Raw genomic sequence first — 67,275 nt, 5'->3', positions numbered from 1 at the left:
AGATAGATGACGGGGGAATGGGATCCCTGTTATTACAGACTGCATGAGACAAGTGTGGATCTCACTCAGGAGGCCAACAGATGCTTCGTGGTCACCCCAGTGCCATTCACAGCTGCCTAAAGCAGGATTTACTCACACTAACACCAGCTTTGGGGCTCACTAATTAGTAGGACAGACAGTGTGGCCTGAGCTCACTGATCCCCCTGCCCACTCACCATGTTTATCTCCTTGTTGCTGGCTCACCATGGCACTTGGCTGTCTGCAAAACTGTGGAAAAAGGGTTTTGTGTGGGTTCCCCAGTATCGATGTGACCCCAGAGAGAGGCCTGCTGAGGACCTATCATTCCCACACCCCCTTCAAGCACAGGCACATCCAGCTTTCCTCTAGCTCACCGCTTTTGGTATGAGAACCGTATCAATGCAGTTACTGTTTCTTATCTTAAGGAAGGGTCCCCATTTCCTGGGGGGGAGGGAGAAGCTCAGGGTGGCAGAGAGATTGCATCTTGCAGCTCAAAGCATCTTTTTCCTCCCCGCTCTGAGCCAGCTTTGTGGGGTGCTATGATACAGAAATGCCTTCCAGGGGCTCACTGTCCTGTAGTCTGAACCACGTCAAGGTACAAATCCTCGCTGTGCCCAGTAGCTCCACGTCAGACCTTGGAACTTGGCAGAGCTGGGTGTGTTCCCTTCTAGCGTCCACCAGACCCTGAGTCATCATCCTCTGCACAGAGAACTACATAGAGGATCAGTCCCAGCTTACAATCCGAGGTGGGAACTCTCAGAAATGTCATTTTGAAGTTCTAGTAAATTTTGCCTCAACATCGTAATAAAGAGTTATATTTTAGAAGGAATAATAACAGAGTGGAAAGGTGTGCCATTTATTTGCTTTCTTGACTGATATCAGTGTACAGGGAGAATGGTGGGGTCTGAGGCTCTCACACAGCCCACCTATCCCCCAGGTGTGGGCAGTAACCACAGGTGAAATAGTTGTGGGGACACGGCAGCTTAAGGTTTGCCAGGTGAAATCTAGAAAAAGGGCAGAAGCCTTGAAATCAAGTGTAGAGAAAAGGATCCTTATCAAGGGGGATCTGTCAGATAACCTGCCACAGAAACACTCAGGTCAGAGTTTGACCTGTGAATGGGCTCGTAACTGAGTGGGGGTAACTCTGAGTCCTCAGAGAAGACTCCAGCCTGTGACGGTGGGGTCAAGTGGGCTTAGAGCAGGAACTGTCAGGTTCTCTTCTCTGAGCTGGGAGCATAAGGAGGTGAGCCCAGGGTCTCATCCAGCCCCATGCCACTAACATGGAGACTAACATGTCTCCCAGGATTCGAGACCCAGATTTTCTCCAGGTGTGAAGGAAGGCTCCTGGTTTAGAGAGAACAGCTCCATTTTTCCCCTGAGCCAAAGTCCCAGGTCTAGAGACTCTGTTGTTGATCAAAAGTAGCTCTGAGATACATCAAAGTAGAGGTCATGGCTACAGCCTGCACACAGGGAAGGTCTCCCTGCCCCTGAACAGCCTCTGAGGCCCAGGGCAGTTCCAGCCCTCCTGTGTCCCTCTGCTGGCCTTGGTGCCTGGAGACCATCCCCCTCCTCGGAGCCACAACTCTCTAGCTGCTGGGACTCTGCCAGTCTTTCTCAACCTGTGCTGAAGAATCATCAAAACTGCTAACATTGTTTTGATCCAAAACCCATTCTGGAGTTTTAATGTTCCCAGTTTGTTTTGTAAAATAAAAATCCATGCTCCTAGGGTTGGAGGAGTACTAACTAGATAAAAAAATGCTTCTGGGTCCTCTGGATGTACAAGGCACACTTGGGGAACAGAAAAGAGGCACACTCAGAACAGAAAGTCACCAGGATGATAAAGGTACGAGAAGTCATGTCCAGGAGAAGACACCAGTGTGGCTGAGCAATGGGAAGACCAAGGGACATGCGGCAGGCAGACTCGGGGTTTGTTGGGTGGGAGGGGAAGGACACCAGCTCTTGTAGCTCCAAGGGCAGAAGCAGGGCCAACAAGTGGCCATTTGGAGGTTGGGGGACAGATTCAATGTCCCTAAGTGGGCCTTGAGCCCCTGTTGCTGGCTTCCGATGGGGCTGTCTGCATGGGAAGCCTCATGCACAGGATGTGAGAAAGGAAGGACACACTCCTCAGTCCAGCAGGCTAGCGCCAGCCACTCTGCAGGTGGGCAAAGCCCGCAGGCTGCACCCCACGTCACCTCTCCAGCATGAAAGACAGCAGTGAACCCACATACCCCTGAGAGCCCATTACTCCTTGAGTTTGGTGGGGCTGGATGTTCAGGCCCTTTGTTGGGGGTTCTGGGGAATGAATTCCTGCTCTGGGAGGGAGGTCGAGCTAAATAAACCCCCAAGCTCCCTGACAGCTCTGAAAGGCTGCATTAAACCATGATTCATCTCCTTGTTCTTCAGGTAGATTCAAGAGATGCACTTGGAGTCCAGATCTGTACAAGAGCAAGCCCTCCAAATTTGGGCACCCCACTGTTCTGGGCATCAAACATCCATGGCACTCCTTTTCTGTGCCATAGGCCTCTGGATTCTTTGTCCCATCTTTCACTCTTCCAGCATCTCCACTGAATACTAGCTTTCCTCTGGTTTTCCTAGGGTCTTCCTGCTCCCTGCAATGCAGTCCCCTTGATCCAGTGTCTCCACCAGCTGCTGCCCGGGCTCTGGGAGCCCTGGGCCTCACAGGGGTCACACTTTCCTTTTGTTCAGGCTGGCACAGGTGACCCACTGACCTACTTTTCTGTAATGCTTGGCGTAACTTAGCATCCTTGCAGTCAAGGTGCCCCTCCTCCAAGGAGTTGTGATGTTTAGATTCTGTGACAGGAAACAGGAGGGTAACGGCCCTGCAGATAAAAATGCGATGCCGCGAGGTGTTCACAGCCTCCAGGCGGGCTCTGTTTAATTGCACAAACATCATTTATCATGAGGCATGTGACAAATTCATCTGCATTTTCTTTCCAGCTTACAGCTCTGCATTCTCTCATGCATGTCCATTAGGCTTGCCTCTCCTACTTACATATTTAAATGAAAACAAATTGGCTCATTTACTCTGAGATACTCAGCTTGACAGAGATTGAAAGTGTGTGTAAGTATGTGTGTGTGTGTGTGTGTGTGTGTGAGAGAGAGAGAGAGAGAGAGAGAGAGTGTTGTATTTGTTTTGCCTCAAAGGGTTGGGATGTCTGGGTGGAATGGATCATTCAAAAAGAAAGAAATTTCCAGAATGTCTTCAATCATCTGCACAAAACAGAGTCTGAAATTGTTCAGGAAAAAGCTCATTGATAAAACCACCGCCACAGACAAAACCAAATCAATGTGGCAGTCTGTTGCAAATGTCACAGCGTCACGTTTTATTTATAAATTCACAAAGAGCTGCAACCAATTGAGGAATTACTTTTCCCTGCCTGTCTGAACTGGTTTGGAAGAAGATAGCTGCCAGGGGAGTAAGTCCCCATGCAATGCAAAATGGGGACAGGTTGAAAGGGCTGGACAACCAAGTAACCCCACGTTGGGGGGGGCAGGGGAGGGTTTGCTGGCCTGATGATGGAGGGCAAGCCCTCCCACAGCAAGGGCAGAAGGTCAGGCTGGGCACAGTGAGCCCTCCTTACAGAAGGGATGAATAAGGCAGGAAGCCCAAGCAGGGAAAGACCCTCTCCATGGGAGGTATTCTCCCCCTTTTAAACTTACCGTTCTTTTCGAATGATGCAAGTAACCGATAGACACCTGATATAGGAGCATAAAAGTTTCCTTTACTTCCTCCTCCAATCCCAATCCTTAATCCTATAGTATGTATTCTTCTGGAACTCTCCATGAATTTACACGTACATAAGATAATATGGCTATAATCTTACATAAGTGGCATCAGCAGAATTTGTTAGAATTGGTCACTCCCTCTTCTTGAAGCCCTTTCTCCCCTTGGTTTCCAGCACCTGACCACTTTGAGCTCTCCTTCTACCTCACTGCTCACTGTCTGGTCCTTTTCCACCTCACATGCTGGGTTCTCCTTAATGAGTGACCTCGGAATGAGGGAGGGTCCCTGGCTCCATCTGAGACCACTTATCTACCTCTTTGATCTCTCCCGGTCCTACAGCACTGCATAGCACTTAGAAGATGATGGTTCTTAGTATGTTCCTCAAGCCCGAAGCTGGACCGCCGCTGCCCACCTGACATCTCAGCCGGGACCTCTGACAGTCGCTGCAAACTCGTCCAAGGCAGAACCCTTGATTTTGCCCCCCTGAACCTGCTCCCCTCCCAGTCTACCCACCACCACCACTTACTAGTCACAGACTGGGATTCCTCCTTGGTTCCTCTTTTCTTTCCATAATCCGAACTGTCAACAAACCCCAGGGTCACTGCTCTCCAGAACCTGCTCATTTCTCACCCCGTCCCCACCCCCATGGTGAGGCCACAACAATGCCTTGCCTCCACTATTACAGCGGCCTCCTAGCCTGCTCACCCTGCTTCAGCCACCTCCAGAAGCAAGGCTTTTCACACTGGACGGAGCTTTTAAAAAGTAAAAGCCATCATGTCATGTCCCAGCTCAAAATCCTTCCTGCCATCCTCAGAACTGATCCAAATGGCCCTGTGTGGCTCACCTACTGCACCTCTTGGTCTCACTTCCGATCATGGCTCCAGGGGCACAGACTCCCAGGAGGGGGACTTCGGTTTGGTTCCTTACTACAGCCCCAGCATGTAGGAGATTCTCAATATATGTATTTCAATTAAATGAACTTATTTTTTATTTTCCTTTTCAAACTTTACTGTCTGGGAGATTTTTTCCATATTGTTATATATAATAACTATCTCTTACTTCTGAATTATTACATTCCATGGATTTGCCCAGATTTACTTAACTGTTCTCTTACTGATAAAAATTTGAGTTGATCCACTTTCAAAGGTGTGATTAACAAATAAATTAAGTGGAGAAATTTAGGAGAGAACTCCCAGTCCTTACATAGGAAACACCCTGGATGGGTTTCAGCATGTCTGGGAACTTCCAAAAGTGTATGTGGGACTGCCTAGGTGTGTGAACATGGAAGTCCTTGACTCAGCAGGAATACTGGTTTCTTAACCTCTTAAAAGTTACAAATCACTGGATCAGGATGTTTGCTTAAAACTAATCCAGCCCATCTACTCTGCTGGCCCTGCCAGCCCCTAACAGGAAAAACTAATCAATTTAGAAGAACACTGTCATCAATCCAGAGACTTTGAGGTAGTGTGTTCTGGGTGAAGGGGCCAGAATTGGGAAGGGCAAACCCACCGCTCCTCCCAATGATCTATGGCTGACTCTGAACTTCAGCCGGCCTCCTCTCCCCTGCTGACCATGGGCCTAAATGAAATCTGCCTACCTCCAGGGGGCACATAGGAAATGCCTTTATAACTGTAAATTACTATCTTGCTTTTCTGACTTCCCAGTTTCTCCATCTCCTAATCCCATACAAATGGTGGTATACAAAGGTAAAAAAGAGAAACACAAAACAAGACCACGATGAGATGAAGTTGATGAGAGCACTATGAGTTCTTTTTTTTTTTTCAATTTTAAAATTTTTATTTATTTTTTAAAATTAATTATTCTATTTATTTTTTTTTCTTTAATTTTTTTTTCAGCATAACAGTATTCATTATTTTTGCACCACACCCAGTGCTCCATGCAATCCGTGCCCTCTACAATACCCACCACCTGGTGCCCCCAACCTCCCACCCCCCACCCCTTCAAAATTCTCAGATCGTATTTCAGAGTCCATAGTCTCTCATGGTTCACCTCCCCTTCCAATTTCCCTCAACTCCCTTCTCCTCTCCATCTCCCCTTGTCCTCCATGCTATTTCTTATGCTCCACAAATAAGTGAAACCATATGATAATTGACTCTCTCTGCTTGACTTATTTCACTCAGCATAATCTCTTCCAGTCCCGTCCATGTTGCTACAAAACTTGGGTATTCATCCTTTCTTTTTTTTTTTTTTTTTTTTTTTTTACAGCTTTATAAACATATATTTTTATCCCCAGGGGTACAGGTCTGCGAATCGCCAGGTTTACACACTTCACAGCACTCACCATAGCACATACCCTCCCCGATATCCATAACCCCACCCCCCTCTCCCAACCCCCTCCCCCCATCAACCCTCAGTTTGTTTTGTGAGATTAAGAGTCACTTATGGTTTGTCTCCCTCCCAATCCCATCTTGTTTCATTTATTCTTCTCCTACCCCCTCAACCGCCCATGTTGCATCTCCTCTCCCTCATATCAGGGAGATCATATGATAGTTGTCTTTCTCCGATTGACTTATTTCGCTAAGCATGATACCCTCTAGTTCCATCCACGTCGTCGCAAATGGCAAGATTTCATTTCTTTTGATGGCTGCATAGTATTCCATTGTGTATATATACCACATCTTCTTTATCCATTCGTCTGTAGATGGACATCTAGGTTCTTTCCATAGTTTGGCTATTGTAGACATTGCTGCTATAAACATTCGGGTGCACGTGCCCCTTCGGATCACTACGTTTGTATCTTTAGGGTAAATACCCAGCAGTGCAATTGCTGGGTCATAGGGTAGTTCTATTTTCAACATTTTGAGGAACCTCCATGCTGTTTTCCAGAGTGGTTGCACCAGCTTGCATTCCCACCAACAGTGTAGGAGGGTTCCCCTTTCTCCGCATCCTCGCCAGCATCTGTCATTTCCTGACTTGTTAATTTTAGCCATTCTGACTGGTGTGAGGTGATATCTCATGGTGGTTTTGATTTGTATTTCCCTGATGCCGAGTGATATGGAGCACTTTTTCATGTGTCTGTTGGCCATCTGGATGTCTTCTTTGCAGAAATGTCTGTTCATGTCCTCTGCCCATTTCTTGATTGGATTATTTGTTCTTTGGGTGTTGAGTTTGCTAAGTTCTTTATAGATTTTGGACACTAGCCCTTTATCTGATATGTCATTTGCAAATATCTTCTCCCATTCTGTCAGTTGTCTTTTGGTTTTGTTAACTGTTTCCTTTGCTGTGCAAAAGCTTTTGATCTTGATAAAATCCCAAAAGTTCATTTTTGCCCTTGCTTCCCTTGCCTTTGGTGATGTTCCTAGGAAGATGTTGCTGCGGCTGAGGTCGAAGAGGTTGCTGCCTGTGTTCTCCTCAAGGATTTTGATGGATTCCTTTCTCACATTGAGATCCTTCATCCATTTTGAGTCTATTTTCGTGTGTGGTGTAAGGAAATGATCCAGTTTCATTTTTCTGCATGTGGCTGTCCAATTTTCCCAACACCATTTATTGAAGAGGCTGTCTTTTTTCCATTGCACAAAAACAGACACATAGATCAATGGAACAGAATAGAGAGCCCAGAAATGGACCATCAACTCTATGGTCAACTCATCTTCGACAAAGCAGCACTATGAGTTCTTTAAGATGCAAAGAATCTCTGAAAATTCTGCCAAGGAAAGCAGATGCCCCCGAGCAGGGACCTTGCTGAAGGATGTGTTAACCGTGCAACTTCGAGATGCTGTCATTTCTTTCATGACTCTCAGCAGGTCCTGCCGCGGCAATCAAGTCACTTAAAGCATCAGGAAGGAGTGCTGCTGGTTAGAGCTGAGGGAGAAGGAGATGATGTTCTATACCAAGCTTTGAGCAGCAGGTCCCCTCCCAGTCCTTGGGGAGCAAGCCTTGACCACTGGCGAGTCTCTCAGGAGACCCTTGTCTGTCTGCTCCCTAGAATCCCATCAGGGCTCTGAATGTCAAGTCCTGGTTCTTACTCTGGACTGAAGAGTCTGGGTGCTATGTAGTTCTCCAATCCATTGTCAGATATCTTAAGGTACCTTACTGATAAATGAGTGGCTTTGATGCATTGGGGTAGAAGAATATTGAGTGGTCAAATGTGAAGATCTGTATTGTTAAAACTAATATTATAATAGAAGTCTAATACAGTATAATGATTAAAAGCACGGACTAAAGGCCAGACAACCCAAATATGAATCCCAGCTCCACACTGATTATCTGTGCTCTCAGAGGAGTTTCTTCATTGTTCTGTCCCTCAGTTTCCTCTTCTGTAAAAGGTCAAGATAGCGGCTCTCTATGGCGGAAGTCCCTGGCTGCTCCCCCTTTTCTGTAATGGCAGAATTATGGAGTGGCAGGTGCTGGTGGGCTCTACCATGTTTCCCAGCCTCCCTGGCATCATGGTCATGTGATTTCATCTCCCACTGAGTAAGTGGGAATGATTGGTGCTGCTTCTAGATTGGGCCTTGGAAGAGCAGGTGTCTGCCTCGATCCTCTTGTCCTTTGCCTCTGATGGCTCAAGTAGCCAGGATCAGAGCAACTTTTACAAGGCACCTGGAGACAGTGGTAGAGGAGCCATCAGCCTGACCATGTTGCCTTCCAACTTGGAACACAGGCGGTCATAAGAGAGAGAAATAATCTTCCATCTGGCTAGAGCCGCTCTGTTTTTGTTTCTCTTTCTTAAAGCAGCTATCGTTATCCTCACTAAAGCCCTACCTCACAGAGGTGTTAGGAGTATTCAATATGTTAGCAAATACAAAGGAATTAGGACAGGGGCTGGCACAAAGTCAGTGCTGTATATGTGTTGGTTAATATTACTGGTGATGAAACTCCTAATAAAACATCATCAGGTAATTAGGAAGGAGGAGCATATGTAAAAATCACATGGTGTGTTTCGATGCTCTGTATCAATGAGTCATGACTGATGCTGAGTTTTCTACTGTCCAGCCCGTAGCTCAGCACCATTGCCCAGACTACCCACAACTGGCTGGGAATACAAAATAGTAAAGCACATGACATTTTGGACTGTGTCTTTGATTATAAAAGTTCCTTATGATGACTAAAATAGTGTACCCTTCTTAGAAAGTTCCCAAGAAGAGTGATTAGAAACTTGTGCCAGGAAGACAGGAATGGAGTAATAATTATCATGCTGGGTGACTTTCAGTTACTTAGAAACATGAATGTGAAGAAAACTGATATGCCACCCCTTTTCTAAATGGGACTGCAGTAGGTTATTTGTGTCTTCTTTCCTGCTTGTCTACCCTGACATTGACACTTTGGTGGGTAAGTGCACTTCCAGAAAATACAAGGTGCTCTTGACCAGTGCAGAGCTCACAGCCCTTACAGCAATCACCCTGATTGCCTGGTTACTGGGAGGAGAGGAGAGCTGCAAATAAGAGGAGCTGGGAGAAGGCTGTCCAGAGGAATAGCAGGTAGACTACAGAACTGCAGAGTGGCCAGGAGCCTTTTGTAGAGTTGCTGTGGCTTCACTGTGTGATGGCCTAGGCAGAAACAGCTGCCCACACTGTCAGTCCATGATAACATATACCCAGCACTTACGGGGGGCCACCATGTCAACTGTACAGACCCCTGCTTTGGACAAGAATGAGAAACGCCTGAACTATTTCCAGCTCCCCTGGATGACAGTACTGACAAGGACCTCCTACTCCCCAGCCCTGGATCTGAGCCAGAGATGGACAGCTCCCAGACTGAACCCATGGTGGCTAGACAGCTGCCATGCCACAGTCACATCCTGCAGCCCAAGAGCACTGTAATCCTTGAATCACACTGGCATTTGTGGATTAGCTCTGGAGGTCCACGCAGAGCTAGATAAACAAAGGACACTGAGCACTGTCTGACTCCCTGCCTGTCAAGGGATCCAAGAGTTCTCCATTACCTGTGTAGCCTCTATACCTAGTCAAGTGCCTGTATAATGTGGCTACTCCTCACATTTGGTATGCCTGAGTGCAGGTCCGCATGTGGTCACAGACCCAGGCTCTGGGTGCAGACACTCTACCTCTGCCACTCTCAGGTGATCCAGCCTTGGCTGAGGTCCTTTCTTCTCTGAAGCCTCAGTATTCTGATCCATACAATGGGACCAGACAGAATTACCTAACAGAGGGTTGAATGGATTCAACATGAGGAAGGCAAAGTGCTCAGCATAGAGTCTTCCAAATAGTATTTGATCAATCAATAGGGTGGCAGTCTCAGTTGGATGCACCTTTTGTCCTGGAGTCATTACCTACAGCACCTGATTTCACATTTAAAAGTGTCCCAGTTTGAGTGATAAATGATAGATCCTATCAACAGATGATGATGATGACGACAACAACTAATTGGGTCAGGAAGCTAGTCAAGGACTGGGAGGGATCTCTGAATGCGAGCTTGAGCCACATGGCTTTGAGCCAACAACCAAGGCATCCTCCCTCTTGGCACCATTCAGCTCTACCACGAATAAACAAAGTGATGTAGATCATCACACATAGCGCAGATCAAGTCAGAGACTACATATGCGACGTTCTTTTTGAAAGGGATCCTGTCCTCATGGAGCCTCTAGCCCTAGCAGACGAGGACAGTGAGGAATAAATAAGGCAGCCAAGAGCAGATGTGAGCAGGAGAGTGAGCAGAACAGTGCGGCAAGTCCCCAGGGTGGGGAAGCTAGTGTGCTGATGCAGAAAGGCTCCTAAGAGTTCAGGGTGAGGCTGGGTTATGGAAAACGCTCTGAAGATAATCCCATGACTTTCTTTCTGATCTTGGTTTCTCTCAAGGACTTCCCTTTGTTTTCTTCTCAGCAAGGAGCCTTGCAGAGTTATCACAGATGATGACAATGACAAGTATATGTCGGGTAAAGCCACTTAAGAATCTCCAAGCAGCAGCCATCAGTTGTGGAGCTGGAATTAAGCACTGCATGTGCCACCAGTCATTCCTTTGCCTCAGCAATCAATGAGACTAGTCTGTTGTCACCCTGTAAGGAGGGGGATGTGGAACTTGGGAGATGAAGCCATTCCTCTAAGCTCTCCCTACTGGAAGGGGTGGAACTGGGATTTGAACTGGGTCTCTCCAACTCCAGGGACACCAAGAGTTGTGTCCCATGGCACAGTCAGAATGGGAAGTCTCCCTGCAACCCAGGCTGGCTGCTGCCCCAAATAGTCCCCACTGCCAGGGAATAAGCCAGAGAGGCAGGTATGAAAAGACCACAAATGCCACATGGAGGGAAGTCCAGCCTTCAATGCACAGTCCACAGGGAGACATAGAAAACATGGAGTGTCAGTTTTGTGGGAGTGCCAATCTGAGTCTCGCCCACGCCCCCTCTGGGCAGTGGGCATCTGCCTTAAGGATAATAGCAATACTCAACATCACCTGACCACATATTATGCGCCAAGCTCTAGGTTTGACGCCCCGCTTGAATTATTTCTTTTAATGTTCACAGGAACCCCATGAGGTGGGTGAATGTACAAACCCCCACCACTAGTCCTGGCTAGCTCCATCTCACAGGCAGAGATCCAGTGCCCAAAGCTTCTGGAAGTTAGAGCCCAGAAGTTCAAACTTAAGGCAACAATTTTTACTCCCTCTGAGTATGAAGTGGGAGAAATTCCTACCTAAGAGCCAATGGGCCATGGGTGGTGGTAGATGTGAGTCCTGAGCAAGTATGAACCTTTCTGGTTAGTTGGTTTCCTGGCAACATCTCAAATTGTGTGTGTGTGTGTGTGTGTGTGTGTGTGTGTGTGTGTGATGAACACTCAATTCTATCAAAGAAAATCACAAAATGTGAAAATTAATTTTTCTCTCCAGCAGAGAAACATCAGGGATTACAAAGTACATTAATGGTATAATACACAGGAAGGGGGTCAGGTTGCTGGCTTTGGCCTTGGAACATAGGAAGGAGCTATAAGAATAAAGATATGCTCCAATAAAGATATGCATCCAAGGAAAGACTGTGTCTGAGCTTCAGTGTGTTCCCGGGGTGAAAGGCAAGGCCCCAGATGTGGAGGTACAGGAATGGGCCTCCAGTTTCTGGGGCCTGGGGCAGGAGGTATAGACAAAAGCAGGGCCAGGAAAGTCCAGGCGAACAGAGATTGTCTGGGCCGGGATTCAAGCACAAAGACCCAGTTACCTACTTGGCTACAAGTGGAAACTTAGCGGGAGAAAGGCAGGAGCCCAGTTCCTAGGACTGAGCTCCAAGAGAATAGCAAGAGGAATCAGACCCTGAATCCTGTTTCCATATGAGGAGCTCCTCCAGTGGTCCCAGACTCAGGCTGGAAGAGCTAAAGGCTGCACTGTAGGTGCAGGTCATGGAGAGATGAGGGAAAAGGGCTGGGAAAAGAGAGACCTGGCAGGTCCCACAGAAGATCCCCAGTGTTGGTCTGGACATTGTGCAGGTAAAATCCAGCAAACAGTAGGCCTGAACATGACTGCCAATGCACTGATTTTCAGAGAGGCCCCCACAGTGCCCACCTTCTAACATGCTTCTGACAGCACACTGTGTGAAATCTTCGGAAGTAGTTCCCTTGTTTGTACTGCCAACAAGAACTGGTTTCCCCAAAAGTAGGTCAGGAGCTCTTGGGAAACTTATGGATTCTGACTTTGATTTTTCCATCTTGAAGTTCAAAGAGCATGAATAAGTTCACTGGAAGAAAAAAACAAAACAAAACAAAACAAAAACCCGCTGACTTTCTTGCAATCTAAAAGACGCTTGGCATGAAGTAAACTAAAAACTGAAGGAGTTGGGGAAACCCTAGTTGTGGCCTAGCAAATACTCACCCACTGTTTAACTACTCTAAGGCATGGCTGTTTCCCTCCTAGGAAAAGGTGGGACAGGTGCAGCCCTGAATACAGAGACCAGGACACTGGATGACCAAGCATGTTCTTGTGCTGCCGCCCTCTGTCTATTCCCACTTATGGAAACTGCCTTTCTGCATGAGTCACAAGAACAATTTATTATCTCAGTGAACATCTGAAGCCTCCTGTAAAATGGACAGGTTTCTTTATCTCTCTTTGCTAGAAAGAGGAAATGAGGGGATTCCAGCAAGGCGATAGGCATAGTATGACTGTGAGCCACGCAAAGAAACCAGGTCTTTAAGAACTAGGACCTCATGTTGTTTATTTGGCATCCACAGGAGTATTTAGCTCAGGACCTTGTTTTCCAGAGTCAGTTCTTAATGAATAAATGAGCAAGGAACAAAGCTTATGTCCTTAGAGTCTGGCAGAACAGTACCTGCCTATTGGAGGATAGGGTTCAGAGTAAGGCACAGGCAATGAACGCCACTCTGCTTCTTGCCAACTTCAGTGGGCTTCTGTAGTTTTGGCCTGACCTGCATCCCCTTCACCTTCTTCAGGCAACAGCATCCTGGATTTTCCAGTGATCTACCATCTCCTCTCCATTCCAGATTTAATTCATCGGATTTGGGAGTGGACATGACTACTCTGACTTCCGGTGGCAATGTGACCTAACCCAGAAAATCACAGAATCAAGTGAATGACTTATAATTTCAATTTTTGGAGGCAAAGAACTCCTACATTAGAAAATGATTTTTTTCAAGTAAGTCCAGATGGCAATATTCATAATAAACTGCTTTCAATGGCCCTGGCCTCTTGCCTTGAAAATGTTAGCTGATTACAGCAGTAGACACAGGTTACCATGTCCTCAGACATCAGAGAACATTTATACAAATGAATAAGTGGTAACAAATTAGATTCCATCTCATGTTGATAGAACTTCAACAGGAACAAGCACCCCTTGATCTGATTGTTGGAGCCAGCTCAGCTACAAGGAGATGTGTTTCAGAGTTTGTACAGGAATCAGGGTGGAATTTATAATGCATCTTGAAGATCTTATTCTTCAAACATGTATATTAATGCAAAACAAAGAAAAGCAGCCTTATCCACAGCTTGGTCAACTTGCTGACTTTGGAATGAGGTCTCAGAAATCTGTGATTTCGTCACCTGCGATCTTTTCATTTCTGGCCAGGTCCTAAGCTTTTGGTTGGGGTGCTGACAATAGTTCAGTTCAATTCCCTCCCAGCTGGACATGGTCTCTATTGGCTCCATGGTTGGGAAGACCCTGATCACTGACCATGAGGCCATGTCATCATCTGCAATTGTCTATGGGACTTGCCAAGGTTGGCCACTCCTAGGTGGTGAGCCAGACACCAAACCCAGGGCCATCAGATTCTCAGTTAGGTCTGTTAAGAGTCACTTTTGTTCTAGGACAAGTGGCATTTGAGTAGCTCCTCCACTAGGCTGAGTGAGGGGGCAATGGGGTCATCTTCTGAAACAACCCTTGGTTTCAACAATAGCTTATGTGATTCATTAGGCCAACACAAGTATCACATGGGCTTTTTACATAACTACTGGAGAAGGGCGGCCTGACTCTGGGCTGGGACCCAATTTCTTGGCTGTGCAGTGTTGGGCTGTAGGTACCTCCATTGGGAAGAGGTTCCCAAAATGTCTGCCAATGTGGAGCCTCCACAGAGAAGATTCCAACCAAAGGGGCTTCTGATGGCAGAACACATAATAAAAGTCATCCTCATTCCTTGGAAATGTTTCAGAAATGGATATAGAAGCAGAATTAGTTTCCATCCTTCTTATCAGAGAACCAGGCCTTTGGATTGGCAAAACTTAGTTTCCAGGTAAAAGGTTGCCAGCTTGGGACTCATTACTATTTATTGAAACCAAAAGATGACATAATTGGAGATTTGTCCCAGTACATTGTTTTCTTTTTTTATCACTCCAGTATATTTTTTTAATACTAATATTAGTCATCTCTAAATTGAAAACAGCGGATGAGGGTGCCAAAGTCACATTGCTTAATTATCAACAAAGCATTGACTGATTTGCGAATGTTGAACCACCTTTGTATCCCATGGATAAATCTCACCTGGTCATGGTAGATAATCTTTTCAATGTACTGTTGGATCCAATTAGCTAGGATCTTGTTGAGATTCTTGGTGTCCATATTCATCAGGGATATTGTTCTGAAATTCTCCTTTTTGGTGGGGTCTTTGCCTGGTTTGGGGGTCAGGGTAGTGTTGGTTTCATAAAAAGAGTCTGGAAGTTTTCCTTCTGTTTCTATCTTTTGAAACAGCTTTAGGAGAATAGGCATTATTTCTTCTTTTGAATGTTTGGTAGAATTCTCCAGGGAATCCATCAGGTCCTGGGCTCTTGTTTTTTGGGAGGTTTTTGATCACTGCTTCAATCTCGTTACTAGATATTGGTCTATTCAGGTTGTCAATTTCCTCCTGATTCAGTTTTGGAAGTTTATAGGTTTCCAGGAATGCATCCATTTCATCTAGGTTGCTTAAATTATTGGCATATAACTGTTGATAGTAATTTCTGATGATTGTTTCTATTTCCTTGGTGTTAGTTTTGATCTCTCCCTTTTCATTCATAATTTTATTACTTTGGGTCCTCTCTCTTTTCTTTTGGATTAGTTTGGCCAATGGTTTATCAATCTTATTGATTCTTTCAAAAAACCAGCTTCTAGTTTCATTGATGTGTTCTACAGTATCCCTAGTTTCTATCCCATTGATCTCTGCTCTAATCTTGATTATTTCCTTTCTTGTGTGTGGAGTTGGTTTAATTTGTTTTTGATTCTCCAGTTCTTTAAGGTCTAAAGAGAGCTGGCGTATTCTGGGTTTTTTAATTTTTTTGAGGGAGGCTTGGATGGCTAAGTATCTCCCCCTTAAGACCACCTTTGCCATATCCCATAGGTTTTGGACCTAAGTATCTTTATTTTCATTGGTTTCCATGAATTGTTTAAGTTCTTCTTTGATTTCCTGGTTAATCAAAGCAAAGAACCAGAACTCACAGGAATTCTGACTTTTGGACCCTCCGATCCACCAGGGAACAGCCCCACCTCCTGAACACACCACATGTGTTCAGCAGAGATTTGAGTGGCTGGATGATGACAGGACTATCCCCTTCATGGAGAGATGCTGCATGACTATGGCTAGAGCTCTGGAGTTACATCCTCTCTCCACTCATCCAAAACATCCTTTCCAAAAGGAATTCCTCCTATGAGGCCTTTTGAACAAGTCCAAGGCTCAGAGACCCTACCAGAATTTACTGACTTGAAACTCCAATTTTAGTCAAGGGAATCATAAGAACTAACGATTCCAGTGTGTGTGTACCCTTCATTATAATTTCGTTTCTCCATGTTTTATTCTCAGAAGGCATTGATTTTTTTTTAAAGATTTTATTTATTTATTTTAGAGAGAGAGAGCTTGTGCAAGGGATGGCAGGGGCAGAGGGGGAAGGACAGGGAGGGGGAATGAGAATCTCAAGCAAACTCCATGCTAAGCCCAAAGCAGGGCTTGACCTCACAACCCTGAGATTGTGACCCGAGCTGAAACCAAGAGTCAGACAGAGTCACACAGGCACCCCTCGAAAGGTATTAAAGCAGCTTCCACCATTAGTTCCTTTCTATCTCGTGCTCAAATTTACACAGTTTGTGCTCTGCAGTGACTGGCAAAGTGCTTGTGAGAGCAGCAGTAGGAGAGTAGGCACAGTGTTTGTGGTCCAGGTATGGATGACCTGCCTGGGGAACAGCAGAGACAGACCTGGGTGACCAGTCTCCAAGCAGAGGCCAGGAGTATGGACACACGGGGGGCAAGGCACTAGCTGGTCTCATGGCATCTGCCTGCTTCCATGCTTCTGGATTTAGCAGTTAGGTGCACACATCCCACCTTGCTTGCTCTGACTCTGAGAGAGTCAGGACTGTGTGAGGGCTCCTCCCTGTCCTTCCCCTTCCAGGGATCGTGAACCCACTCAGTGAAGAGGCATGTCACTCTGAAGGTACTCAGTCACTACCCCACACCAAGACCAACAGGGCAGTGATACATGCATCAGCACAGGAAGCACGGAGCCTGGGGCCTACAGTCCTGTGAGGAGCTCACAGAACTGTTTTAATTCCAATTTATTTTAAAGTCAGAAGAAAACATGACTATAAAAACAATGATTATAAGATAATGAATTCAGCCTGGATTATATTCACCTTTATACAAAGCAGTCATTAATTATAATTCTTAATATTTCTTTTATAGAGGAAGTAGCCCACAAAGGCAAAGGTGCCCAGGTATGTGAAAGCCCAATATGGCCTAAAGACCTGAAGTCTTCTGACTAGAGGAAATTCTAAGAAACTAGAACACCAGAGCACAGAAATGCCTTTCTTATTCCTTCTTTCATTCAATCCATTCTTTTTCTTTCTTCCTTTTTTCCTCTCTCCTTCCTGCCTTCCATGTGCCGAAGGGGATGGGGGAAATGTGTGCCTGAAATAGGGGCCAGAGAGCCTGCTCTGTCAGGGAAGATACTGAGAGGGAGACAACTTACTCACCTCCAACGACAAAGAAGCCTGTGGGACACAGTGGAAGATGCCTGGCCTTCCTCAGGGTCCTTGCCCTGGCTCCATCACTCCTCTGGTTGATACTGTTGAGCAACAACTCTGTGCCAGGAACAAGGATGAGAAGGACCCGCCTTCTAGGCCCTCCCTGTTGGGAAGGGACAGGGAACAAAGAGGCCATGACAAAGCAGTGTGACACACTGTGAGTGATGCTGTGGTCAGGTGGGCCTGGCTACAGAGCAGGGTTGTTTTCCAGAGAACAGTCCCCGGAGCCCAGTGATGGAAGGTGTGGGAAGGCCAGAGTGTGAAAGCAACATAGTTGGGTTTGTGCGTCAGAATACTCACTGTGTGGCCTGTGGAGAAATCAACTGCAAGGAGACAAACCAGAAGCAGGAAGGCAATTAGGGAAAAGGAGGCACACCAGGAAGGAAGGATGTGGATCTGAATGAATCTGGAGGTGTCAGAACCTCCCAATTTGTAGAGGAACCAAGCAAACCTGAGAGACAATGACATGAGATCTCTGAACTCAGATGTGTGGGGTGGCTCAAACCCGGGGTCATCAGGAGGAGCCAGCATCTCCTGGAAAAGGCACAGAGAGGGGATTGGTGGCTGGGTCTGGAGTGTGTTGATTTTGAGAAGCACCTAGATAGGCTTCAGTGGGTACGTGGGAACATGGCAGACAGTCTAAGTCAGAGAGGAGCAGTTTCCTCAAGTGCAGGAAGGCTCAGGTTTGGATGAGTCTACCTGTTCTGTGGTTGCCTGAGGCAGGAATTGCTGGCTTTTTACCATGTGAAGAGGGAGTTGGTGCAAAATGCCCTCCTGGGTCCCATGACAGTCCCTCTGTGACTCTGAGGACCACTGGGAAATAGCAATGGCCACTGCCCACAGGACGGCAGTCCCTCCATCTCCCTGGATGTGTCTGGCCATAGGACCTCAGGCCTCAGCCCCCACACCCACTGCTGGCTCTCTGCAGCCATCTGTTCCCAGGCTGAGAGGTACTGGGCTCTGAGCTCGGTACCCACAGAGGCAAAGGAGCATGAGAAGGGTGGGTGAGAAAGGAGGCAGGGTGGGGTGAAGTGGGCCGTAGCAAAGGGAGTGGATGGGAGTCAAGGAGACTTGATTCCTGGCTAACATCATGTGAACTTGGGAAAGTCACTGCTTCTTTCTGAATCTCTGTCCTCAAACATTAGAGGTTAGATTGCTCTCCTGATTTCCTCAGTGGCCTGCACTGTTCATATACTATAATTCCAGGAACTCGTGGATCTGCAGAGCCTGGGTGGTGGGTGCTCACTGGCTCTCACACCTGTGTCTGAGTCCTCCCGTATGGGGCTTGGTGTGAGCAGAGCTTCCTGGCTGTGGGGTGAAAGTTCCTTCCCGTGACCCCCCTCACACTTTCCCCAGCCAGCTCCAGAGGGAGCCTTCTCAACTACTCTCAGCTTCAGCTAGACCCTCCCTTTGCCTGGGGGGACTTCCTGGCTCCTCCCCCAGCGCTCCTCCCCTGTAGCTCTCCTGCTGGCCCAGGGAGGCAGTGGGGCCCTATAGCTCAGCGCCCTCTAAATGCCTGGAGAGTGGGCAAAACTCTCCCCTCTGCCACCTTTCCTAGCCCACCACGTGTTTCCATCCTCTGGGAGCCTCTGTGAACTGAAAGGAGCAACCCCAGACCGTTTGTCCAGAACCCGTGAGCCTGTGTTACTGTCCACGCAAGACCGCAAGACTTGGTGCGAGGAGCCCCCAGCCTGAGTCCTCCTCCTTGGGGTGCAGGCGTGCCATACACAGGGGTGGGCCACCCAGCTTGTTCCACATGCAGAAGGAACAAGGCTGAGAGTGCATAATGGCAGTCAAGAGTAACAAGTCCTCCCATGCCAGCGATGGGCACTGAGATGTTGCCATGGTGAAAGGGAATCAGCAGACCAGCTGGTGCTGGAAAGAACTGTCAGCGTTTAGACAGATGTGACACTAAGGCCGGTAGAGCGCACAGGACAGAGCTTTGTTCTGCTCCAACAGCATAGGGGAAGAAAGGCGCTTTGATGCTTGAATAGGTTTTACTGAGGCCTCGGCTCCAAGTTCAGTTCTAAGGACTCTGAGAGTTTGCTGCTTATTTGTGAACTTAGGGGAAAGGATAAGAAACAAACAAAACCTAATGTTTAACAATCATACTCTACTATGGGAAGCCACTTTCCCAAGCTCCAAGGGAGCAGAGGGAAAAGGCAGCGCCCCTCACATTCAGGCATTTATTCCCTGCTAGAGAGACAGTAACTTAGAGATTTCAACACCAAGTGGCAGAGGAAGACCTGAGCAGTAAAGAGAGGGACAAAGAGTCCCTGACCCTCCTGGTGTCTACCCTGTGGTTTAGTTCCCTCCCCCTGCTCTGTGCAGGGACAGGGTTGGGCAGATATTGCCTCCCCAAGCCTCCCAGCAGGTTCTGATGGGAAGGAGCCAGACAGCACACTGGCTGACCAATTTGTCAAGCATAAGCCCCTTCCGGGTTGGCTCACCATTCCCATTCTTCATCAGGGAAGATGGAAACTTGGAGAAATCAGGGAACGCATGCACTTAAGAGGCATAACCCACATTCACAAGCTTGTTCGTCAGATTCTTAAACCCATGAGGGATGAGGGAGAAGAGACCAGCCTAAAACAGTTGGGCTCTGAGCAGGCAGAATTTAGTAGGCAAATGGAAGAGGAATATTCCAAGCAAGAGAACAGAGCAAAGAAAAGATTTAAAGGATTAAATTCAACACGAGAAATTCAAAACGAGAAACGTTTTGCCATTTGTTTGAGTCGAGTAATTTATGCTCTAGACTTGCTTCTGCTTAACTCCATGGAATGCTTAATCTTTCTGGAATTTAATTCCCTCTCTTGCAAAATGGGGTATACTCACAGGGTCACAGGGATGCTGTGTTAAATACAGTGTGAGCCATGAAGGTGCTTTTGGATGGTTAAGGCACTGTGTAAGTGTAGGACCCTGTTGTTAAATAGATTACATTTACAGGTGACTACCAAGTCAAGCACAGTCTGCATGAAAAAAGACACAGCATATGAAGAACTGCCAGGAAAGGATGTGAGAAGAAGCCTCTCGTGATGCCGCTCCCTGCTCCTGCCATATCCCCAGCTTCTCTGAAGCTCTCCACTGCCCCCTTCTTCCACAGGGCGAGTGACTACAAGAGGAAACATTCCACAGAGGGGGCAGGCACAGTTCCCCAGTGGACCGCACCCTCACTGGCCACTTGCCCACGCGACAGCTCCGCCTGGGGTCTTGGCTGTGAGTGCAGAAAACACACTTCAGACCTGGTCCAGGGAAACACGTGGTGGGCAATGCAAAGACCTGGTGCCCTCTGAGCCACTGCCCAGTGTCCCTGCTGCCTGTGGCCATGTCCAAAGGGTGACTACCCTAGAATCCCCTGGCCATGGACTCCTGGCCATGGCCTCTCAAATTTTGCTGCCCCAGCTGCCTGGGCCTCCACAAGGAAAAGGCTTTTTTATTTCTATTTCTCCCTGTGTGTTTACTAAATTTCACCTCTTTCTGGAAACTATTCAAAAAAATAGAAGAAAAAAATAGAAAGTTGCAATTAGCCCACAGCCCACCACTTAAAAATAACTTAAAAATTTTCTGTGTATGTGAATGCCATTCCAGAGGTTCCCCAAACCTATATGCAGAAGAACAAATTCCTGGAAATAATTATGTAAAATTGCATTTTAATAGACAGCTCTTTTAAAAGTAAAAGCATTAAATTCAGTTTTCACTGGATTTATCAAGAAAAAAATGAAAAGGACTAGCAAATTTCAGATGCATTTTTCTTTTGTTTTAGGCAGATAACTTCATATTCTATTATTACGAAATATTGCAAACACATGGAAAAGCAGAGTGAACAATAAAAGGACCTGACTGCCCACTTTTAACAAATCTGGGCATGCACCTGGTTTGAGAAGTTTTTCTTTCTTTCTTTTTTTCCAATGAAAATGTTAATGTAGAAAGGATTTTTTAACAGAACTATACCTGTAGGCCTGAGTTCCTGACTAGTCAAAGTCCGTTCCTGGATGCTGGACACTGGGCTCTCAACACCTACCCTCCCACCCCACACCTCCACAGTCAAATGGTGCTTAAGTCAGACATCAGGCTCCACAAGCATTTTACATTTGCTGTCTTGTATGCTCACCCTTCTCTAGAAAGTCTGCCCTGTCATTGCCTCTGCTCTGGAGAAATGAGGGCTTGGAGAGCAAAGCAACCAGTTCAATGGAAATGGCAGAGCGGGGATTCAAATTCAGGTCTGTCAGACATCAGAGCCTCAGTGCTGGAGTTAATTTCTAAAAGATTTTTGGGCTAAATGCAAGCTGTTCAGGTATTTAAGCTGACAAGGAACAAAAACCCTGTACAAAAGAAGGTCTTAAGAGCAGCTGGTGACATCAGAGCTCCACTACCCCAAGCAAAGTGAGAGGAAATTTCTGTCCAGAACATCATTTCACTGGGTTTCCTGCAAGCAAAGTTTGTTTGGGAATCCTCTCCTCTTCCTATGGCAGGAAGTGAGACTGAGTAGAACGTCGTTCAAAAGATGATGGAACCTGAGCACAGCGGGGCCACCCTCACTGATGCCTCCAGAATTCTGTTGAATTGCAGCTATTTACTACAAATGAAGGTGTTTTTAAGAGTTGGACATTCAAAATGATCCCTCTGGGAGATCATTTTGCAGAAAAGGCTGAGGTTTGAAACCAGCAGTAAGTATGTATTTCTGGAGAGCTTGGAGCTCAAAGCTAGCCTCATGGTGCCAACCACCAGCTCCAAGGGCACAGAGGGAGTGAGATGAGCCAGTCTGACATCATGTGCACTGGGACTACCACACCCGCCACCTCCAGCTACAGTCTCCCTCCCTCAGTCCTTAGGCACCAGAGGACACATGTGCAAATTGCATCAGTCAGGGTACAAACAAGAGACAGAAATCACATCAGTATTTGAACAGAAAAAGTATAACAGAGAAGTATATTAACTAGTAACAAGAGATTCACTACTGAGAAGAGATGAAAGAACTCTAAAGAACACTGTAGGGCTAAGGGGGAGCTCCAAGAAAGGAACAACTTGGCTGGGACTCAGAGCTCAGGAAAAGGGTGTTCATGGGGTCTTCTTAGCCACTTCTGGTGCATAGCCCAGGCCAGGGCTGGTGAGTTGGAAGTCTCCCCAAGGTGTCAGCCAATCTTGGTAGAAGGTAAGAGCCCATGAGTGCCATAGGAACCAAAAAAGGGAAAGTACCCACAACCAAGCAAGAATAGAAGCCTTTGGGGCGCCTGGGTGGCTCAGTGGGTTAAGCCGCTGCCTTCGGCTCAGGTCATGATCTCAGAGTCCTGGGATCGAGCCCCGCATCGGGCTCTCTGCTCAGCAGGGAGCCTGCTTCCTCCTCTCTCTCTGCCTGCCTCTCTGCCTGCTTGTGATCTCTCTGTCAAATAAATAAATAAAATCTTTAAAAAAAAAAAAAAAGAATAGAAGCCTTTTCCTTCTACAGTGTCTTTCCAGAACCTTCTATTGACAAATCTAACAACAACAATAAAATGTTACAGGGTCCAACTCCAGCATCACAAAGCAGGGCAGAGAAGTGTGGATTTGGAGTTGTGAAGCATTAAAATGGGGTACCTAGCAGCAGCACTGTTTGCACCAGCCCCCAAACTGGAAATGACCCACATGCTCATCTACAAAGAAGGATAAGTAAGCAAAATGATTAGAATCATACAAAAGAATAGGACATTGCAGTAAAAATGAGTGAATTCTAGCCACACACAATTACATGGCTGAACCATAGAAACATAAAGTTGAGTGGGAAAAGAGGTTGCAATAGACAACATTCTTATAAACCTTAAAAACCAGTAAAACAATATGATATATTGCTTAGTGATACATATAGACATAAAGAAGCTATTTTTAAAGGAGTAAATAATGAAAAAAAATATCCAGGAGAGTGGTTATCTCTAGGAGTGAGAAGGATATAAGATAGGGGAGAAGCACATGATAGTTTTAAATATATTGGTAGTATTCTAGTTCTTATATTGATGGCAAGTTCACGAGCACTCATTTGATTACTATGCCTCATAATTTACATGAATGTGACTGTTGCTATATATGTACTTCTGTACATGTCAGATATTGCTTCACAAAGTACAAGGAATCAAATTGTATGAGGTGGGTTGGGAGTTACCTGGTCTCACAACAGCTCCTGTTCAAAAGGTCTGGAGATCTTAATTGACATGGCTCCATATGAGCCAGCACTGTGCCAAGCTGTTGGCAAAACAAATGCAAACCTTGCAGAAACATAAGCAAAGTGCCCAGGACGAAGGAAGCTGTGGTCCTCCCTTGCTCTGTGAGGATAGATCACATCGGGCTATCTGGCCCAGTCCTGAGGGTCCTTCCAGGAACACAGACCATCTGGAGCACTCTCCAGCAATACACAAATGGCTTTCTTACAGCATAAAGACCAGATTTAGCCCAGGTAGTTCACAACCTGGAGCAATGGTAGGAGAAGGCAGAAGGTACTAGATCTTGGCTCAGTTAAAAGAACCACATGTACAACTGAAAATAACAAGTGTTGGTGAGGATGTGAAGAAAATGTAATCCTTGTTTCTTGCTGATGGGAATGTAAAATGGTGCAAACATTGTGGAAAACGGTACAGCATTTCCTTAAAAAGCTAAATGTATCATTCTGATACAATCCAGCAATACCACTTTGGGGAGTATATCCAAAAGAATTGAAAACAGAGACTCAAATAGATAACTGTACACAATTGTTCAACCCTAACCCTAACCCTATAGCATCATTCCCAGTAGCCAAAAGTGAAAGAAACCCAAGTATCTACTGACAAATGAAAATGTGGTCTACACATACAAGGAGGTATTATTCAGTCTTAACAAGAAATGGAAATTCTGACCCGTGCTACAATATGGCTGAAGCTTGAGGACATGATTCTAGGTGAAACAAGCCAGGCACAAAAGAACAAACTGTTTGATTCTACTTACATGGGATACTAGAACAGCCAAACGCATAGCGACACAAAGCAAAATGGTGGTTGCCAGGGTCTAGGGGGATGGGGTAAGGGGAAGGTAGGGCTTAATGGACCTAGAGTTCCAATTCGGGAAGACAAAAAAAAAGTTTTGTATATGGATGGTGGTGATGATTGCCCAACAATGTGAATGCACTTAATTCCACAGAAATGTACACTTAAAAATAGTAAATTTTATGTTATGTATTATCAAATTTTTAAAGAAAAAACCACGTGTTCTGACTAGAATGGGCTGTTTTGGTAAGTTCCCTGTTATACTGAGAAGGTTCACTCAGAGCCTGGGCAATGATCTTGTTGGGAATAGTCTAGCTTTGGAGCTCTCATGGTTCTGGCCAAAAGCCCTGCTTGCGGGAGCCCAGTGTGGAGTTCAGTTGCAGGGAATGAAATAAAAGCAGGCTCCATTGCAAAGGGCTTCAGCCTCCACCTAGGAAAGGTGAATGCAGCTCACTGGCAGACTGAGCTATACCCGGTCACAGACACCCAGGGCACCTGGGGAGGAGCTGCCTCAGGAGGCCTGAGATCCACCTAGAGGAAGTGGGATGGTCTGGAGACTGCCCTCTCTCATTGACACAGGCTCCCCCAGGAGTGAACTGAACTTCTTTGGGGTTCAGGCCCAAGCCTCCGGTGCTCACTGTTACCCAGCACACTCCATTTGCATCTGTCATGGTGTCCTTCTCTGGCAGGACCAGGCCCCTGGGTAAGTAGGTCCCACTGCAGGTTACCTGGTATTGGTCCCTAACCAGGATTCTGGCCTAGCACAGTACTAGCCACACAGCTCTCTCCAATCCAGCTGACCTAATAGTGATCAGGGCCCAACAAGGGGAACTTTAATGTAGTCTTGTAGATAGGGTGAAAACTTAGAAATCTAAACTCTGAACCCACAACATACATCCAGACAGTAAAAAAGAAACTAGAAGCAAACTTCTGCCAAAACTTACTGACGGGTTTAAAAGCTCAGGCCTCCATAGAAATAAAACCTAGACCAGCTTTCAGATCAACCTTCCGCCCTGAATTCCCCAAGAGAAAGTGGTTTTGAAATAATGAATTGAACTTCTTACCTGTTCTTATCCTTCAAGACTCATTTTCAAAGCCACCTCTCTCTGAAGCCAGTCACATCCCTCAAGCATAATCAGGTGTCTGTCCTGTGTCTTCGCAGGGTTTTTGCCTGTCTCAGCATCTACTGTGATTTTCTCGCCAGCCAGGCCCAGGAGCTCAGCGAGGACATGATTTCCAATACCCAGGATGGTGCCTGGCATGCAGCAGACACTCAACACATGGTTGCTGAAAAAGTGAATGCATGCATGCATAAGAATGAATACAGTAAAAGCATAATTTTTAGCTATGAGCCCAAATTTTGCTTGACTCATCATGACACCTAGTGGTGACTAGTCTTCATTGCAGACCCACCAGAATCTGCATAATTACCCTAACGCATTTCCTTTTGTTCCAGCAAAGGCCTTCTGAGTGCCAGGGATCACGTGAGTGCTGGACACTTAGAGGAGCTGGTCAGTACCTATTCTCAAGGGATTTTAGGCCAGAGGCACCAAACATTGCTCACCACCGCAGATAGTATTGGCATTAATGTTACATCATCACAGAGACAAACGAAGATGCTAAAGCGCCAGGGTTCACTGGCTCTGTGTAAAGAACAGCTCCTGAGGGAAATAGAAACCTTCTTACCTGAGCTACCTCATCATGCTGTATATCACTCCCTTTCAAGCTAATTGGGGTTCCGAGTTTCAGGGTATTGTCTCAATATTATTTCTGGCTTCAGCTAACATTCCTGGAAAGTTAATACCTAAAGCCATCCTGGCTTCCCTTATGTCTCCTCCCATGTGGAGAAAGGATGCTGGGAAGGAGACTGAGAAAGAAAACCCAATCCTGCTTTTCAGTCTCTGTTTTCTTCAGCCCTTTTTTTCCTCTATTTCTCCAACCAAGTTTTAAAAAATAAGTCCCAACTGGATAAACACTTGGGAAACTAAAATGGAGGTGGGCTTCTTACACTATAACATAAACATAAATATATATATATATATATATATATATAAATGTATATATATTATTATTACATATTATATGTTATGTATTGTATATTATATATAAATATAAATATTTTGTATAATTATATATAAATATATGATATATATTTATGTTTGTGTATATATATATATATAAACTTGATATCCTTTGTCTTTCAATTCTGTGAAGGAATAATTTTTAGCTATGAGCCAAAATAATACTTGGCTTATTACAATACCTAGTGTCATCATTAAATAAATAAGCTATGGTATATTGATCCCATGGAATGCCAGTTAGCCACTAGACATCAAGATGCAATGCTATCTTATTAAAATATGTCCAGAATATATTGCTAAGCTTTAACAGCAACAAAAATGTTAGAACTATCTCTAAATTGACAAAAACACTGTGACTAGAAAGGATGTTCATCAAAATGTGAACAGTACTTTATCTATGTGCATTTAGAACAGTTTATTGTCTTGTATATTTTTATATGGCAAGAATGCATTGTTTTAAAATCAGAAAAACATAAGCTATTTCATGAGCAAACAATTAAGCCCTGCCTTTCAAACTATGTCCAATCCAGCTACTGCACCTGACTACTGAGGCAGGAGATAGATATATAGAAACACATAGGTATATAGATTGATAGATATATGAAGCATAGATATATAAAAACATTGCCTCGTGAGCACAATGGAAAAGCTACACTCTGAGATTCAAGGTGAACTCTATGTTTTTATTTTTCTTTGGAGTGACATAGTTCTTCTAATACCCCTAACAAGGCTAATGGACAGTAACAACAATCCATAACAATATACACTATAAAAATTCAAAACATAAAAGCAGTTATCAGCAGAGGCCTTGGGTTTTCCACAACCCAGGCTCTGGTAGAGCTTCTCTGCCTAGAATAGACTCTTCCCAAAGCTCACATTTACAGTAAATGTAATTACACTTTAATGGCATTCATCTCATTCTGTCACTTTTTCCATAGCTCCTATTTTTAACCAGCACAATGGGAACATTTGTCCTCTGATTCACTGATGAGCTTTCAGGCCAGGAGTCTGGCTTTTAAAATGACAGCACCCTTAATCCTATCGCTGATTTTTTTAAATGAAATAACAGCCTGTAATTAAAACAATGGAGTGTAGGCAACCTCAGTGGAATAAGTATAGCAATTCAGCACCAAATTCAGGAAGTGGGCTATATCAGCCACTGTGCTAGAAGGAAGTAAATGGAGAACAAGATTCTGGTCCTGGCTTTATGGTCTTGCAAGTCATTTGCAAGTCCTGCACCCCAATCCCTATGGAAAGGGGCACTGATATGTAGATTCCATTTAGTGAGGCCCACCCAGTGGGAGTGAGGAAAGTCAACCCAGGGCCTTTGCTCTTCTGGAAGAATCTGGAAGAAACTGGGTGACAGTTCTGCCCACTTGAGCAATGCACTGGGGACTATCAAAGCTAAAGGGGCTGTTGAGGCTCTCCTGTCCTGTTTTATACCATAAAGAGGTGGTATCTATGTCACCTCCCCTTAATTCTGAGCTGGTGAGCCACAGCTTCAACAGGTACAGTGTAATGGGAGTAACTCCCTGTGATGTCTGGGGCGAGGTCACAAAAGGCTACATCGCTTCTTTCTGCTGTCCTCGTCTGCTCTTCAGACACTCCCTCCCAGAACCCAGCTATCAGGATGTGCAAAACTGGGCTATGACAAGACATGAGTACGTTCTCCTGCTGAGCCCAACCTTGGAGCCACCCCAACCTGGCCCCAGACATGTGAGTGAAGAAGCTCCAGCCACCCAAATGCCTCCCAGCATTTTGAATCTTCCTCACAGACCAACGTTGTGGAATAAAGGCAGGCCATGACCACCAACGTGGTCTTGATCCACAGAATTTGTGAGCATAATAAAAGGGTGGTTGTTTATGTTACTAGGTTTGTGGTGTGTTGGTGGGAATGGTAGCAATTGGAACTCCATATCTGATGTATGAGATCATGCAATAGACACTCACCTAGTGCTTACTGTGTGTGAGGCCCTGTCTTTGCAAGATACAAATATTCATTTTATTATATTATGAACCTTTATAACAGCGTTGTGAGGCCTATACTATTATTGTCTACATTTTACAGTTGAGGAAAACAAAGCTCAGAAAAGTTAAGTAACTTTCCCAAAGTTGCACAGCTACCAAGGAGCATTCAGACTGAGGTGATCTATCTCAAAATGCATATTCTTAAACCACTTAGTAGGTACGTAGGACCTACCCAAATCTTTGGAGACAAAACTTTATGCATCAGCTCTACCTACACTATAGACCCCAGCATCCACTCAACATCCCTTCTTCCTTTCCACCTTGCCTTGCTACGATACGATCCGACATTCCAGGGAAACCCATTTATTTTGCCCAACTCAAGAAGATACTAATAGAAGAAAGGGTAAGTTCATTATGCACCTTTCAGACCCGCCCCATGGTGACTCCTGGCCCTGACCTGATTTTTTGCAGGCCCCAGGCAGAGGCTAATTTACATGGCTGCAGCCACGCATGCAGCCAGAAATTGCTTCTCTGAGCTACAACCCTTGCTTAGCAGTCATTTTATTTAGGTACACGTTGAGTTCCTTGAGTTCTTGTGTGCTTACTCAGCAGGCCTGCTGTCTCCAAAAGAGGACGCTGCATGACAGTGGCCTTCAGGAGCCGTTTGGAGCTCTTAGGCATTGGATTTCTTTGCTTCTGTAAACATTTATATGCACCCATTAGCAAAGCCTGATCAATAAAGGATAATGCTTTGTGGTCTTTTAGCAGAAACTCTTTTTCTTAAACTCTACTCCTGCCATTTAAAAGTTTTTCCTAAAACCATGGGGTCAGACTGATTGTGGTGCCATTAGCTCATGCAAAACTCCTGTGCAGATGTCTCCTCTACTTTAGGTATCAATCAAAAATGAACAAAACGTTCCCTTTGGTTGATCCTTTCCAAACAAACAAAAGCCCCGGATGAAAAAGGCGTAAATAGCTTCCCTTACCCACATACTGTTCTATGTGCAAACTTAAAAGTAATTGCCAACCAACTTCACAGGCTCTTCCCTCCTTTCCCCTCCATCCCCTTCCACCTCTCTCCTTTTCCATCTTTCCTTCCTTTTTACCCCCTCTCCCTTCCTTTTTTCTTTCCTCAAACTCTGTGCCTACTTGGTTTGGGGTAAGAATGACAGGAGGTCACAGATCTCAGTGAACACTGGGAGAAGGCAGGGATCGTGCCTATTTCTCATAAGCCACAGGCTGCAAACTCATAAGAGGCAGATCCTACAATTCAGAATTCCTTTTGAAGAGACCCCACCACCCGCCTCCACTATTCACTGACAAGTATACACACATATACCAACTGACACTCAAAGTTCATTCTCCCAAGACTTCTCACTGCCAGGAATATCAGTGTAGGAACTGCTATGACAAAGCCAGGAGAGATAAAACAAGAAGCCTGGGAGGGAGTTCTCAAGTTCACATAGCTTTCATTCTGCTTCATGTCCTGCTTCTGTTTGAATCTATTTTTCTCTCTCACACTCATTCTAACACAATAAAAATGGAAAATGTGCCTTGAACCCCAGAAATCATCCTACCATCTCTGAATGTGATCCCGAGCTGCTACAAGCTATACGTTATTCTAAAAGAATTCACGTTTTAGAAACCCTGAAGAGAAGAGGAATGGTTCAAATGTTACATAGCCCAGTACTATGGCCCGATGTAGCTCAGATCCCCTCTCTTTCCATGTTAATGCCATTCCTGGAGTTCAGAGGGTGCATCCATTCAGAAGACTGATAAATAGTCTGAGATGTTCCCATCAACCAATATGTGATGCAGACTTTAGATAGAGAAAAGTCAATGCAAAAACACAGCATTTAATCCACATGGAGGAGAGCCGTCCTGGAAATGATAAATATCAGACTGTAAGAATATAAAATCCTCCAGTGCTTTATACTAAGATTTACTTGCTAGGACCCCAAGAAAATAAAGGATAACTTACAGAGAGATGGGTATTTCTTAACATACTAAGAAAATATAAAAGCACAGGGGGGAAAAGTAGATTATACAAGGCTTATGTAACAGTGGAAATGTAAAGGGGGAAGAAAATGCCCCAAAGTTGCCCAAATAAGAAGGTTAAAAGATATAATTTCAGATTCTTCCCAAATTATACTGACAAACTTTACCTTAAGAGTTTCTGGGTCATTTATAATTCCAAGTGTTAGGACCCAGCAATCCATCTCAAATGAATGAATTTATAAGGATGCCAAAGCATTGAGGAATGCTTTAAAAAAAGTATGAGTATGGTAATGTCAGTGATGACTACTATTATTGCTACATTGGCAACAAAGAACATCCACGAACTGTTGATATTATAAATCTTAGCTCATTTAATCCTCATGGTAACCATATTACTTGATGCTTGTTACACATGAGAAAACCCAAGACACCATGACAAGCCACCAGCTCTGCTGCAGGTGATAATAAAGAAAAATCTGTCTGCTCCATGAAGATTGGACCTTTGGGGGCAATTTGGAGTCAGTGCAGGTTTCAAGGTACAATCCTCATGCTGACGGAGTCAAGAATATCCTTTGTTGAGTTGACTCAGGGGTAATCAAATCTCAAGGATGGATCTGAATCAACCAACATGATTTCAGATTTAATTACAAACCAGAATACCAATTTATTGACTTAGAGATTCCTAAACTTCCACTGGTTCATGGCTCAGTAATTTTTTTCACTGTGCCCCTAAGAAAAAAAGGAAATAGCTAACCACTTCTTTCATTAAGTAGTTAGGGCCAAACAACTTAATAAGCATTTATGTTTTTAAAACTTCCAGCTATTCGGAAAAATGTGATTATTGAATAAAAAATAATATACTTACTTCATTTCTTATTAATGTGATGTGAGTGCCTGTTGGGCTCTGTGCTTTGTCCAACCTTGAAATTTGATCAGACGCTTTCACCCTCTTTTCCTGCTCCTTGTTGAGTTTTGGGCTGTACCTGCTGTTATCGCAGCAACTGCCAAAAGCCCTGCTTTGGAAAGATATGACATCATCAAAAGGAATGCAGTACAAGCTAATGTTTCATGTGAGCTATTTCTTTGAGCTAGTATTTCCTGCAGTGTTTGATAAATTGCAGCATTGCTGTACTTCCCTTGAAAACAGAATATCCGATTCCTATAAACCTGCTGTGGGAAATCTCAGTGCAGCTTGGGAACTGCATTAATTTATGCTATGGAAAGTAACTGCCAAGTGTACTGTATTTCTCACATTTTCTTCCCAGGAGCTCTGGGAAACCAAAACAGAATCAGAAAGCCTTTGGGACCCCCAGTCAGTATGGGGGTCAACCTGAGGCTGCCCGATCTACTCTTTGATTCAGTTATTGCAATTAAGGCAGGGTCCGGTACAGTACAGCCTCCGTGTGTGTGTGTGTGTGTGTGTGTGTGTGTGTGTGTGTGTGTGTGTGTGTTTACAATATTATTTCATTTGGCTATCTCAAATCCCAGAATAGAACAAAAAACTGCAAGTTATTTATCCTTTTCTATAACATTTACTAAAAGGCAAAGGACTAACTTGTTAACTATTACTGACTACAACTTTTTATGAACTATATATGTATTTTTTAAAGATTTTATTTACTTATTTGAGAAAGAGCAAGAGCATGAGCAGGGGAAGCAGCAGAGGGAGAGGGAAAAGCAGACTCCGTGCTGAGCACCGAGCAGGATGTGGGGCTCGATCCCATGACCTGAGCCAAAAACAGTCAGACGCTTAACCAACTGAGCCACCCAGGCACTGCAGGAAATATATACGTATTTTTATTTTTTTTATATACGTATTTTTATTTTTTATTTTTTAAAGATTTTATTTATTTATTTGACAGAGAGAAATCACAAGTAAGCAGAGAGGCAGGCAGAGAGAGAGGAGGAAGCAGGCTCCCTGCTGAGCAGAAAGCCCGATGTGGGGCTCGAACCCAGGACCTGGGATCATGACCCGAGCCGAAGGCAGCGGCTTAACCCACTGAGCCACCCAGGCGCCCCTATATACATATTTTTAAATGCTCACTACCTAAGGGAGAGATACTAACAAAAGCAGTATTGGATTTTAATTGGAAAAAAAAAAACTGTATTCACTTTAATCAGTACATAAGGAAAAGTAGAAGCATTTTTCCCCATTAGGAAGTTTGTATTTTCAATATTTTAAATGTCAATAAACAGAAATGAGCTAATGATCTGCTCTCAAGCCTAGAAGCTAGAATGGTCAAGTTAAAATAATCCACTGTGAGCTATAACAACGTCATTTCACCAATGCTAAGCACTTGTTCTCCCTCATTTTTAACATCCCCGAGCTGCAGTGTGCATCTTGCAGTCGCTATTGGCCAGGCAAGGGGCAGCCGTAATCACGCTGTTACTGCTCGCCACCTTCTGGCTGCATCAAGAAGTGCCAGCTCAAACCTCGCAGAACATGTTGTCCAAGGGGACTTGGGCCATTTTCGGCATCCTTTACCCAATGCCTTTTGTTTCTATTTCCCTTTTTATCTATGCACAAGAGTGATAAGTGAGAAGAATCTGTGTTTGAATGTCTAAAAAAGCTCTTTCGAATATATAAAATGGGACTCACTTCCATGCACATTCAGACTCATCTTGTACCACCAGAGTCCCACCTAAAAGGCACACCACTGTTGTGTGTCTGCCCAGGCTTGCCTCCCAGGCATAGACACTTTCTCATTCTTTGTGCATGCACAGTCCAGAAGTGCAGGGGAATTAACTTCTCTAGAAGCAGCCTTCAAGGGGTGGGCAGGATTGGGAGATAAATAACTCAGACTCCTATCAATGGTTGAACAACTGGGGGCTTTTTCGAGGTCCTAAAGGGATTGAGTTCCTACTGCCTACCTGCCTCACTGACCGGATTCTCAGCCTTATACTGGCTTTTCCCCTTCCCTGCCTCTCTTCTCAGCTCCCTGCCTCCTGAACCCTGGGATCTCCTCTCTAACTCTTTACTCAAATCCTTGGCTCAGGCTCTACATTTGGGCAGATCCAAACTAAGACCTGTGCCTTTTATTAGAGACAATCAAAAAAAGAACACCACCTTCCTTACAGTAGTTTCGATTTCCATTTTGCTATGATACATGAACCACCATATTAAAGAAAAAAAGCAACTTTATTTTGGGGTATAGTTTTGGATTTACAGAGAAATTAAGAATATAGTACAGATTTCCCATATAACCCATACCCAGTTTCTCCATTACATATTACATTAGTATGGTACATTTGTTACAATTACCAAATAAATACTGATAATCATTCATAATTATAAAGTACTTATTTAATTCAGAATTCTTTTGTTTTTAGCTAGTGTTCCATTTCTGTTCTAGGATCCCATCCAGGACGCCACATTTAGTAGTACTGGCTTCTCAGGTACCTCTTAGCTGTCACACTTTTCCCGATTTTTGTTTTTAATGACCTTGACAGTTTCGAGGAGTTCTGGTCAGCTATTCTGTAGAATGTTCTTCAGTTGGGATTTGTCAGATATTTGTAAAGAAGACCGGAGAAGTAAAGTAGCATTTTCATATCATATCCAGGGTCCATAATAATAAATGACATCACTATTGACTTTGACCATGATCACCTGCCTGAGAGTGTTTGTCTCTGTAAGGTTGCTCTTCCCACCCATCTTTCCATATTATAACCTTTGGGAGGAAATCATTATATGCAACACATGTTAAGGGTGGAATACCTTAAGTCCAGAATATCTACATAAGTTATTTAGGATTCTGCACGAGAGAGGGTCTCTTCTCCCCCACTTATCTATTCAATCATTACTCAGCATAACCTCATGGATTACTTTATGCTTTAGGTTATAATCCAGTATTTATCCTGTTCCTCAGATGGTTCCAATTTTAGCCATTAGATTGTGTAATGGGCTCCTTCATCCTTTTGACATATTCCTATCATTGTGGGGTTTGTTTTTTAAGATTTTTTTATTTATTCATTTGAGAGAGAGCATAAGCAAGAACATGAGCAGGGGGGGAGGGCCAGAGGGAGAGGGAGCAACAGACTCCCCGCTGAGCAGGGTGCTCAACTCAGGGCTCCATCTCAGGGCCCTGAGATCAGGACCTGAGCCAAAGGCAGATGCTTCACTGACTAAGCCACCCAGGTGTCCCCATTTTGTGTTTTTTTTAACACTTCTTTACTTTCTGGTACTACAGGATGCTCCAGGCTAATATTATACGTTTTCTGCTCCAGTTTTAGAATCAGCCATTTCTCTAAAGAGCCCTAGTTTCTTTTTGGAGAATGGTATTAGAAATCAGTACCTGAGAGTCAAGTGTGGTCTTTGCTACTGAGGTATCATTGCTTTTAGGCCCCCTTAGGCTGATGGAGCAATGAAAAAAATGTGTTTACTAGCCTGTATATGTTCCCTACCTGAATATATATAATCATCTGTATCTATATTAAACTAAACAGGAGTTTATACTGATGTCTCCAACTCTAATCCATTACCTTGGATCATTTTAACTTCCTCTCCTTGCTATCTATAACCTCACACTCTAACATTGAAACCTGGCTCTCACCATCTGCTGTCCATGCATTTAATTGTTCAATTCTAGTATATATTCTAGCAGTATCAAAATTTTTAACCCATACTGCTGTGAGAAATAACTATCAACTAGAATACAGTGCTTATGCAGAGATACTTTTGCCTTTCATCTTATAGACTCATTTCCAAGGTTAGGTGAGAACTTCCCCAAAACCCTGTCCATTAGGTGGTTTGCACACATTTGTAATACGGTTAGACTGTTCTGTCAAATCCTACATTTCATGCAGGTATTCCTCTCTAAACAAACGCTTTTAATTAGGCATACATTAAGCCTCACACTTTGTGCTATAAAGTTTTATGGGATTTGGAAAATGGAAAATTGTCATATCTCCACAATTATATCACTCAGAGTAGTTTCACTGCTCTAAAAATTCCATGTGCTTTATCTATTCAAACCCCCCACCCTCCCCCAATCCTTTTTAGCCTCTCCATAGTTCTGCCTTCTCCGGAATGCCATATAATGAGAATAATGGAGTATAAATCTTTTTCAGACTGGTTTATTTCACTTAGCATCCATATTTTTTGTGGCTTGATAGCTCATTTCTTTTTATGGTCATAAAACATTCCATTCTGCCATTGTATCACAATTTATCCATTTATCTAATGATAGACATTTTGGTTGTTTTGGTGATTATAAATAAAGCTGCTAGCAACATTTGTGTGCAAGTGTTTGTGTGGCTATGCTTCACATCAGTTGGTTAAATAGCTACAGGCATGACTTCCGGATCATATGTTAAGACTAGTAGGAGTATTATCCATTTACATTTATTGTAATTACTGCCTTAGATTTATTTCTAACATTTTAGACTTCCTATGGTTCTGCCCTTTTTTTGTTTTCTTTTTATTCTTTCTTTTGGTCTTCTTTTAAATTAACTGAAGTCCCCCTCAACCACATGCCCCCCACTACTTTAAAAGTTACTCATTTTCTTTTACTGTTATCTTGAATGAATTTTTTTTTTAAGATTTTATCCATTCACTTGACAGAGATTACAAGTAGGCAGAGAGGTAGGCAGAGAGAGAGGAAGGGAAGTAGGCTCCCTGCTGAGCAGAAAGCCCGATTCGGGGCTAGATCCCACGACCCTGAGATCATGACCTGTGCCGAAAGCAGAGGCTTTAACCCACTGAGCCACCCAGGCGCCCCTTGAATGAAATTTTTTTACATGGGTATCTTTGCCAACTTCCTGAATGCTTTTTAAGGGTCTAAGAACATTTGAACTCCAATTAAGTCTTCATCTTGTACCCTTTTTGTCCTATTTTTTAGTTCATCTTGCTCTTAATATCACAAATAAGGCATTAATTGTATTCTTCTAATCAATGTTCGTTCAGAGTGACCCACATTTTTTTGGTCACCGCCCTTCCTTGAACCTCAGACATTTCATCAGATGGTTGTCTGGCATTGTTTTGTTTGTTTGTTTTCTTTTTTTGAGAGAGAGAGAGTACAGGGAGTAGGGAGGGGCAGAGGGAGAGACAGAATCTCAAGCAGAATCTGTGATGAGCACACAGCCCAACATAGGGCTCGATCCCATGATCCTGAGATTGTCAACCAAGCAACTGAGTCATCCAGGTGCCCCTGAACTTTTCATGTTATAAACTTCCTTAGTGAGAGGCTATTGGTGACAAACATGCTCACTCTGTCAGAAATTTCATCCTCTTTCCCAAATATAGCTTTGCTGGGTATTAATTCTTGGTTAGTAGTTTTTGTTTTTTCTTTACTACCAGTCTTTTTTGCTTTCCTTGCTGCTGGGAAGTCAGTCAGTCCTACAGCTACTCTGATGTGGATAATATGACTGTTCTCACTGACTGCTTGTACAAATCTCTCTGATATGCTACAGTTTTACATATATATATAAAATATATAAATTATATATATATAAATATATAAATTATACACACACACACACATACATATATACACAGACACAGAGAAGTGTAGATTTATTATACGTAACTCACCTGGGATTTGCAAAGCTTTCTGAAGGTTGGTATCTTTTACTGGTTCTAGAAAACCTGTCTTTATCTTTTCAAATATTGCCAATTTCCAATTCTTTCCTTCTAAAACTCCAAGACACATGTTAAACTTTCTCAGTCTCTCTGCATCTCTTTCCTAATTTTTACATTTCTACCTTATCTTTGTGTGTTATCTACTGGGTAATTATTTGGCTCTACTTTCCAGTTTACTCTCTCTCCCACTGGTTATTTGACATGGGATTTATTTTTATATATGGAACTTTTTCTTTAGTTTTGTTAAATACATACTAAATGTATTCATCTTGGGGTGCCTGGGTGGCTCAATCAGTTAAGCATCTGCCTTCAGCTCAGGTCATGACCCCAGGGTCCTGGGATAGAGCCCAGCACTGGGCTCCCTGTTCAGCAGGGAGCCTGCTTCTCCTTCTGCCCCTACCCGCACTCATATAATAAAGAAATAAAGTTCTAATAAAGAAATAAAATCTTTTTAAAAAAGTATTAATCTTATATCTGAAATTCCACCATCCAAAGTCTTTGCAAATCTGACTGTATTGTTTTCCTCTGGCTTTCCTTCAGGATATCCTATTTTGAGGCATCTTGTGATTTCGTGGGTTTGTGATTTAGGACTATGAGCTCACATTCCTTTGGAGCTTTATTTGCAAGGAGTGTTTGAGGAATAAATTAAGTTGTGTTCTTATAGCATGGATATGCAGTTGCTTTTAGCCATGAGCTTAGGGGCATAACCAACTTAGCACCACTTTAAGAACTCGGTTTGAGTTTTTAAACCATATGTAGCATGAGAAGTCAAATTGCTTTGGACCTCTGAGGATGCTTTTTTTCTTGTCAGTTCAGTGACGATTTAACAACATTAAAAAAAACCTTTTATCCAGCATTTTTGGTTATTATCAGGTGAGTTGTTTAGAGTATCTAGTCCTTCACAGATTGGAAATGTAGTCCTAAAGTCTAATTCATGACATTACTGAAAGGCGACAGTGACAAAGCAGAGGCAGGAAATCTAGACTGCACTTCTATTTTGTCAAGCAACGTGAAAGTGGTGAGGAGTAGAAAGCTAGAATGGCTGAGGTTTCCTTTGGCAATGGGCAGGTGACTTTATCAAGAAACTTGTCAGCTGCTACCAACAGAGACCAGGATGGAAGTTACTTCTTTTCCAGTAACAGAAATCCAGAGAAGGCAGTCAAGAGCCAGCTTATAGTGACTCTACAATGTCATCAGGAATATTATGCATCCAGCTTTACTGCTATAAAGATACTCTATGGCCCAAGTAGGCTGCAATCATATCTACACTTTTGTCAGAAAGTAGAAGGGGGTTAAGTCCAAAAAGGGCACATGCCAGTTGTCTGTCAGTCTGAAGAAGCTTGCCCAGCCAACCTCTGCCCACCTTCCATCTGGCAATCCATAGCTCCAGGGAGGCTAGAAGTTTAATCTTTTAGCTGATCCTGTTGCTGTTGGGAGAACTAGAGAATCCTGGATCCACGATAGGCAAGTAGTAGTCTCTGCCACAGAACCTAAACATTTTCACTGTCTGTGACTCCTCATCAAGGGAGAGACTGAAATCAAGATGATAATTTACCAGAAAAAAATTCCTAAGGAATGTGGGAGAGAATAAGGTCAAAAGCACAGGCAGACACATCTTCAATGGAGACTGAACGGAACAAAACGAGAAGACAGACCACCGTGCAGGTATGGGGTGGTAAGACTGGAAGCCACGGGGATTCCTCATAGCATGCAAGTGACAAGGTCCTGTGGAAGTCACTGAGTTGTGGTGGGAGGGGGTCGGCGTGCAGGAGGAAGAAAGCCTGGACCGTCTGCTGTATGAATATAAACAGTATCAAAAATGCATGTTGAAAGCCCCATGTCAAAAAGGTTATATTTACGAGTAACAACCGGTTTCCATAAGCAGGATAAAATCACTCCATAGGAACAGATTTCTAAAGTAGGCAACACAGTCACAACGCATTTGGCCTGTCACACTTAAAAAACACTTTGTCAAAATCTGGCCTCGTTACATAAGAAAACTGAATCTAAAGTTGGAGGTAACAAATGACAAAAAAAATTTAGGCACCAGTGACAGAGGACAGCCTTCTTAACCTTTCTTTCGTAATTCTCCTAAAGTGCCTTTCCTATGCAGTACAATTTTTCTGAAGTACTTGTGAGCCTCCCACCCTGGAAGCTGTGTGGCAGATCCCTGCCAAAGCAATGCTCTGTAACCTTGGGGACTGAGGTATAAATTTAGGCTTGCAATGAGATAGACGTATACAGCTCACCTACATCCTTTCCTTTCCCTAGAAATAAGGAAAATAAGGGAGAATCAATTGTATTTAATTATATAGTCTTACTCCACTTCACTTCTCCCAATTATCACCCCAACCTTCCAGAACCATTTTCTGACCAATCACTTAAGAAAGGGCTACCTAGCATTTATGTAACCCCCTTTCCCATAATCCCTTCCTCTGAACACTGGAAGACAGACTCTAGGTATCCTTCTTGTTTGCTCTCCCTGAGCACTGTGTGTTTCTGCTGGGGAATTAGATGAACTCAGTGCTTAAGCATCGAACTGTATCACCTCTGTCACATCACAAATGCTCCACACAAAATAGAAAATAAGTGGTAAGTGTTATGGCAAGGTCTCCCAAAATTAACTAACTGACAGAAATCTGCAGGTCAGGTTTTACATCAAATGCTGATTTTAAGAGAGAGCGGTTCCTATTTAAATCAAGTTCAGTCAGCATGACCGAACAGCTGCCTGGGACCTGGGTGCCCTGTGGCCAGCCAGGGCTCACGAGCCACATCCAGAGGCACCCAAGTGAGCGCTGAGCTCACACTCAGCCCAGCAGGAAGGCAAGATGATGAGGCAGTTTTCATACTTATACAGATAAAACTGGCATAATGAATACTGAGAACTATATCCTGCATGGGCTCCTGTTTTCCATCATGGTGGACACAGCCCCCCAATCCACTCAAGCACTGTTGTCTCGAGAGCTGCTGCGCACTGCCGTTCTCAGGCAAAGGCAGTACTCAAGCTTTCCACCTTTATTCTTCCCACAGCATTTCATTTTAATGTCAGCTAACAACAGAAAATCAAAGAAGGCAGCTCTCCCACAAAACCCACGGAACTAGCATGCGAGTGACAGAACTGACCACACGTGTATCAACCTGCAATTAAAAGTTCACGAAAAATCCTTCAAAGAAAAATGTTACGCAGAGTACGTTTTTAAAAGCAGCGCTGGCTCTCGTGTGTGTAGAAAAACAAATATTTACTAACATAGACACTTCTGACAGGTAAAATGGGTCATAGCTGTTTGTTACTCTTTGAATTACAGCAAAAATAAATTTTGCAATATAACCTGAAGGAACTCCAGGCCCTCTCTAATTCATATTTTTAAGATTCAAACCCACATTAAATACTACACCATTCAACATAAACATTAGGGGATATTTCCCCAATTTTCCTATTAATGTCAATTTGAGATGAAGTGTTAAGTGCTAAGAGGATTCTAGTTCCGAAAATACCTTGATGCTTTCTACTAATTGAGATACAGCTTATGTGTTTATTATCTGCTTACAAAAAAGAATTTAAGGTGGCCTTTTACCGTATCTCAACAGTCTGAGACAAAAACTATTCTGACTAGGAAAAAACACTTAACCAAAAATGGCAATAAACTGGAATCTTTCAGTTACTGCTTAGAAAAGACAATATTTTATAAAAATCACTGCCTATTTCTCCTAAATAGGTCCAATACTAAGATTTTTCCTATCAATCATTCCTCTAATAATTCTATTGCCATCCTTACAAAATAAAAATAAATGATAATGTAACTACAAGGCTTAGTTTGCAATTTTTCCACCGTAAAGTTGGTCACATTATTTAAAAAACACTCCACATTCCCTCTTATGTAGTTATATGTGGACAAATGGTGAACAGACAGTTTTATAGCTTAAAATATAAGTGAGGAAAACATAGACATCTGCCATACCAATAGCTGGTTTTTATTTTTTTTTAAGGAAAGGTTATTAATTTAAAAAGTGAGTTCTAAGAAACATAATAGGACTCCCAGCAATGATGATTTCTGAGATCTATGAGATGTGAAACATAATTATAAAAAGGCTAAAAGCCAAAAAGCATTTCTACTTTTTCTTTTTAAAAAAAATCCAGAGGATTTGTCACATCAAGGAAGTCTGGCACATTACCGAGGCCATAGTCTTAGTCATCCTCAGAATCACTATCCCTTCTTGTGGGGATGGAGCACCGCACTGAGGATAGCAAAGCGTCTTCAATTGGTTTCTTAGGGTTTTCCTCCAAGTCTGTCTTGATTGCTCCAGACTCTGACAGTTTCCACTCCAACTCTATGTGATAAAGAAAAGCCAAATTACCTAAGGCAGTCAGCATGGGACCCCTACCCTCAAGCCCATTAAGCCAGTTTTTTTTTTTTTAATAGAAACTATGCAGTAACATTTGATGATAATTTTAGTGCTGTAATTATAAAGTATGTAGAAGGAAAGCAAAAAATCAGAACTTTAAGAAGGAAAACAAAATACACTTTTTCAGAAGAGGAGAGGAAATAAGTCAAGCAGAGAGAGTCAATTATCATATGGTTTCACTTATTTGTGGAGCATAACAAATAGCATGGAGGACAAGGGGAGTTAGAGAGGAGAAGGCAGTTGAGGGAAATTGGAAGGGGAGGTGAACCATGAGAGACTATGGACTCTGAAAAACAATCTGAGGGTTCTGAAGGGGCGGGGGGTGGGAGGTTGGGGGAACCAGGTGGTGGGTATTGGAGAGGGCACGGATTGCATGGAGCACTGGGTGTGGTGCAAAAACAATGAATACTTTTACGCTGAAAATAAATTTAAAAAATTAAAATTAAAAAAAAGAGGAGATCAAATGAGATACTATATATATATTTGAATTATGGCAACTAAAATAAAAAACAAAGACTAAACCTATCTTCTAATGACTACAGTTTCTTGACTTGCAAACAATTTCCCAGGAAAGATCAGGATGAAACATTTAAAGGAAATACTTTTCACATCCCTGCTGGCAATCCAACCATTAAATCTAATTTTAGTTAACACAAGGAAATTCTTGGGCCTCATGTCCAGCATCTCAGTCTATTAGAGTCAAAGGATAAATGTATGATGACATACTAGAACTTACGCATTTGCATCAAGTAATACAGTACCAAGAAAATAAAGAACCAGTGACTAAAGCCTTGGTTCCTGTATGTCACTCTCTTATAATCAATGAACTCCACATGGGTGTGAGACCTTGTGAAGTGAAATTAAGGGATGTTTTTTCAACTGCAGAAAAGACTCCAGGCAGAACTAAGGACTACATGAGACACTCTACAGTGAATAGCCCGGTTTAAGTGATACTCTGCTAATTAGGCACCTCCATTAAGATGTGACAACCAATTTTATTTAAGTCATATTAATTTAAAGTGCTCCATGGAGACCAATAACACCAGTATTTAAAGTTCTCTGTACCTCGGTTGAATGTTATGAAAATTCAACAAATTTCTTAAAAAAAAAAAAAAAGAAGAAAGAAAGAAAGAGAAAAACCTTAATTCTGATTCTTGACTCAAGAATATATTTAGATCCACCATTCACATGTATCAGTTTACATATTAATGTTATTGTCCACTTACATGCAGTAATCATTATTTTATAAGTTCACTAATCCTCAGATAAGACTTTCTAGAGATAAAGACAGGACCTCCTATCCTATCTTTCCCCTCATGATACATTCAAAAGAGCAGAGTAAGAGGCAAACATATACTTCATTTGAAATGCAGTATTCCTTTGAACACTGGAATAATGCATAACTCTTATAACGTGTGTTTCTCTATGTGCATAGATCTTAATACTTATCCCAGGTGAGTATTTTATGTAGTTATATAAAACAGTACATAAAGTCATATTTTAATACATGTTTTTAAAGAACAGTTGGACATATTATTTCAATAGTGAGTGACTTAGAAGGATGCCATGGGCCTCAGGTTCTCTCTTTCATGTTATGTGTGTGTACATATTTTGACACTCCATGTAACAGGTAGAAAGGAATAAAACAACACATCCTTCAGGAATAAAGGAATACATCCTTCAGAAGTTAAGAGGCAGAACTCAAACTTTTAATTTAACTTAAAAGCTACTAAGATATTCAACTGAGAAAATATTCCCATAGGGGTGTGTGTGAGTGTGTGAGAGTGTGTGTGTGTGTGTGTGTGTGTGTGTGTAGTGTGTGTGTGTGTGTGTGTATATGTATATATATATATGTACATATATATATATATATATATATATATATATATTAGTCCCACTCTCTCTCTCTATATATATATGTATACATACAAACACACAGGTATATAAATAACCATCAAAGTATGTTTGTGTGAATTTTTTTCCTTTTTTTAAAAGATTTTATGGGGAGGGGCAGATTGAGAGGAAGAAGCAGACTCCCCATTGAACTGGGAGCCTGATGTGGGGCTCAATCCCAGGACCCCAGGATCATGACCTGAGCCAAAGGCAGACGCCTAACCAACTGAGCCACCCAGAAGCCCTATTCATGTGAATTAAACAAAAAACAAATGTTGAGATCTTGAACTATAACTCAAAACGTATCCAACTATAGGGACAAAGAAAATATATTAGACATTAACATTAAATATACATACTTTAAAATCCAGTGTGTCTTCTTTTAACAGAATTATTAGAGCCCAGTTATAACTGTGCCCAATGATTCCTTTAATGAGAGATCAAATGTGCTTCTTGCCTTTTAGCAGTCAGTAGCATGGGGCAAAGGTGATTTTCACAAATCATCACAACACATGTCTCTTCAACAGAATCATCCCCTCATCATCTCTACACATGCTTGTCATTGCTCACATGCCCTGGACCATCTCAAAGAGGCCCTTACCATCTATTGTCAGGTTCATGCCACCAAACACCAGAGGTCCAATAAATTGAGCCTTGATATCACCTTCAAGGTACACAAATACTGTAGGCAGATTCCTATCAGGATAATTGGGTATGCAGGTTGTTGAAATGGCTTTAATAAATTTGACATCAGGAAACTTCCTGGCAAGTCCACTGAAGTGCTGATTTATGAGGGCACAGAGGGGAATGCTGTAAAACAGAAATGGGAAACAATGGTGAGAGAGGAACTCTGTAAAACAGAAACAGAAGCAACTGTGATTCTGCATTTATACAGGGCAATGCTCAACTACCCTTCTACCTCAGTAAACCCTCATAATAGCTTCACAAGTGATTCTGCTATTCCAGCCAGGATGAATTAACATCTTTAAAAAAAAACTTTCTAATATATTCAGGGAAAATGAAGAACTCAAAATCCAAAATCCAATCCAACTTGACTCAGTAAGTCAGAAAAACAGCTTCAATGTAAAAGAGAATTGTTTTGCCCGTCTATAGGAGAGAATATTCAAGATTCAAAAGGTGTGAAAAAGGTCAGAAAGCACTTCCTGCTCTAAAAAAATTTCTACAAAAAATAAAAATAAAAAAACTTCTACACAGGTAGAGAATACGGCTGGAGCTGAGAAGCAGTGAAGGGCCACTGCATCACTTGCCTGGAACAATTACTACAAAGGTCACCCCCAACATCTATGAGAATGATTCACTACATGGAATTTTGAAATGCCAGAGTTTCTCTAGAAGGATAAATAAGGAATTCTTTTTCAGTAAAAGCGATCTCCATTGCTCTAATATAACAAAGGCATTCTTTTTAGTCACAACTATTCATTTGAAAGCCTGAAGACAAAAATTAGGCATTAGGTTTGGGCAAATCAGTAACAAAGCACATCACTAGTAAAAAACAAAACAACACAAAACAACAAACCTCCAATGTGGATTAAGCCCAAGACGTCCAAGACATAAACTCAAATTAACATTTAAGGACAGTGCATAAGATCAGCTCACCCTTGTTTGTAAAGGTGCAAGATTACCCACAAGCCGTCGCCAGCCTTGGTAACTTCTTGAACATAATCTTTTCCTGAGATCTCTAAAACTTCTCCAAATTTATTCTTCAGTTGAGTTGCTTTCCATTCAGCCAGTCTTTGCTGCCTGCACAGCACACAGAGGAGAGAAACCTCTTACATGTACACCCCATACATACACACACACCTTTCAGACAGCAACCTTTATAAATATCCAGGTTTACTTACTTGGCATGTGGCAAAAGTCTAAGATGATTCACCGAGATCTGCAATATTACTACTTAATTATAGCACTTTCCAATAGTTATCTAGGTCAGAAAATTAACTTTTCAAAAGACACATTTTAGTGCCACACCAAAAACCAAAGAGTCCCTCTGCAGGGCACTAACCTGTACATTTCAATAGCACGTTCATCTTCCTCATTAAATTCATCTTCATTATCCTCCAGCTCTTCCAAAGTCATATCTTCATATGTTTTCACTGAATGTGGTTAAGTTAGCAAAAACCAAAAAACGTAAAAGATGAACAAACTTGCATTTTGTTTTCCCTCCTTTATTTTTCTCCTAAAGATGTGCATGCAACACCAAGCCAAAATAAAACTCATTCGCCAAAACCAAAATAAAAAATACTGAAGGTCTTACACTAGTAAGAAAGAACTTGAGGGTATTTTAAAAAGATGAAACCATGTTGACCAAATGCAGCAAGACTGACCCTCCCAGTGCCATACATATTAAGGATATGAATGAGAAGTTTCCCAAGTTTATAAAACAAGAGAGTTGTATTTGCCCGAACTCACCTGGTTTGCTCTTCAAGCACATACACCATGGACTGCTGTAGTAACAGTTCTATCTCTAAGGACAGGGGGGTCCCCAACAGACCCCTCCTAGAGTTACAAGGATTATTGTCTTGGGTGTTCTCTTATAAGAGGTAGACAGCTCTTTTCTTTTAACCAACAGCTATAAAATCTCGACTTGGTTTTTATTGCCATAAGTATTCTTGTTTCTTGACGTCAAATCAGATTTTTGCCTCCCAACCCCAATTCTATCACTATACAAACTGCTCTTTGCAAGGTCAACAATGACCTCCACTTCCTAACCGATGAGCAGCACTGATCCAACCTAGCATTGCCTCCTCTTTGAAAGATGGTCCTCCTCTGGCTTCCAGGATAGGAAGCCTTCTCTCTTCCTACCTCTATGGCTGCTCCTCCTTTCGACCTTTGCTGATTTGGCTCCTTTTTTATCCTTTTGCCTCCTTTTTTTAAACCTATGCCCACTCCTTTGGTGATAGCATCTCATGCAATCTTTATGCCTCCAGCCCATATTTCTCTTATTTAGAGAAAAACATAGCCACCTCCCTACTTGCCATGTCTACTTGACTAATAAAAATTTCAGTGTTTCTATGTCCCAAATAGAGTGCCTGATCCTAGCTCCAAACTGCTGCTCACCAAGCCTTCATCATCCTGGCTGGTGATGATGCATTCCCTTCAGGCTGCTCAAGCCCAAAGCCTGACAGGCATCCTTCACTTACTTTTTCTCACACCCCTCACAGGATCCACCAGCAAATCCTGTGGTCCTACCTTCATATTATTTCCAGATCTGACCACTTCTCACCCCTTCCACCAACCCCATGCAGGCTGGCTAAGCCAGTGGTAGTTCTTGCCTGAATTACTGCAGCAGTTTTCAGACTAATCTCCCTACTTCCTGACTTGTTCCCCATCTTCCATACTTGGAAAGGGAAGGTGCTGTCAACATGTCAATCCTCTGTTCAAACCTCCAGTGACTTCCACCCGACCAGACATAAAAGCCAAAGTCTGTTAAAGAAACAAGGTCCTCAGTGGTTTGACCCTTATTCGCCTCTCTGAACTTACTGTTCCTTCCTAATCATACTGGCTTCCTGGCTGGTTCTCCAACATGCTCTTCACTCACTTAAGTAGCTCAGTTCAACTCCCTCACATCTACTCAAATGTCACTCCTAGTGAGGCTCTCTCTGACTCTCAAATTATACTCACCCTTCCTCCACCCTTTCCAGGCCATTTCCCTGCCTTATTTTCCCATATTTACTTATGTATTGTTTATTGCTTGTCTCTCTCACTAGAATATAAGTCCCATAAGGACAGGGATTTTTGTCTGGCCTATACACAGCTAAAGACCCAAAGCTTAGCATAACACCTGACAGATAGTCATCTTCCAATCAACATTCACTGCATAAATGCTTTCTAGTGAACCCATCTCTAAATTAGCTCTAACATGTAGGAAGACAAAAGTACTTGTCCCTGTGATCAATGGGGCATTAAGTCAAGACTCAGAAATATTTTCTTCAGGATAATCATGTGCTGAAAATTGTGGAAATGACAAAAAATTGTGGAAATTCTACAGTCCAGGAAGTTGAAGGTTAGAGACAGCCTGTGACTCCCTTGAAGTCCCAGAAATAGTGTCCATCCCAGCACTCCAGTCCCTGTTCCCAACTCCTGCTCAGAGCATCCTTCTACCAAAGCAGTTAGAGGCTTAGAAAGTTGTTTCTTAACCCAAAGAGAAACAAACCTTAAAGAATATAAGCAATCTTACCAATTGACTGCTGAAGGACTCGCTGTTCTTCTTCTTCCGCCTCCTTTTCCAAATCTTTCAAACTTTCCTTTGAGGGCAAGATGCCCTTTTTGCGTAAGATATCATTCCACTCAGTATCTGCATTGGGGTCCTAGTGGAAGTAGATCAAGAATACTCTGAGTGCCAAGTCCACTATGAAGGGTGCCATGTTGGGGAAAGGGTTGAATGGGAAAGGTGGTAGGCAGAGGAATGCAAACCAAATTATTCTGTGGCCTATTTCTGAAAAAGCGTCAAAAGATCCACAGCCCCTATTCTTTTCCTGTTCTCCACTCCACATCACCCTCCCCACATTGGACACACACCCAAGAACTAGTCTTGGGTAAAAATTGGGATATAATGTGCAAATCGGCATCAATGCTCACAGCAAGGCCCTAACCTGGCTTCTATTCGATATGTTTATGAATGACTCAGATTGATTCATTCAACAGATGCTAAGTACTTATGGCAAGTGCAATCTTCAACAGGCTGCTGACCTAGAGAGTTACAAGGGGTCTTCATTCCAAGGATAGGCAGGGATATTCTCTCAGAAGTGGACATTTTATCACCACTGGAAGCTGAGAAGGAACCAGACATAAGGAATGAGAACTTAAGAAATTACTTTCAAGGCAAAGTGACCAGCAAGTACAAAGGGCCCAAGAGCAGAGACAGGAGTATCTCAAAGTTCTAAGTGGCTGCAGTACAATCAGGAGAACCTGAAGCTAGCCTGACAAATTCTCTAATGGTCCAAACCTGAGAAGGATAACTGAGACCCCGTGGGACAGCTCTCAATGTCTAACACGTACTGAATACTGGACACTCTTTGAAGCCCTATACCTGTGCCTACTTAGTTAAACCTCACAACCAAGGAGAGACGTGACATTTATGAAGACAGTGCCATCCTAGAACAAGTCAAATTTACCAGGATCAAATGTCAGAAGGATAAATGTCAAAGTGGGCTTTTGCTCCCAAAGCCAGCTAGCCAAACACTGGTTTTGCATGGGTTTGGCAGGAACCCTGCTAATGGACCTGGTTTGGAATAAGAAATCAAGGAGCCCTGTGGAAAGGGCACTAGGACAGCCAGGCTCCAGCCCAAACTCCATGTCACTGTCTTGCTGAGATATATCAAAAGAAAATGAACAGAATCCTTTCAACAGGGTGCTCAGGGAAGACCTCTGCAGAGATGACATTTCAAAGCAGGGTCCTGAAGGATAGAGAATACAAAGGAGGCCAGGGCAGCCCTGGGGTTTCCTCTTCACCATTTAAGAGTGTCTAGCTTCTGGCAGACACACTGTATTTGTAGATGCTATCCTCTCCAGCTGCTAATGCCTAATACTCCAAGCAAAAGTCCACTAACTCCATTTCTTATAGGCCACTTAGCCAGAGATGATTTAATCAGAATTCTGGACTACAGTGAAGTCTGGAAAGCAGCAGAATGACTTTGACAGAGGGTCCTCTGACAATGACAGAATTTAGCGGTCACAAATTTTTGTTAATTCCCATGATGTCTTCATTTTCTTTCACTTTTAGTCCAATTCCATTAGAAAATTCCTGATACCGGGGCGCCTGGGTGGCTCAGTGGGTTAAAGCCTCTGTCTTCGGCTCAGGGCATGATCCCAGAGTCCTGGGATCGAGCCCCGCCTTGGGCTCTCTGCTTAGCAGGGAGCCTGCTTCCTCCTCTCTCTCTGCCAGCCTCTCTGCCTACTTGTGATCTCTTTCTGTCAAATAAATAAAATCTTTTAAAGGGGGGGGGACAAAACTAGGGGATTTGGTTTTACCTATTTTAAGACAGAAAGTAACTAAGGAGAGGGACCCTGGGGATGAGCTTTGGGAGCCACAGAATCGGAGACGGAGTGCACCTCTACCTGAACATCAATGTTGGGGGTTAAAGCATGCAACTAAACCCTCACCCAGCTCTAAGTGTAGTCAGGAACACAGGTTCCGCCACTGTTCTACGTTATGGCACGTCCAGGCGGGACCCTTCCCTTCTTCGAGCCTCAGCTTCCGTAGCCACAACATGCCCATAACACACCTGCCCAGGAGCTAAGATAATTAAGGAACAGGAAGTAACTCTGTCAGGTGGGATGCTGCGAGTCCTTCACAGACTTCACGGGATCCGACCTTAAGGACAGGTGGCCGCCAAAGACAGATTTGCGGGTGAGACACACAGCGGTGGGGAAACCCAGCCCGAAGGTCCTGGCCGGACCACGCCCGCCCTCACGCACGGCGCCTGCGCTGGGCCTAGACTCGCGTGGTATTTCGCGTGCCGGTGGCGCCCGGCGCTTAGCACAGTCCCAGCCCAGACGGTCCGTCGCTGCCACAGACCCAGCGGGGCAAACGAACTGCGGTGGACTCCAGGGCTCGGACCCCCAGGTTCTTTACCTGCATCTTGTCTAAAATCGCTCAACCCAGTCCTCAGCAGCGCCCCCGCCCCTCAGCTCTCTTCCGCGCACGCGCGCAGCCGTCACCCCGCCTCTTCTCCCAGCCCGGCCTTCGCCCCGCCCTCTAAGAGTGAGCAGGGCGGAGCCAGGGCGTGAGGCCGCTGAACCTGTGCCCACTCAAGAAACCCGGCAGAAAAATATAAAATAAAATAAAATAAAAAAAAAAAAAAAAAAAAAAGAAAAGAAACCCGGCAGAAGCTGTGCGCGTGCGCAATGGGGTGCCTCCGGGGTTGGTGTCGCTGGCTTCACGTGACCCGGAGCCAATTCTCGGTACTACCTTATTAGGGCAAGTCTCCGTGATTGGAAAGGTGGAACTGGATGGAGGATGCCCTCGGCACCGTGAGCCGTGTTTTGCCGCAGACGCATTCCTAGTAAGACAGGGCCTGGCTCAAGAAGTCACAAATAGAAATGTGTTTCAGTGATCCAGTGTTATAATTAAAAATGATGCAGGGTCATTATTTACTCGCTATCATTTCAGCGTCTCATAATTCATAAGACATATTCATAAGACATATTCATCAAGAGCCTACTATGTGCCAGACACTATTCTAGGTTCTGCGGATACAGCAGCGATCACAATAGAAAAAACAGAAAGTGAAAGTCATTCCATCTGGTTAAGCCTCAGGCAGTCCAAATTTGCAGAAGTGCTTAGTCCTATCCAGGCACACAGGAGGCTTGAGTAAAAATCAGCAGAATCTGAATTGTAAAATGCAGGGGCTGGGCTCCAGGCTTCTGCCTACACAGCACTCCAGTTTGAATTAAGAAAGCGATACCCCTCCAGGGACACCTGGGCTAACTTGCTTCCTCTCAGCAGTGAAGCAGACACAGATAATACCGCATCCAAACGCCTGTGGCGTAGGCGTACGGCTCTCAACTTTGGTCAAGCATTACAACCACCTGGGGACCTTCAACCACTGCAGTTATGCTGAAGCTCCAACCCCAGTCAAATTAAACTCCTGGAGATGAAACCTGGAATTGGTATTTTCGTAAAGATTCCCAGGTGTCGCTAAAATGCAAAACCATGGATAGTGAATAAAATGATTTCTTGAGGGCAAGGAGCTTTGATTTTATAATTTATAAGGATTCTTAATATTTACCTAATTACCACAGAATTATGGTCTCCAGAAGCATCTGTTTATTCATTTATCTGCAGCAAACTGTGAATGAATTGTCCCTGGTTTTACTACCAAAATCAGAACCCAGACTAGTTCCTGGTGGGTTTGGTTCTATGCGAAGCTTGGCATCCCCTCCAGAGCTGTAGAGTGGGTGCTGCTACATTCTTTCTTCATTCCCAGCCCTAGTTATTTCCTGATCCCTCTCTCCAGAGAGCGACAAGCCAAAGTCTCAAACTCTACCACCTCCTCTGCAGAAATGTGCCTCTCCCACTTTTGTCAAAGACTCTTCCATTACTCTAAATCACAGTCTCTCCCCGCTCCCTAAAGACCTCTCTGTCCATCATTCCACCCATCACTCTTGGATCTGGAGAAAATAATTAGGGCTCAAGAGAAAAAAAAAATAGAGCCATAAGAATTGGAAAAGAAAAGAATTGGAAAATAATTTGGTTTGTAGGTCATATGACATGATAGCATACTTGGAAAACCTGATAGAATCAAGTCTTAAATTCATACTATAGTATGAGAGTTCAATATAGGATCAGGATATAAAATTAACCTACAAAAAATAGCCTTTGTATTTACAATAACAAACTAGAAGATAGAGACACTAATTACAATAACAAGAGAAAAGAAAAGAGCACTTAGGAATAAACTTAAAGAGTTTACAAAAACCTACATGGAAAAAAAAAACTTGCATGGAGAATATTATAAGACATTTCTAAAAATACGAAAGTAGACTTGAACAAATGCAAGAAATCCCTCCTCTTCAGATTGGATGACTCAGTATCACAGAGATGTCAATTTTCCCCAAGTTCATGTGTAAAATTTAACACAATCTTAATCTTAAAACCCCAATATTTTCTGAGGCTAGACAGGTTGATTCTCAAGTTTTTATGATGAAATAAACAACAAGAATGGCAGACTGAGGGAACAGCCAGCCTCTACCAGATATTAAAACAATGTGCTATTGGTACGTGAACTGACAAATAGATCAATGGAGCAACATGTTCAGAATCAATCAACAAATAGAGGAAGCATGTACAAATATTAGTGTATGCTGACATCTTAGTCTGCTGGGGGAAGGGATAGAGTTTTTAATACATGGTATTGAGGCAATTGGACAGCCATTTGAAAACAGATAAAATTGGATATATACTTCATGGTGTATATCATTTTAAAAATTGAAAACTAAAAGTGCTAGAGAAAATAATGAGACAATTTCTTTATAACCTGAAAGTGGGAAAAACCTTTGATGACAATTAGTAAAAATCCAGAAAATCAAGTGAAAATATGACAGATTTGCAACTTTAAAAAATTGTAAGAAATAATGAACACCAACACACCACCTTTGGTGTAAAATAAAAGATTAAATAAGAATACATATGGGAGGGATGCCTGGGTGGCTCAGTGTGTTAAAGCCTCTGCCTTCAGCTCAGGTCATGATCCCAGGGTCCTGAGATTGAGCCCCACACGTAGGAAAGCCTGCTTCTACTTCTCCCACTCCCCTGCTTGTGTTCCCTCTCTCCCTGAGTCTCTCTTTGTCAAATAAATAAATAAAATCTTTAAAAATAAAAACACACATTGGGGGCACCTGGGTGGCTTAGTCAATTAAGCATCTGACTCTTGATTTTCACTCAGGTTGTGATCTCAGGGTTATGAGATGGAGCCCCACATTGGGCTGCATGCTGAGCATGGAGCCTGCTTAAGATTCTCTCTCCTTCTCCCCCTGCCCCCTTGCTCATGCTCTCTCTCTTTAAAAAGAAAAAAAAAAAAGAATACATATGTGTATATATTTGTATTTGCTTAATTTTGCAAAAAAGAATCACAGAAAGAGGAAATCAGAAATTAATGAAATGGTTAACTGTGGCAGTGAGGCAGGGTCGGGGTAGAGATGAAGTGGTAGCAACAGAAAATTAGGAGTGAGAATGCTCAAATAAACTTTTATTTAGGGCCAACCAAGTTTTATGGAGCCTGAAACACTTCCAGTCTTTGAGGATCTCTTTAAGAATCTATCACTTATATGAGGAATCTAAAAAAACAAAAACAAAAGTTCATAGAAAAAGATAAACAGTCTTTTCTATAAGGAGAAAAGCTTTTTCCTTTATTCTTTTTTTTCCTTGTATCTGTATGAGAAGATGGACGTTAGCTGAATCTATTATGGTAATCACTTCACAACATATGTAAATCAGACCATCATGTTTTATGCCTTTAATTTATGCAGTAATGTATGTCAATTATTTTTCAATAAAACTAGAAAAACTATAGGAGAAAAAAAGTCCTGAGACCCCATTTGAAAGATTTTGAAAATGTTTCGTTAGGGATTAAATGAGATTATCTCCTAGAATAATGCCTACACAGAATAGGCATTCAAAAAATGTTTTCTGAAAGGACATTGACTGTGATATGGCAAGAACAGTAAGTTTATTATGTTATCTTTCCTGTTCTTTTAATTTGTTAATACAATATAAAAGTAGCACAATGTAATAAATAAAAATATACAAAAAAGGAAGAAAAAAAGTATAATTTATGTATTGAGTAGAGATTGGCCTATACAAATATTATGATGATGTTTGACCAAATAAAAATAGAAAGTTTTAAAAAAATAAGAAATTATGAATATAAAAGTGGGCATAAAGGAGACATTTATTTAGAATAGAGAAACAGTAACAAATCACCAATTTTAAAAAGCATCACAAATCCAGAGAAATAACATAATATTTCTCTGACCCATCTATCTGATATCATAGATTAACTTCTGGCTTGTGTATATTGTTGGGGAAAGAAATCTCCTTCTCTACCCCACTTCCTAGTGTTATTCTCCCTAGTTTAAGAAATAAATTGACAGGGCGCCTGGGTGGCTCAGTGGGTTGGGCTGCTGCCTTCGGCTCAGGTCATGATCTCAGGGTCCTGGGATCGAGTCCCGCATCAGGCTCTCTGCTCAGCGAGAAGCCTGCTTCTCCCTCTCTCTCTCTGCCTGCCTCTCCATCTACTTGTGATCTCTCTCTGTCAAATGGATGAATAAAATCTTTAAAAAAAAAAAAGAAAGAAAGAAATTGACATGAGACAGGTTAACAGGACAAAAATCAAAGTTGTATTAAGTACACATGAAGCCTCAATATTGAAATTGGGACCTGAAGAAATGACCAATGTCCCTGCCCTCCTTGGAAATGATTGCCAGTTTTTATACATTTTGGGCCAATAGTAAATTTTATAAATTTTATACATTTTATGTATTTTTATACATTTGGACCAACAGGTAGTAAATTTGTAAGAAATTGACAGTATAAAACAGATTTTGGGGAGTTTTCACTAGTAAGGAATTCTAAACAGAATTGGGGCTGAGATAGAATAAAAAGTAGCAAGGCTGGGACACCTGGATGGCTCTGTCAGTTAAGCATCCAACTCTTAATTTCGGCTCAGGTGATGATCTCAGGGTCATGAGATCCAGCCCTGCATGGAGCCCAGCATTAGGCTCCTTGCTCAGCAGAGTCTGCTTGAGATTCTCTCCCTCTGTCCCTCCCCCTGCTTGAGCTCTCTCTCTCAAACAAATAAATAAGTAAATAAATAATCTTTTAAAAATGTAACAGGTTTATTCCCACAGTTTTCTCAGCTTTAAAGTCCCTATCTCTGGTGATAAGGATGTTATCTTACTTCTCAGCGTAAGAAGGTTATTTTTCATATGGGAGATTTATTTCCTGCTCTTGAGGGTACAAAAGAGGTCTGAGTGTTCTTGTACTGCCTGTTTCCTAAGTAACTTTTACTGAAGATAATCAATATGCCAAAGGGGCTCATTTGGATACAGCCTGCCCTTAGCCCCTACAATATTAAGCCCTGCCTCTACCAGAACTAACTAAATACCTCATTCAAAGATAGTCTCCATAGGGCTGCCTGGGTGGCTCAGTTTGTTGAGCATCTGCTTTTGACTCAGGCCATGATCCCAGGGTCCTGGGATCAAGCCCTGCTTCTCCCTCTCTCTCTGCCTGCCACTTCCCCACTTGTGTGCACTCTCTCTGTGTCAGATAAATAAATAAAATCTTAAAGAAAAAAAAAGACCCCATATATTATATTTATATCACATTTTATATCACATGATGTTCACTAGCCCTGCAACTTCATGTCACATCACTGGGTAGGAGGCCAGTATTCCTGGAAGTCATTTGTCTGCTGGATGGCCAGCAGTAACTATGGGTGGAAATAACTCCAAGTACATAAATGTAGATCAGTAACTATATCCCCCATTCAACTTTCCCTTAACCAAATTCCAAAAATATGCGTGACTGCTCTAACACCGTCTGACAAAGAGATGTCACCGTGAATACAACTGACACGTATGTACACTGATAGTATATGTTGCCTTGGCAACTGAAATACTACAGGCAGAGTGGGGATTTTCTAGAATAGTGAACAACTTGGTAAAATTCCAATCAAAACAAAGTATAGTCTTCCCTCAGTTTAAAAAAGAATTGCTGTCCTAGTAAATTTGGTGTGTTCCTAGAAAAATTCAGCTAAAACTGGACAAAAATATATGCTTAAATTTAAGTAGGTTTCACAGCTATGTGAAAGTCCTGTGCCTCGTAGAACATCTAGCTTTCCTGAGCCCCATGGATGCCAGCAATATTACTCTCCCTATTCAGTCATTGAAGTGACCAAAAAATTCTCAGTAATTTCTGAGATGTCCCCTAGGGGCTGTCCCTGCCTTCTTTGGAAATGATTGCCAAAACCCAAACTTGTCAAGCTGACATATTCAAAATCAAGTTCATGAATCCTAAGGTCAACAAAGAGGACATTTCTTTTTATATATATATATATTTTATTTATTCATTTGAGAGAAAGAGAGAGAGAACACAAACAGGGGCAGAGGCAGAAGGAGAGGGAGAAACAGGCTCCCCACTGAGCCGGGAGCCTGACATGGGGCTCAGTCCCAGGACCTGGAGATGATGACCTGAGCCACTGAGACACTCAACCAACTAAGCCACCCAGGTGTCCCAAAGAGGACATTTCTTAAAATGTAAACAAATGCTAAGAAGGACATAGTATTTTCCAAGTGCAGGATCCTTATCTCATTGGTATAATTTTCCCCAAAATGAACAGCCTACACCTTCCATAAGCTGCTTTCTACTATATCCAAGGAGATAGTCCTGTGCCATATCAACTCTATAAAACTACTTCCAGGAAACAATGATCATGGCTTTTTTGTAAGAATTCACACATGGAGAAAGCCAGTTAATCTCATCTACCAGTTTTCTCAATTGCAAAATGAAGACAATAGCCTCATGAAGTTGTTGCAAAGATTCAATGTTTGAGTACATGTAAAGACTGAAAACAGGGCTCGTCCGTGAAAATGATGTACAAAATGACCTCCAAAGGCCAAAGGAGCTAAAAGACTGAAGGAAAAGCAAGCCCAGTTTGATGAGAAATGGTTTATTAAGGGGACCAATAAATAGAAGCATCTCTTGGGCAGCTGTCAGACCCGTAGATCTCTAGAACATCACCTCTCGTAAAACCTGCTTTTATAGCCTGAGAGGCCGGAGAATAGTCAAGGAAAACTACTGGGAAGAAATATTTGAGAATCTCCAGAGAACATCAAGGACATTATTTTCCCAGGGTGTACTTGAGGGTGTGATTAAACAAGAAGAAAGAAGGGTGGAGGGGATGTTATACTCAAGTACACCTCAGGTCACAGACTGGTCATCAAGGCAGATTTGTCCAAGATGGCCTCAGTCAGGTTCACGAAAATGTCCAGCACGTGGTAGGTGCTCAGGTGTTAACTGTTTTTAGTATGTCTTGCTATAAGCCTTACATTACAAATCAAATAGGTTGAGGACTTCTTAAACATGAAGTGGAATATCTCATAGAATGCTCTTGGCTTTATATTGTATGACAGGATTGAAGAACACATTTAGAGCTGCTCCTAGTGAGATGGCCCCCTCACCCATACCTCACCCCAAACTCAAGCAGGGTCTAAGTTGGCCCAGAGAGTTCTACTCCCTATCAACTCTTACCTCTCCCTTTTGTTAAATAATAAAAATTCAACCAAGTAAATTTGACAATCTAATTGGCTTTCTTAAACAATTTGTGTGTCAACAGCATCCCATCTGGCAAGTAAGGGGAGCTCTGAGGGGACATACAAAATGGAAGGTCTTTCTAGAAGGATGGAGCAAAAGTTATTAGCAGAAGAATTATTCCAGGCAGGGTCATTTTCCCTTAGGGGGAAGAACAGAGGGTCTTACCAGGCTGATCACCTTATCTTTCCTTGGGGGATGAAGAGGGTCTGTGTGGCAGACTCACTGGTGCCTATCAAAAGGATTCCTGGCTGGCCTATTAAGACTACATTTTGTGGGGCACCTGGGTGGCTCAGTGGGTTAAAGCCTCTGCCCTCAGCTCAGGTCATGGTCCCAGGGTCCTGGGATCAAGCGCCATGTCAGGCTCTCTGCTCTGTGGGGACCCTGCTTCCTCTTCTCTCCGCCTGCCTCTCTGCCTACTTGTGATCTTTGTCTGTCAAATAAATAAATAAAATCTTAAAAAAAAAAAAGACTACATTTTGGGAGAGGTTGAAACTGCAGTTAGACTATGCACTAAACCCCAGTTTGGGGACTCAGTCAAAGTGACACCATTTTGGGACTGTGGTTTTCTTTTTAACACTCTGACATCTGTACTGCAACCATTTTGGGTCAATTGACCTGTCATCTTTTTGCTGTTTCTCAGGCCCTTGAAGCTGCAAGCAGGGAAGTGAAGATTCATGTTCTGTGACCCTTCATTCTGATCGGTCTTTTATCAAACTTGCACACCGTACCCTGGTACTAGTTACATCCCATCCCTTGCCCACTTGGGTCCCCAACATAGCTGCAGAAACACACACCACCAATCAGATTTGCTTGGCTTTACATTTATACCCACAGTCCCAGTGGGCCCCAGTACTTTCCTAGTCTATTCATTTTCCCTTTTGCTAAAAAGGAATCCACAGGCCCAAAATGGCATCACTTAGGTGAAGGCTCCAACTCAGTAAACCAAGATAGTACCTAACCTAACCACAGTTTCCACCTCTCACAAATGAAACCTTTAGAAAGTTAACATGGAATTTCCTGGTCAATACTAGTAAATTTACTGATAGACCCCCTTCTGCTCTCCTTTGGAGGACAACCTGGCCTAAACAATGCATTTCTTGCTAAAAAATTTTTTTCCTTTTTTGTGCCTTCTCTCCGTCTTTAAAAACCTTTCTTTAATTTGGCTCAGAGGAGCTCCCCTCTACTTGCTAGTTGGGAAGCTGCCCCATTTATAAATCATTTAATAGAGCCAATTAGATCTTCAGATTTACTTGGTTGAGTTTTTTTTTTCTGTCCAGTCCTAGAGAACTATTTTACACATTCTCTTTTCTCAAAATCCCATTGTCTTGTTCCTCTCCTGATTCTCAAAAGATGATCTTGAATCTATTACACCTAGATAAGAAATCAGAAAAGAATCTCCCATGCTTTCACTACACATACATGGAACTCATTGACTCTACTGTCCTTCCTTGCAACTGTCCTGTCTGTGCTCCTGAAAAAGGGAAGCACCCCCACCCCTATGTGCAGTGGAGCCCCTGCCATCTTTTGTCCACAGCTGGACTTTGTTCCAATAAGCATTCCCCCTCCCACTCCTATGCCCATGGTGGATTTTATCTTCTCCAGCGGCTCAATACATCAACACATGAACATGCTGAAATATTTCTAATGTTAAAGACCAAAAAAACCCTCCCTTGACCCCACATTCCCCTCCAGCTACAGAGCTTTCCAGCAAAGCTCCTGGAAGACTATGTTCATTGTGTCCATCCCCTCCCTCCCATTCTGTTCAACTCACTTCTGTCATGCTTTTGTTCATCCATTAAATAGACTTTTGTTGAGGTCACCCTTGACCTCCATGTTGGGAAATCCAATAGCTCATTCTCTATGCACTTCTTCCTCAGCTCTCAGTAAACTTGACTCTGTTGCTTTCTCTCTCCTTCATGAATCCCATTCTTTGCTTGGCTACTCCAACTCTCTGCTCTCTTGATTCTCCTACCTTACTGGCTGCTACCCTTGCTGGGTCCTCTTTTCCTCCTAAACTCTCAGCTGGGATTTCACAAAGACTCTGTTCTTAGCTCTCTTCTCTATCTGTAGAGATGGGAGATCTCAACTGATCCATAATTATAAATATAAATGCCACCTATATGCTGAAGCCTTCCAAAATGAACTTCCCACTTCGTTTCTCCTCTGAACCCCAGGCTCATAGACCCCTGGCCTACGTGGATGTCTTTTGGGTGTCTCAAATTTAACAAGTCAGCCCCAGAATTCCGGGTACCCAACCCCCAACCTTTTCCCTCCAGTGTTCATACTTGGTAGCATTAGGCTCAACCCCAATGCCTCAATTTCCCCCATATCCCACATGTAATCTAGCCTTAAATTCTGCCACCCCCTCTCCTTTCTTTAGCTCTCTCACTTCTATCAAGCCACCTTCATGCTCTCCTATACACTACAATGTCCCAGTGGATCTCCCTCCTCCTACCTTCAATCTACTTCCCACTCCATGGTCAGTTCTCCCTAGGGAAGAAAGGGACCTGTCCTATTACAAGGTCAGATCACATGACTTTTGTCAACCTTCCTTTGGATCTACATCATAATTAGAATAAAATCCAGAGTCCCAATATGATCCAGCCCCCAGCCCTCCCTGACTTCCCTGCCAGTCTCCCCATCTTTAGGTTCCAGCCTCTTGCTGATCTGTGTACATGCCAAGCATTATTCTGTCTGGACTTTTGCAATTGCTGTTTCTACTTCCTGAAAACCTGGCCACAGATTTCTGTGTGGGTCACTTCCTCACTTCTTTTAGTTTTCTGCTCAGATATCAACCTAGAAGAGACTTTTCTCTGACTCTTTCTACAATTGCAGCCTCCCCCTTCGCCATCACACCTGACTCTTACTCATCTTCATAGATCTTACCTGCCACTATGTTTAGCATAATTGATCTAATGATTATCTGTGTCTCGTGTCTGTCTTGTTTACTGTGCCCCTGAAGCCTAAAACAATACTTGGCACATCACACTCTGCTGGTAGATGGGGATTCAAAGTGACAGTGGCTTTCAAGCTTGGTTTTAACAATGAAATCCTTTCTTTCCTTCCACATCAAAGCTGTGTATCTGGTTGATGTGGGATTTTTTGTGGGGATTAGAGGATGGGGTGAGGGTTCCAGTGAGCAGGCTAAGGATCTGTATGATTTGAGCTGCCTGCTGGACCAAAGAAGAGAGCATTCAGGCTTTCTTACCAGCTTGCAAAGTGAGAGGCAGAAGGGGAAAAGGAATGGATGTGGTTTAAATCCCTTAAAAGCCAAAGATAAAAAGTGGAGTCAGACATTATTATAGCAGAGAAGAAGTGTTCACAAGCTAAGACTGGCAATTTGTCCAAATTAAAGATAAGAATCCTTGGGCACCTGGGTGGTTCAGTGGGTTGAGCCTCTGCCTTTGGCTGGGGTCATGATCTCAGGGTCCTGGGATGGAGCCCTGCATCAGGCTCTCTGCTCAGCAGGGAGCCTGCTTCTCCCTCTCTCTCTGCCTGCCTCTCTGCCCACTTGCGAACTCTGTCAAATAAATAAAAATCTTAAAAAAAAAAAAAAGATAAGATAAGAATCCTTGGATTTCAGAAGCATGGGGAGTCCTGAGCCAGAAAAATAAATAGTATAATATAAAATAAATAGTAAAATTATACAAAACAAATGTGCTAAATATTATGTATTCATCCTCAGACTCTCTGACTACCCCTTTTTATGATCTTATCTTTACCACTGGTAAGCTGAAAACTACATTTCACATTTCCCAAACCCCCTTGTCAGCTAGGTTCCAAAGAGATCTTCCTAAAATGGGAGGCTTAGAGAAGCTCTTCTGCTTCTGGTAATGTCTCTGTCAGTGCTGGAGGCACTGTTTCCCATGCAGCGATGGCAGCACTACCTCCAGCAGCATGAGTGAAAAGTGTGGACCAGGGACTTCATCCCAGGGATATTATATTAGCAGCTTCTGATCACTGGGTAATACCCCCTTACCCTTTGGTTCCCTTTCCCTTCTAATTATTTTATAACCAAGTCCCTGCTTTAAATCCTTATTTTATTGAAATATCTAGGACAATGGTATCCAATAGAACTTCCTACAGTGATGGAAATATTTTGTATCTGAGATGTCCTATACAGAAGTAGCCACTGAGTACTTGAAATATGGCTCATGTGCCTGAGGAACTGAATTTTTAATTTTATTTAACTAAAATATTTAATTTAAATAAGCACATCCAACTAGTGGCTACTGGATTGGACAGCACAGTTTCAATTAAACATGCTGTGTTATTATTACAATGAAGAAGTAGAAGAATGGGAAGTTTCCCTTTTTAAGTCATAGGTCTTATACAAAAAAATGTATAAGAGAGAGAGAAAGAGAGAAAGGATCTGTAAACAAAAAATGAAAGTCCTAACAAACACTTTAAAACCCCCATGGCTGTCTTAGGTTACATTTCCTGGCTCAGGGTCCAGCACAGCCCAGGGTGCTTCTATCACAGGCTGGAACCAAAACCCATGTAAGAGAGACCTATGAGGGGGACAGCAGTTGACACCTGGCCCAGACAAAACCTCAGCTCAGATCATGACGATCTCAAAGAGTCCTGGGAAGGAGCCCCACCCACATCAGGCTTTCTGCTCAGCAGGAAGCCTGTTTCCCCGCCCTCTCTCTGCCTGCCTCTCTGCCTACTTGCGATCTCGGTCTGTCAAATAAATAAATAAAATCTTAGAGAAAAAAAAAAAAAGAAGGAGGAAGCTCATTGAAGAAGGGAAATATATGGTTCTCAGTGTAAGCATTTACGCCAAGGAACATTATGAGATCTCTGGTGGGTGAGGGGAGGAATTGAGGAAAAGGCAATTAACTACTAAACTATTTTGAATGATATATGTATTTATTGTGTAAGATGAACATGAAGATAACCTAGCTGTTTCCCCCTGTGTCAGTCATCTCAGACAAGGCTTTTAAATCAATAGAAATTTATACTTACGGTGAAAATTTACAACAAGCTATGTTCACTGATTTGCAATTCCATTTTACCAGGAAAATTACTTAACTGTCTCTTATTCATTTTTTGTAGCATTTTTGCAGATTCAATAAGGAAATGTCTTTAGTTGCCTTTGTGTAGGAAGAAAACTACTTGAACTAACCACATCAAAATTTGAAACTTTTTTCAATATTCTTAAAGCAGATTTCCATGCTACTCAAAATAAAGCTATTCTAAGGGATTAAAATAATTTTTTCTCACTTTCAAACCAAGAATTTGTCACTTCTGACTTCTCTTTAAGTGAGTGAAATTAAGGTAGTCAGAACAAGGATGTTCACCTCCCTATTCTGACTACTGGATTGAGCAGCCAAAGGCCTGCTGAAGGTATGGCAGGGCCTTGAACTAGGTGTTGAAACTTACTGCATCAGGTCTACCCTGCATTGCAATGGACTGCAGCAGAGTTCTATGGAATGGTGGTGCCTGAGCCAAGGTCAAAGAGTTTGTGAACCGAAGGACACTCATACTAGGGAAGGATCCAGGGATCTGGAGGAAGTGGAGAAGTGTCCTCCCTGAGCCAAACACACCAATGACTGCTGCAGATTTTTCTGTGATGTCCCTGGTCAATGTCATTGGAGTGCCCAATGACATGGGGGTCAAGTGTGGTCAAACAGAATAGACAGACATAACCAAACTCACTGGGGCCATTCTCTTCAAATTCTTAGTTCTTTCATAGAAAACAAAATCTGGAAATGTAGGAGAAAGAAAGCAAGCATTAAATGCTGTCTTTCATCTTTGTATAACAAATCACATAATCAATAGCTAAGTAATTAGAAAATTTCTATGTTCTTTCATTTAAGAACATAATGAATATTTATTGAGCTCAACATTTATCAAGCTTCTATGAACCATGTGCTATACACAGTGGCCGATGCTAAAAATACAAAGATGAATAAAACGCAATCCCTACTTTCAAGGTACTCACTATCAAATAGGCAGTCATGTAAATGAATAAGTTTAATCAAGTGTTAGGAATGTTACATCAAAATACTGGTATTTTGTAATGTAATACTATTAGCTCAGGGTTTAAAAAAACTAAAATCTGATTCATCAAAATCATTAAATCTTGAGACCTACTTAGAGTTTGGGATTACATTGACACTTAGAATAAAAAGATGGCTTTCAGCCTTCCCACTTATTTAAAACTTTAGAACTTTCTCACCTTTTAAAACTTTTCTGAGTTTTTTTGTTACTGAGACAGATCATCCTTATGTCTTCCAGTCCACTTCTGAGTTCAAGAAGGAACTGTTTGGGAAGGAAGGGGATATAGGAGGGGGCTAGGAGATTAGATGGAGGAACAGGAAAGAAAAGGTCTCCGGCCCAGGGGTGCATCTGCCTCTGAATCCAACCACCTTTTTTCATCAGAGTTAAGTTGCCCTTCTTCCTCACCCTCTTTATCTTCTAAGGCCATTCTGTTCTCTTTAGCAGGGCTTCCCCAGCTTTAAATTGTGTGCAAACCATCTGGGGATCATGTTAAAATGCAGATTTGATTCAGCAGGTCAGAGCTAGAGCCTAAAACTGCATTTCCAACCAGCTCCCAGGTGAGACGTGCTGTTGGCCTCCAGACCACATTTTGAGTGGCAAGGTCAGTACTTCTCAACCTTGGTTGCACATTAGAATCTGGAAAGTTTGAACATATGCAATGGTTGGCATCTATCCCAAGGGATTCTTTTAATTGGTTTGGGTGGGGATGGAAAAGGGGGGTAGTGATGGAACCTGGCATTAGTTTTTAAAACTTCTTGGTGGGGAGGGAGGTCAATATGCAGCCACAGTTGGGAGCCACTGTCTCTGAGCCCACCATCTTCTATAGCATATCAAGATTCTCTTACCCAACATGCTGCTTAGAAAGACTCACACCAGAAGTCACACTTTTGGGACTCGGACCTTCTTTCAGATAGATTAGCAACTGAGAAACAAAGTATAAAGGAAAATATGCTACTGTTATGCGAAATAAAATCCAAGGCATTATCATCTTGGTGTGTGATTGTAATCACTCATGATTTTTACTGAACAATTGCTTGTGCATATCTGGGTGTGTGGTATGACAGAAAGCAAGCAGAACTGGAAGACAAGAGACCTTTCCAACTTTCTGGATTCAAGCTTCTTCTACTGTTAAAAATTATACGATAATTTAAGGACTTTATGAGCCTCAGAAGGCTGTGTGTGTCCAGGTCATTGACCATGGTTTGATATAGCATGTGTAACCATTCTTCAATTTTGTATGGAATTTGACTTTTAAAGCTTTTTCAATAAATAGTAAATATAAAATGATATACCATCACAGCAACCATGCAAAATAGGTATTTTCATTTTATTGGGTTACTGGTCAATGTCTCACAGTTGAGGACAAAAGATGTGGAGTAGGAAGAAATATAACACCAAGGTCTTCTGAAACTAAATCCAGGGCTATTCTCACCATGTGATTCTGTCACTGAAGTTCCCTGTGAAATTTGTTATTGGCTCAAATTTATACAAGAACAGTGGCAGGACTTGTCTGGACTTTTTCTTTCTTTCTTTTTTTTTTTAATCTAGAATCTGTTTTATAATAATGAACACAAACCCCTTTGCTGTGTAAATGATTCTCAAAGCCCCACAAGTGCTTAATATTCCATTATCAAGCCCTGGGAATTGAGTGCAAAGACTTTGTTATAACTTAAAATATCAAGATGAGTCATGGTAGAATAGACAGAAGGAAGGCAGAGAATCAGAGATTGTTACTCTAAGTCAGTCTCAAAATATAGTCCAGATCTTACCATACTGAACTCATTCCCAAAACTGATCCCTTGTTAACCCACTTCTTCAGACTCCCAAGAATACTTCCTCACAACAAGGATGTCATGCTAGGTTCTGACTGCTCCCCCTGGCAGTGAGGTTTTCAGTGGAAGGAGAAGTGGAGTGGGACTTTTTCTGGTGTCTAGAGATTGGTGTCTGAAGCCCAGACAAAGGCCAGGGGGAAATAAACTCCTCTTGGTTTAAAGAACTGATCAGTTGGGGCCAGACACCTCCGTTGGACTTTGTAAGCTGTGGGTTACCTGCCTTTGCATTTTATTAACTATCTAGATATCTGCAGACACTGTGCACAGGCATGTATGCCCTTGTGCTACACTGAGCAGGGAATTAGAGAATCCTGTATGGTCATCATTTGGTCACCAAGGAATCAAAAGTTTCTGGGACCCTGGAAATAGCCAGATTCAAATCCTTGTGCTTGAGGAGTCTCTGGAACTTAAGAGGTGTCCAGGCTTCTGCTGGGGTGAAGAAACCAGTAGGAATAGAAGTCGAGCCAGCTCTTGGGAAGCTGTTCAGAAGCTGCTCACCATCGACCTCTGAGGGGCTCTTGTGGGTGCCAGAGAACACTGGCAGGAAAAGCATGAGAGGACACCAGCTGCTGGCTGTTAGGTAAAGAGGAGTTTGCCCTTCCCCCATTGTCATTTCCAAACCCCAATGTCAGAGTAGTTAGGTGAGGAAAGGTGCTATCCCAGAACCAGCTCACCTTCTTCCCTTTCCCAAGGCTTCTCCTCATGCCTGCACTTGGAAAAGAAAGAAAGGTATTGTAGGCTGCACTGTGTTCCCACCTCCCCACTTCATATGTTGAAGTCCTAATCCCCAGAACCTCAGAATGTGACTGTATTAGGCATAGGGTCTTTTGAAAGGCAGTTAAGTTTAAATAAAGTCATTAGAGTGAGCCCTAATACTCTATGACTTCAATCCTTATAAAATGAGGAGATTAGGACACAGAAACACGCAAAAGGAAGACCATGTGAAGAAACAGGGAGAAAATGGTCATCTACAAGCCAGTGGGAGCAGCCCCAGAAGAAACCAATCTTACCAGCAGTTTGAGCTCAGACTCCCAGCCTCCACAATCATGGGAAAGCAGATTTCTGCTGTTGAAGCTGTTCAGCCTGTGGTGCTTTGTTACAGCAGCCGGAGCACACTCATACAGAGGGTGTGAGATCCAAATTAGAGGGGCAAGAGTTTAACCAGGCTGGATTTAAATAGCTTTGTATTGTTGGGTCCCCCAATAATGGGTCCATAGTCAAAGGAGTGAGACTGATAGAAAGCAAAGGTCAAGCAAAGCTTTATTTTGTGACAAGCATCAAGAATCAAACCGACCGTCAAGCAGACTGGTCGGGGCCGCCTCCTACAGAGAGGGCGACCTCTCTCTTCTTTACAGACTAGCTTTTAAGGGCAAAGGCCATGTAGTTGGGCCTGGCCACGCACAGGTGACCAATGAGATTGTAACACAGAGAAAGCTGCACAGTCCTGCTAGGTCACACATAAGTGCCCAATTGAATTACAGTTTACCCTATGGTAGCTATTTGAACTAGCCTATCACCTTGGTCAGAATTGGTACCCAAAGGGCGGGGCCCATACTCCTTGGTAGCTAAGAGACAGTATGCATGCTTTACTGATTGGATGTCTCCACCTGACCCGACTCATCCCTGCATTCGGGCTGTTATCTCCACCTGACCTGATCCACCCTTGTATTTGGGCTTTGTTACCTGGGACTGGTTTCCCAGACTTGCTTTTAAGTAAGTTCCCCTGGGGGAGCAGGGTCAATTTAAGTTTTACTGCATAAACAACAAAATGGCCGTTCAACCAGGGTGGGGCCCTTACATTTTATCTAGAAAAAAGCGCATTTGCCCAAGAGATAGGGAAGAGGAATTTGCTAGAGCACGTTTAAAATCAGGAATTGACATGCAGTAGTTTGAGTTTTTTCAACTCTCCCCCACACTGTGTTTGGACTGCTCACTCCCAACTTCAGGTCTGGCTTCTCCTGTGAACTAAAGCAAACGCTGCTTTCTTTAAGACTGGTGCAGAAACTGGGTCTGTGCTCTCTGCTAGTCCCCCTGTGAGAGGACCCAAATGTTTACCCTGAGCTGGTGCAGGTATTGGAGATGCAAGGCCAGAGGACCAGCAGAACAATGTCTAGAGTTCTTGGATGGTTCCCTGCTTTTTCTCTTGACTGCTTTGAGGGCTGACCCTGACCAATTAAGGCACATGCACGTAGGTGAGGATCAGCTGTCATCAGCTCACACAACTGCATAACAGAGAAAGGGCTCTGTGCCTTGAAATAAACTACCCACATCACCTTGCGAGCACCAATGCCCCAGATAGATTACACTTTGAATATTATCTTGTAAGTCACTGACTTTATCCTTGACTTTCTTGGTGCTAATGACTATGGATATGTGATGGCCTTTGCAGAGATGATCATTTTATGGAAAAACCATAGGAGGTTTTTGTTTTTTTTTTTAGTTTTTATTGAAAGTATATATTTTTTGAAAGTGTGTTTTTATTAAAGTATAGTTGACACAGTATTAAATTAGTTCCAGGTGTACAATATAGTGATTTGACAAATCTA

The 67,275-nt window shown here is 42.9% G+C and overlaps 1 protein-coding gene across 1 annotated transcript; it reads right to left on the bottom strand.

Moving 5' to 3' along the window:
• Nucleotides 1-40,711: 40,711 nt before the first annotated feature.
• On the bottom strand, nucleotides 40,712-49,789 carry PDCL3 (phosducin like 3). Its single transcript, XM_047746462.1, has 6 exons — nucleotides 49,653-49,789; nucleotides 47,256-47,385; nucleotides 45,081-45,171; nucleotides 44,675-44,818; nucleotides 43,659-43,867; nucleotides 40,712-41,089 (listed from the first exon to the last, which is right to left on the bottom strand). Exons 1-6 carry the CDS (start codon nucleotides 49,656-49,658, stop codon nucleotides 40,947-40,949), a joined length of 723 nt encoding a protein of 240 aa, XP_047602418.1. The 5' UTR covers nucleotides 49,659-49,789; the 3' UTR covers nucleotides 40,712-40,946.
• Between the last annotated feature and the right edge of the window lie 17,486 nt (nucleotides 49,790-67,275).

Source organism: Lutra lutra, chromosome 9 (assembly GCF_902655055.1).
Source record: "Lutra lutra chromosome 9, mLutLut1.2, whole genome shotgun sequence".
NCBI lineage: Eukaryota > Metazoa > Chordata > Mammalia > Carnivora > Mustelidae > Lutra > Lutra lutra.
The sequence above is the reverse complement of the archived record's forward strand: the minus strand, read 5'-3'. Positions and strand labels throughout refer to the sequence as shown.

What these genes read in the sequence shown, in the direction of transcription:
- PDCL3 (XM_047746462.1), bottom strand. An exon ending in TTGCACCTTTACAAACAAGG is followed by an intron (nt 43,868 to 44,674) that starts GTGAGCTGATCT and finishes TCTGTTTTACAG; the next exon opens with CATTCCCCTCTGTGCCCTCA. An exon ending in CATGAACCTGACAATAGATG is followed by an intron (nt 41,090 to 43,658) that starts GTAAGGGCCTCT and finishes TTTATCACATAG; the next exon opens with AGTTGGAGTGGAAACTGTCA.